Source organism: Nuphar pumila, chromosome 4 (assembly GCF_984573655.1).
Source record: "Nuphar pumila chromosome 4, dmNupPumi1.hap1.1, whole genome shotgun sequence".
NCBI lineage: Eukaryota > Viridiplantae > Streptophyta > Magnoliopsida > Nymphaeales > Nymphaeaceae > Nuphar > Nuphar pumila.
This window is the reverse complement of record NC_143252.1, coordinates 23598404-23670492: the sequence shown is the minus strand read 5'-3', so window position 1 is coordinate 23670492 and position 72089 is coordinate 23598404. Positions and strand designations below refer to the sequence as shown.

The window sequence follows — 72089 nt, the reverse complement described above, 5'->3', positions numbered from 1 at the left end:
TCTTAAAAAAGCAATCTCGAAGCCACAGAAGCAAAACCCCAGTGCACCGCCCTCCTCCATTGAGCAAGAAAAACAAAAGAATAGATGGACGGAGGGACATGAAGCATGGGTACCTTTTTTGCCATTTCAAACAGGGCAAGTGGACACAAGAAATACAGAGATTTGCTTGGCAGCACTCTCAAAAGAATATAACAGTACCGGACGTTTTTGCCCGTCTGATATCTCAAGGATGACAAAGCTAGTCATCGGTTGAAAGGGCATGGTCAACCGGTCAAAAGATACGAAGTTGGACAGGAAAAAGGGCATTTTGGTCAGACAAGCAGTAACTAAGAATGGGGATGTTTCCGCGGACGTTGTCTGACAGAAGGGTAGGGAGAGTGGGAAAGACTCAGATGAGAAAAAGAGGGAAAATTGGGAGAGAGGGTGGGAGAGGCCTTCCGATTGCCTCACCAATAATGACAATTTCAGGTGTAGCCTGTAAGGATGCCCAAACACGGAAAGAATGTGGATTCCTCAAATAGCGACAAAAATATCGCAAGATTTATTCAGATCTCGCAAAGCAAAAAAAAGCATTATTGTTTTTTCTGACTAGTCTATGTTCAGAAAAAAACAAGAAAACAGCCTATAATCAAAATTTTCAATTTTTTTTTTTGGACAAGCAGTTTATGCCGAATAAATTGCAGTATGTGATTCATCCCACCTTTGAGTGAAACAGAGACCAAAACCAATGAGAGAGAACTCGTTAGAAGTGTGGGTAGCTAGCTAGGATACGATATATCTAAGGTGGAGTAACATGCTGTTCCCGCACTTGGCCAGGCCAAATAAGCACGACATTTGGGAACGGATACATTCATTCCAGAAGGCTTGACAGAGATTTTTCTTTCCCCCATCCCTTTGTCAGTGGCCTTGCTCTCTTCACTTTAAACATGCCAATCACACTCAAACCTGAAGAGGAACGAACACACACCCCTCCTCCCTCTCTTCTCCCATCAAACCAGAGACGTCCTGTCCTTGCCCTGGTTTCACTAATTTAAAGGTAGCCCCCTCTGTTTTTAGAAATCAACAAGACTATTTTTTTTTTATATATATCCTAAAGACCAACAACCGAGCTCCGAGGTGAGCTGGCATCATATATCCAATGTCTGTTGGCTGGTTAAAAGGCGACGGCGTCCACATATCCCCGTCGATGTGGATTACCAAATGACCAATATTTGACCCACAAACAAGAGCGGACTTCCAAGCAAGGTCCCCATGTAGGGAGACCAGCCGGAGTGAGGTCGCCCACGCATCACAAGTAGGGTGTCAATGAGTCAACCCGTACCAAACCCTATGGTTTGTAAAATTTTGATACCATAACTAAGCCTGACCAAGTTTCGAATAAAATCCACAAATTTTCAATGTAAAAATAAAAAAAAGATAATATTTTACTAGGTATGGTCCTGGTTCATGTAATACTCAGAATCTGAGTATGGTCTCTCTTGTGGTAGGTCTGATTGAACCCAAATCCAAACACGGTACCAGCACCTTAAATCAAGTCTGGATCTGATTCTACCTAAGTCCGAACCAAACCCAACCCATTGACACCCCTAATCACAAGGGCTAAGCCCATTCGCAGGTACCCGGATTCATCAACTTTTAGATCTCTCTCTCTCTCTCAAAAAAAAAAAAAAGTGCTTCAAGTCAAACCCACCACGTTAGACCCTCAAATAGTCTTACAGAGAAGAAAGGCGAGAGGCATAAAAGAGAATAGCAGAATAGGCAAGGAGACTCGTATCAACCATGAGTGAAGGTAGAGAGTAACTAACGTGTGAGAGAAACTGAGAAAGGGAAAAGGCGAAGGTCGCCTCGGGAGGGAGGCAGCGAATGCGTCCTCTGTTCCATTGATGGGACATTACGAAAGAGAAACCAAGAATAATAGAGCGTAGCCAAAAGGATATGGCACGAGCCTAACAGCAGTAGTAACATTGTAGGGAGGAAAAAAGAGGGCAGAGAGAGTGTGTGAGACGTAGTTAGTGTCAGAAAAGCTACACACTTTTCTGCCATACATGCATATATCACAACAGTACACATGAACACAAATTTTAAACCAAAAAACAGAGAAGAAACCTAGGTCCGAATTAATCAACGAGTAACATTTTTTTTTTTATGTCTGGTATACCTTCAAAGTTCAAACGTCGATCCTTCTGTTTTGTTTGTTTGGGTATGGGGGTCTAGCTCCTGCTGAAACTAGATGATGGGAATTGAAAGTGCCGGTTGGTAGGGAGAGGGAAAGCAGATGCGGCAATAGGTTGTGGGGTTTGGGTTGAGAATCCTGATGATGCTGCAGCAGACGACGGGAAGAGTGGTGCCGGCACGGGAGATGTGGTGGCTGGCAAGCCCCATCCTGACATGGGCGATTGCTGTATACAGTTGTTCGCAGCAGACGTGGCTTCCTCGGTCATCGTCACCCTTTCCGCGCAAAGTCCACCAACCTGCAATACGTTTCACAAACGGAACAAGTTAAACTGTTTGTCCCTTCAGTCAAGGCAAAGGAAATTGACAAGGTTGTGAGCCATGGCAGGACAGAATGATGTCCCAAAGCCGAGTGTGCGCTTGGATGTACGACTTGTTCGAAAAGGTGGAATAAATTGGAGCATTGTGCTATATGCTCCAAAATGAAATGTTTGGGCTTCTCCGAAAATTTAGAATGCGAACATTACTACTGGTACTGTTTTGAGCATGGTTTATATTTTTTGCTTATTGTACTGAAGGATAGCTAATAAGATTCCACAAAAGTAATGAACATGTTCAATACCTGGTAGGTGGGGAAGTTGGGACGAAATCCAGTCCAGAGAGGCAAGGGTTGGTCTGATGGCAAACCAAAAGGATGATGAGCGGCCGATGCCGTATGAGAAGCCGTCTCCATCTGTGGAAGTGAAACGAACAGATCTCCTTTAACACAATCCCGCTAATTCAGTAAAGAGTATGGATCAATTTAAATAAAAACAAAAAGGAGAACCTGAACTAACAAAAAGTGATTACCCTTGGTTTCTTAAACTCAGGCGACTCGAAATTGCCACATTGCAAACGTAAGGCAGCAGAATTGCTGTCGACTTTAGAAGCATGAGAACAAACAGGCGGATAAATACCCAAATTGAGATCGAGATTGTGGGTAGTGCCTGCCCCAAAGTTTAAAAGACCATCACTAACTGAGACTTCATCCATGTATTAAGAACTAGCAGGGATAGAAAAAATCAATGGAATTACCACCACCATCGCCTTCAGCAAAAAGTTCTCCTTCGTAAGAGCTAGGTTCAAAATTTGTAACAGCATCCCTTCCATTGCATTTTATGGCAGCCTTATCATAAGCTCTGGTTTAAGCACAAATTAAACGTGATCCACATTTGGGAAACTCAGTATATTAAATATACAAAACAAGAATATGACTTACCTTGCAGCTTCTATTTCATTGTCAAAGAGACCAAGATAAATGTATCTGCAGGGAAACGATATGAAAAATGATTTACATAAATGGAAATAAAGAGCGAGGAGTCAGAGATTCAGGCTCAAACAGAAGATCAATGTTCCTTACTTCTTTCCAAGAAACTGCCCCATTCGAGCTTCCCATCGACCACATTTGTGCAGAGTTACTCCCCTGTATTTAGAACTCCCCCTTGAGAATCCTGTGCTCTGACGTCGGAGGATGTGAACAAATTCTTCCTTCGTAAGGTTCCTCATCTGCACCAGACCATGAATTGTATAAGCTCTGCCACTTATTAAAGAAATAAACGCAACAAATAACGAAATGAGTTCAAGAGTTTGAACCTGTTTCAGATCTTCATCGTAATCACTGAGGTTGAAGTTGATATCTGCATCCACTCCCCTGAATTTTATAGCAGCTCGATCATATGCTCTGATATCAGACACGATCCCAATTCAGCTCGGACAAAGAAAAAGAAGGCGAAATACAGATAAAAAAATTTAACACGAAGCAGCGGGAAATATGTGGAAAAGAGCATTTCATGGCATAAAACAAATAATACGACCACAGTGAAAAACAGAAAAGGAAAAGAGAAACGAAAGGTTTCCCGTGAAATTTACCTAGCAGCGGCATGAGCAGTATCAAACCCACCTAAAATAGACAAAGAAAGAACAAAATCAAAATCATCGAAACATAGATCAAAGGCTTCTCATCCTAATCAATCTTCAGGTTTCAAACCGAAAAAAGAAAACAAAAAAAGAAAAAGAAGGGAAAGTCGGGGACGACTATTGAAGAAATTCCTAACCGATATAGAAAAAGAGGGGAGAGAAAAAATTACCCAAATAGACTTGCTTGCCGCAATCCCTGTAAAGAATGAAAAAGAGAAAAGGACCAATAAAAACTCAAAGAGATTATATAGGGGGAAGCCTTCGATTTAACCCTCGGGCATTTCCATCGAAATTACATTACTGGTCAATGAAATAAAGACAAGAAACGACCAAGAAGAAGATGATGAAGAAGAAAAGAGAGGTGGCAAAGAGAACGAACCAGATGTGGGACTCCCATCGTCCAGTTCGCCTGTAAAAAGTGACTCCCCGATACTGCGAGCTTCTAGAGCGCGGGCCGCGCCTGCTCTTCTTCACTTGTTGCTGCAACACTTTCATCGCTGCTGGCTCAGTCTGCCCTGCCACCACTGCATCCGAGTGGTGGCGGAAGGCGACGTCCATCCAATTCCCTATCCCCGCCACCGGCACAGCTGATGGCAACGTCATCATTGTCATCGACGACACGGAACGCGCCACCGGAGATGCCACCTCTGGGAACAGCTGCCTAGTCACGACGCCCCCTGCCTCCAGAAACCCACGGCCTCCGGCACCACCACCCCCATTTCTTTTTTCCCCCTCATCCACTCCGTCTTCATCCTCTCCCACCTCCCGCACCCCTCCGTCGTTCTTCAGTATGCTGAAACTGAGTGCGAGCTTCTTCCCACCGGTTTGCGTCGAGGCCGACTCCTCCTCCGCGCCATATGCCGAACCTTCAGTGTTCACGACAGAGGAATTCGACGTGCTGGAGTCGTCCGCCTGGCCAGCAGCCTCCTGACCATCATCGTAGATCGAAGGGGACTCGTCACCGTTCCTGTCCTCGAGTTTCGCAGGCTGCGACTGCTGCTGTGGCTCATCGTTCAGATCCAGCATCTCGCTCACTCCCCTCTCTCCGCGTTCTTTACTCCCGCCCTACTCTCGCTGTCGGTCGTTCTTTCACTCACACTGGTTCCTTCCTCTAGAAGCTTCTTCTATCGGCGGAAAAAGAGCCAGAGGAGATACATGTAGCGGCAGGACAATCCGGAAGAGGCGAAGAACATTTACGGCTCGGTTTGTTATACACTGCGGGAATCGGAATATGTTTAACATCAATCCCAGAGATCTAGGGTTTGTTTGTCACTCCGCCAGACGGAAGACTCGTCATTCGCCGGAAATTTCTGAGGATCGGCGGGAACGGGTACTTCCATGACCAATCCTACTCTAACGCAGCGGAAAACCCAAACCGAAAGTGATACTCTGATCTAGAAGCAAAAGCAAGAACTATCGGATCGAAAATTTACCGGCGGAGCTCAACGCTCTCTCTGGCGTCCACACTCGAGGTCACCCGATCGCACGTAAAAGGAAGTCACATACAGCAACCGGAAATTGCAGGAAAATCGGCTCCTACTACCGCCGCAAAGGCATCGGAAAACCAGAGGGATCCCGGAATTCGGACCGTCAGCCGGCAGGGAAACAGCGTTTCATCCGGCGAGCGCATCCTTCCGGAAACAAAGAAACGCCGGAATCATTCAGCTCGGTGCCCTCACAACAGAGATTTCCTCCGATCACCGGATTCCGGCAGGACGAGCCGATCGGAATCAGAATCGAAGAAGAAGAAGAAAACGAGAAAGAAAATGCAAAACAAAAGGGGAAAGAAAACAAGAGGAAGAGAGGGAGAAATGGAGAGAATACGGTAAACCGGGAAAGGCCAAAGATGGGACGTATGATGGCAGAGAGCCGGAGAGCTTCAGATGCTCTCTCTCTCTCTCTCTCTCTGCCTTTCTCTCTCCCTCTGCCTCTCTTTTAACATTCTTGCCTCTTGCAGCCACCGGTTTTCCCGGTCACCCGGTGGACGGTACCCTCCCCCCCCCCCTTGCAGGCCATCTTGTCCGTTTTGACGGTACGAACCGACGGGGTGCGCCGGTTAGACGGTCACTACCCCCCCTGTCCGTTTTTAGGTTTTTACGTACTTTTGCCCCTTTTCTTGTTATCTTGATGAAACCAAGAGTTTTTTACATTTTGCCCTTTTCTGGATAGGGTGCGAAGAGTGTGTTTCCCCATTAGCCCTCGTTCTTTTCTCAGAATGACTCTTGCATCCCTTTTGACCTCAATGTTGGACCGCCCGGCGTTTGGATCCAGTCTTGACCAAAGCGGTCGGTGAGAATCAAATCGGAAGCTTATTCGTGGAACGGAATCTCCCTTTGTCGAGTCCGAATAGCCTATGAGTAACAGTGTCCAGAGTCGGACGAGCCCAATCCCCCTTTGCTCCGGTCCAGTATAGTGTAAAGCTTAGGAGTAAATTTTCTCACATGGAAGAAAAGCAGGCTCCGAGCGTCTGGGTTTGAAAGCAAGATCGAGGGCTATTTCGGTAAATTCGTTGTGAGCCCGCGTGGTTAACGTCGAGAAGGGAGAGGGGGCGAGAAAACTGCGGAATCTCCGAATATAAGGGTAAGTTGGTCACTTTGCATATGGATATCAGCAATTTTTATAAAAAAAAATAATGCCGCATTCTGGTTCCAACGTCATGACGATTTCGGCAAAATATATTATTTTGAAAAAGGAGTTAAAAAAAATTTAAGGAGACGCAAATATTGGTTTGGCCATTATACTTGGACGAAAATGATCCCTTTTTGGTTTCATTCCCTTCGAGGGAAAAGAAAAACTTTCCTTTCACATGTTTTTTATTTCGAAAACTACCTCCACAAATTACTCTTTCTGCACGTTAAATATCCTTTTTGGACAACCTTCTGCTGCCTAAAATACATGCAGTCTCTACAAAGAATTCATTACGGACACTGATTATATATATATATATATATATATATATAAAAGATGAAAGATTGAGGTCAATGTTAATTAAGTATTCAGGTAAAACGTGTGCACACGTCTTAGTTTTCCCTTCCACTCAGCCATCAATAGTGCTTTCCTTCCTGTATCGTTTGACTTTGTTATCGCGATAAGTTGTAGTCAAGAGGTGCTTTTTAGACATATCGGATGACAAGTTTACCACTTGTGCGAGGACAAAAAACTCCTTAAATCTTTTCAAAATTACCAAAAAGGGACATCTCTTCGGTCTGGTTGGGGGGTCGGAAGTGGGGCCCACTGGAAAGTGGGTTCGTCCGGTAATCATGAAGCAAAGGCAGCTGGGGAGACTGAGGAAAACCTCAGCCGTCGATTCCACGCATCGAAAAGGCAGATATGAGGTCACGCACTCACCGAAGCTTTCCTCTTACGGAAATCTCTTCCTCACGTCGCCTTTTCCAATTATGGCAGCCAACGCCAACGAAACGCGACGCACGTCGTCTTGCACCAGCCCACGTCTCCGCCGTCCGAACCAACCAATCGCAGCACTCCACGTTCGCACCATTGCCTTTTGGCCACTTTGTCTAACTAACCTCCCAAAGTTGTGGATACCGTCCGTCGTTGATGTATACAATTTACCTTTATACTCTTTCAATTTTCAGGAAAGTACCAACACTGTACCCGTCGTCGGCGATAAATCGTCGAGGAATCGCGGAAACTCTGCGATAAATCGGATTCCAAAAACCGAGAGATTCACCGAAAAAAAATCAGTTTTTTTTTTCTCTAAAACATTGTATGGGCGTGAAAACAGTCATTTCTTCTTCTCCTTTTTTCTGTTTTTTGGAAAATATCGTCTGGACAAAGAAATAATATTGATGTGTTTTTAGTTTTCCTAATTTATTTCTTTATGAATCCATTTTGGAAAGGATTCTTGATGTTTAAAAGTTGAAAAATCAGATGATTCTTTGATGTTCTATTTTCTGTCCAAGTCAATTGCAGAGCAAAGATAAAGTTTTTTGCTATTGTATATAATGTTGTGGCTTGCTCATCACTTCTTTACGTTTGCTGTTATATTTTTACAAGATTTAAAAAAAAAAAAATTCTGTAACCCCATTCCAAAGACTTCTCTGAGATATTTTATCCTATTTTTTTTTTGGACGGAAATTAGCTTAGGAAAACCGTATCATGGTCTTGGTCAAATATATATATATATATATATATATATATACATAGCTGATTTAGATGCTCATTTATCACCCATGTTTCAAGTAAGCCATACCTATATATAGCATGAGGGAAAAAGGACATCAAATTTTTTGTTGTCTAATTATTTTATTTTTGCTGATATTTTCTTGTGGTAAAAACTCAAATTTATTGTATCATGTGATTTTCCCTCAAAAAGAAGATCCCCAAACTAATATTTTTGACTATTATGTAAAAGACTTCGTGGAAATGGATCTCGTAATGCTGTTGATTTATTGTATAAGTAGCACTTCTTGAGCAACGGGTCTGGCAGGAGCAGCTTATGCACGTCACCTTATGTTGAGACATTTGCAAGTTTGAATCCTAATGGTAGGATTGTATAACTGGTAGGGGTCTGCCTAACCTTATTATCTAAAACTTGAGAAATGCTGCTGATTTCGTTCTACAGTTGCTTATTCTTCTTATAATATCCATGGATGTTTTCTCTGTCATATGCATTGTTTTGTAATTTTTTTGTTTGATCTTTGAATCATTTTTTTGCCTACATGTTTAACCACTGCGTAAAGATTGTTAGATTGTTGAGTCTTTGAGCTGGCTTGTCTTGTACTTTATTATTTATTATTTATTATTATAATCTGATGACAATTTTCTTGCCGTTCAACTATGATATTTTATTAAGAAAATTTTCAAATACTCCCAAAATGTTTGCGTCTAATTCATCCACACTCCAAATGTTTCAATCTTTGCAAATGCCCATCAAAATTTTTACTTGGGTTAATCATTTCACGGGCCTACTTCTTCACTAGGCCAGCGCAACAAGACGATCTTTTCCTACCGTTACAAGCCTTTCAGTCGCTCGCTTGCAACTATGAAAGCTTTGATAACTGAAAGTGCAAGAAAGCAAGAGAATAGAGAGGGAGAAAAATTGCAATCACTCATAAGCAATCACAACAAGGGTGAACAAAAGAAATCCCTTCACATTTACATTCATTCATATTTTTGCCCAAAGGTTTGTTACAGTTCAAATCTACGGACTGACCCTTCAAGGTATTTTTCAACCTAAACCAAAGTACATGGGTGGCTTGGAGAAAGTTGCAAGTGACTCGACATTTTACATCAAGACTTAACCAAGGCAAAACAGACTCTAGACAGAACTGTACAAAGTAAATCGTCGAGGAACACACTCCCTCATTTAAGTCATGTGCCACCCTCAACGCCATCTGCTTCGTGGTAGGCCCTAAATTCGGCTGGATAGTAGCTCTTCATCTTAAATGTTGGCTCCCACATCGGCTTCGTTGTCTCCTCCCACTACACCAGATACTTGTTTGCTTCGCTTAAGTAATTTTTCTTATGGCAAATGATCTTGTTGAGACGCTTCTCGTCCCATTGTGCTATTAGGGCCCTCTGTAGGATAGGAGCACATTATGGTCTTCCTTGTCCGCATAGAACGGTTTCAGGTTGCACACGTGAAACATCAGATTCACCTTTAAGTTTGGGGGCATGTCCAGCTTGTACATTAGGTTGCTCACTTTCTTGGTGATGGTGAATGGTCCATCGTACTTCTTGATTAGTCTGTGGTGCCATCCATGAAAGATGCTTGTGCGATCTGGGTAGAGTTTCATCAATACCTAGCCTCCAACACGGAACTTAGTAAGACGACGGTGCTTGTCTGCCCGCTTCCCCATCCTCTTGGCCACTTTATGCAAAAACGACTTCGTTAACTCGGTTTGCTCATGCCAATCTTGAAAAAACTAATAGGCAAATGATAGCCTTCCCTTCTCCTGCGCGGCTAGAGTGTGTGGAGTCAGTGACTGTTGTCCTGTGGTTATCTTGAACGAGTTGTGCCCTGAAGACTCGCTCTTCTGAAAATTATAGTAGAATTGGACCACGTCTATGAGATTTACCCAATCCTTTTGATTGGCGCTAACAAGTGCCTTCAATAGTTTGTTGATGTGCTCTGTCTGCCCATCGGCATGTGAGTGAAAACCTGTTGAAAATAACAGATCAAAGCTGAGTAGCTGAAACACTTTATGCCAAAATTTGTACGTGAAGCGAGCATCGCGATTGCTCACAATGCTTCTTGGTACACCACAGTGCTTCACCACATGCTTGATGAACAACTCCACCGTCTTCTTTGCAGGTCACTCTTTAGAAGCTGGGGTGAAGGTAACACATTTAAAAAAATGATCAACCACCACTAGGATAGAGCTGAAGTCATCTACCTTCGACAAACTAACAATGAAGTTCATGAAAATGCTTTTTTAAGGACTTTTTAAGATAGGTAGAGGCTTAAGGTGGTCGACAGTCTTCTGGTTGGTCCATTTGTCTTATTCATAAATCATGGCTTGTCGGCGCATTTCTCGACATTGACTCTTGAGTCTTTTTCCTAGCTTGAGAACGGGCTCTGGTACCACTTGTTATGGGCTTATTTCTTCAATAGGCTAGTGCAATGCGATGATCATTTTTTACCTTCGCAAGTATTTTGGTTGCTCGCTCGCAGCTACAGAAGCTTTGATAATTGAAAGTGCAAGAAAGTAAGAGAATAGAGAAAAATATAAATCACAATCACTCAGGAACAATCACAACAAGGGTGAATAAAAGAAAGCTCTTTGCATTTATATTCATTCATATTTTTACTTAAAAGCTCTACGGACTGACCCTTCAAGGTATTTTCAACCTGAACCAAATACATTGGTGGCCCAAAAAAAGCTGCAAGCAAACGATAAAAAATCTTGTGACGGTAAGAAACAACCATTGCATCACAGTGGCCTGTCGAAGAAATAGTCCTCTGACAAATCAAAGGACTCTAATAATAAATTAAGATTGTTCTTAAGTTAGATCGTGTGTAGGCTTGAATGTATTAGCAAAAAAATTTATTCCTTACAATGATAATTGACAGATCAATCATCGAAAAATCAAATGGACCCAATTGTGTCATAGCAGGTCGAGTAATTGTTGGGTTCATTGGCTTATCACAATCTAAATACTATATTTAAAATAATAATTAATAATAAGTTTTATATTCTAATGGTTAAAAGTATAGTTTTTGTTAGGGAGGATAACGGTTCAAAGTATCATTATCTAGTTTATAAAATATTTAAATAAATACATTGCAGTTGACCGTCCTACACGGTCAAACTTATTTTGCTCATCCGATAAAATTACTAATTTTATTTTTTAGTTATAAAAATAAAATGATAACCAAAGTAATAACTTTGGTAGCATTTGTAAAGTCCGAAAAGTTTGGTGCTTTTATTATGCCGATTAATGACTATGTGCCGATTTAGTCACATCCGGAGGAACTGCCGAGGAAGAATGTGTGACTACTATGAGTACGAACGTTCTTTTACGATACTTTTTGAACTGTCTAGAAAAATTGACTCTCATGCCCCTATTTATATGGTCAATGACTCATGTTTTCTTCAAGATGAAACCGTTGACTTTCTGGTAGGCATGTCATTGTGAGAAAGATGAGGTTAGCTTTTAAATAATCCGATAATGACAACCATGTCCTGACGTGTGGGACCTCTGTGTAATTTTGTATTTTCAGAAGAGGCCACGTTGAAACCCTGTGCAACCAAACAGTGTAATGAGCATTGGGGAGTACACCCAGTTTCGACCTCACCGCAAAGGATGACATCCGTGGTTTTCGAACTTGTGACATCCTATCAACCTGGTGACCTACCAGATGAGTGGAGCCCTTGTTGGCAACTCGTAACTTAGTTACCGTAGTAAAAAGCTGGTGAGAGAATTAGTGATATGTGACTAGGGTGTCAACAGGTCAAACCTGTTTCGAATCCACCTGACTTTGTGGTGCTGGTATCGGGTCTGGATCTGGGTCTGATTGGGCCATTACAAGAAAAATCATACCTGGGGTCCTACAAAGATTACATAAAAAAGACCACTTCATACTTGCTAAAATACTATTTTTTTTAATCTTTTTGACATTGAAAAATCATGAATCTTAATTAAAACTTGGTTTGAACACGGGTTAGGTATAAAATTTCACAAACCATATCCGGCTCCATATACTAATCAGACCTCCTTCTTTATCGCAACAAGCCCTGGCTGTATAGTGTTTGGTACAGGTTTGGTCCGGCCAAACCTGGCCCATTGCCACGTGTGGCAAGACGCAAGTGCTTAAAGAAAATGCCTTGTTATGTGGAGAATGAAGCTTTTAGGAAATGCAAAAAGAAACCACCAAAATTTTTCATCAAATGAGAAAAAATAGATAAAACCAGTGCTTTCCCTTAAATAGATCTTTAAGTTTTTTTTTACCAAAATTCACATTATATAAGAAAAAAAAATTCTATATCATGAAAATAACATTATTGTTACATACCAAAAATGTGGGTCTGCAGCAGTTTAGATCTTAACCTTACTCATGAGGATCTGTAGCCAGAGGAGCAGTAGCACAAACATTCCCACATCACACATGTCCAATCCCTTAATCCCTACTTTTTGAGCAAATCCTCTCGTAAATTATGCTTTCAAGCTGGTTAGCTACAACATATTGTAGCAGAGAGCAGCAGATCAAACACTTCAGTTGCTTCCATTAGTATCAGTAACATCAAAATTAGCAGAGTGCAAAGCTGTAAAAATAGAGCAGAAATACAAGAAATAGTCTTCATTCCAGTCCGACCAACTCCAAAAGCCTTCGTTACTCGCTCCCTACCATCACAATTGCTTCTGAAACTCCATCTTTGTGAACATAAGGATGAAAAATAATGCTCAATAAACTGTTATCCAGCAATCATGGTGATCTAAATAACCCACATTCCTCTCAAACATGTTATGCACTTCATTTACTTGCCCACATTTCATATACATCCCCATGACTACAGGGAACATCATGCTCATCTTGATTGAACATATCACAAACAACACAAAAATCACTAATATTTTCTGATTATAAGAAACCTAAATCCAAAAACATCGAATTCCCATCCCCCAAACATCTGAAAATTCAAATGTTACCAAATGAAACCATAACCTGAAAAAAAAAGGAAAATCAACACAATAGATCAATCAAATATAGACAATATTGTCATAATTCTTCAAATGAGGAAAATGATCATGAATCCATGAAGCTCACATGTTAAATAAAAAAACAAAAGGAACCAGGGGCATTCATATCATCAGGATGAAGGTTTCTAATCCTCCACCCTCCATTAATGAGAAGGGAGGCCCCTAGCCAAGCCCGGAGAGAGAGAGAGAGGCCTAACCTCTGGCTGGAAAAGGTTCCCTAAACTTTAATGTTTCCGATGTTGTGGTTGCCTCTAAAGAGTTTTTTGGCAGCCTCCAGCAAGTTGCTGTTGTGTTTGTCAGTAGTTTCATAAAGGTGATGGAGGAGTCCAATAAGCTTGTCCTACTTGATATGACCAGTAGTCTCTTAAAGGTGGTGGGTTAGTTGTGTAAGTTTTATGAAATAAATTTTTAAAATAATATTTTTAATAAAAATAGTGTGAAAGTCAGACACCAAATAATAAAAATTGGCTCGCACGAGTGGTGGAGTCCGAGTCGATTTCAGAGAACGAGAGAAACACTTTGTATTCCACAAAAAAACTAAGCTACTCTTTAATGCTTTGAAAAATAAAAAAATTAATTAACTAATTAACTGAGAGTACGACCCTATACAAAGGGCTTAAACAAATAAAAATAATTAAGTGACCTTATTACAAACCCAAAATAAATGAATGAATAAATCCTAAGTTAAAAAGAAAAGAAAAGGGTCTTCAATGCTTGAGCTTCTAGTCCCTTTGATGTCTTTGATTTATGTTATTTTTTGTCTATTTGAATTTTTGAAAGCCCTTGAGGAGCTGAAGGGCTTTTTGAGTAGACTTTTTAAGGACCTCAGAGGGTTCTTCAAGAGTACTTTTGAGGGCTTATTGCATGATCAACAACTTTTCTGCAAAACAAAAATCACAAAACAAGACAGAACAAAGGAAAACTAAACAAACAATTAATGTTACTTCAAAGAAAAATCACAAAAACAAGAATCTAACTACTAAGAACAAACTAACTATATGTAACAAATATGAACTAACATATAACAAACCAAAACACTAAATGACAAAATAGCAAAACTAACTAACTAACAAGAAAGTAATTTGTAACAAATTACTAAAAGACAAAACTTAAAAACAACTAAATGAATCTAATAAACTATATGATGTATGAATTCAACTTTTTTAACAAATCTGAAGCAAACTCATGAAGAATTAACTAAACTACCTAGAATAACTACTTAATTTAAGTAAATTAACTCTAAATGCAAGATCCAACTATTGTATTTTAAATTAACTAAACATGCAATAATAAAATTTAAGCTAACTAACATTCACTTAACATGAGGCAATGTAAACTAAATCTAACTAACCTCTAATCATATTGTATGGAATTCACAACTGGACTAATTTAAATAACAAACATAAAACAATAATAAAATAACTAACCTAACTATTTAATTTGATGAATTAAAAATCAAAAGCAAGAAATCAGCTAGGATGTATTTAACTAATTTGACTATGAAGGCTAAAAAAAAATATCAAGACTAAAGAAACACTGAGATCTAGATTGTCGTGAATTAAACTAATATCCTACAACAAACATGAATAAAAAAATCGCTAATATAAACTATGCTAACAAAATCGATAATTGAAATAAGAAGAGAATTGATTGAGTAGTTTTAATCTAAATTAATTATGCTAAACTAATTAATCTAATGGCATAAGACTAATTACTAGATTATTCTAATTGCTGTGAAACTAAAAGTTGACCTGAATTAAAACTGCAAAAAAAAAATTAATGCTTAATATCTAATTCGGCTAAGCTACTCTATTTAATTAAAAATGATAATTTAGCAATAAAAACAACTATTGTCTAATCTAATTAACAAAAATCAAAATGCTAAAATTGAATTAACACAAATCTAACTAATAACGAACATGAATTAAATCTAATTTATTTGGAATAAAAGAAATCTAATTATTCTATCTATTTTACTTTATCGATTTCTAATTAGTTACTAAATAATGATAATTACAATTAATTAAAACTAATTTGAATATGATGAAAACTATCAAGACATAATTCACACAATAAAAACTAACTTTTTAATAAATATAGTTGGAGATGTTAGATCTAAGAACCGAAAAATAAAAAAGAATTAAAATTAGTATCAAAACCCTAATAAGCTATTTCAGAAATATCACTAAATTTATTCTAATTAATATAAATTTTTTGATCTAAACTAATCTAACATGAGTGATTTGAAATCACTAAAATATCAGAAAACTCTATACTAAATCTTTCAATTTGAATAACATAATATTATTCTATGCACAAATTAAGAAAATCGGCTATACTAAACTATTTTATATTTTTTTCTTTTTATATTTTTAGATGATGAAAAATAAAACTAATCTAAACTAGACATGATGAATATGCCACGAATAAACGAAACTACATGCAATGATATGATGCATGCTATGCAGAAACTAAAACTATGAAGAAACAAGAGAGAAGAAACATACCTTCTAATCTGTTTTCGACGGAGGAGTTGAGAAGAAGTGGTCTTACCTTCGAGATGCACATATTTTTGACGATAGAAACAAGAAGAAGCTAGCGACAATAGAGATTAGAAGCAAGACAAAATAAGTGGGAAAGAAAGAATCGAGGGAGGAACCAACCAAGAGTGAAACAAGAGAAAAAGAGAAGAGGGGGAGAGAGACAGAGGCCTGCATTTTCTCTAAAGGCAAAAACGTGTTCTATGATTGAAAAATCTAATACTCTAACATTAGGTCAAAACGTGATTTTTCAAAAGAGTCCACCTCTAGAAAACATATTTTTCAAAAAGAAATACTTCTAAACACACTAAAATTAATTAATACACTCCTAATCTAGTTAGACTACACATTAAAAAATTTTAAACTAACTAAAACTCTGAAAAATGCAGAGAAAAGCTTAAAATATACATTTTTACCTATAATTTCAATTTCAAAGCAGTTTCTCAAAAACACTGATAAGAATGAGTTTTTAATGCAATTTTTCGCTAGATCATGCATAAAATTGTATGAATAAAATGCAAATTATATGCACAATCAGTTATAATTCTTTATATGTTACTTATATGCCCTACGTGAACATAGAGTTGGATAGATAAAACTTACCTGCTAACCTTGTCCTACTTGATATGACCAAGTATAATGTCATATTAGGTATAGATTGGTTGTATGAGCACTATGCTAGTATTTTTTGTTAGGAAGGAAAGATTGTGTTGTCTCAACCAAGTTGTTTGGAGATGGAGTTCGGAATTTTTAGACCCGTCCTGAAGAACAAAGATCATCAGGTTAAAAGCTCAGAAGCATCTGAAGAAGGGATGCACTGCCTTTCCGGTTAGTGTGACCCTGACAGAGCCTACTACCCAATCGAGGGAAGAGCTGAAGATAGTCCATGAGTTTTCGGATGTGTAGCCAATTTCTTTTTGAGAAAATCAGGCTTTCTTATGAAAAGACATGGATCTTGCATGTGTTTCGTATTATAAATTTGGCCTCTCTAATTACAACATACTAGGATGTATACATGAATGTATATGAAATATTCATAATGATTCAAAATCGTGAAATACATCTTTATGATATTTTCTTTATAAAAACAAGGATTTAATTATGTGTTAGTTGAAAATGCATTTTATCCTATTTATTTCTATTTTGACCAGTTTAAAAAAAAATCATGTTTCTTCAAAATGGTGATCCAAAAATTTCTGAAATTTTAGAAGCATGTTTTAGACATGTAGGAGAAATCTAAAAAATATTTGGGTTAATTTGATATCTGAATTTGAAGATACGACCTCTGCAAGTCAGAATAGAAGACAAAAATTCTATAAAGGCTGCACATTTTTGCTGATTTTATTTATCTTAAATTGTTTAATATTTATGTTAAATATTTTTATGTGTGTTAGTTTATATATTATAAAATACACAATAAAAATTTTATGCATAGATTTATTACGGTTTAAGAATTAAAATTTGACGAAAGTTTTGTTCCAGAACCTGATTTTTTTTAACACAGTCTATCCAAAAATAGAAATAGACTGTAGTGTGTGAATTTTAATTCTCATATAGGATGACGTTTAGACCTGATTTCTTTTAAAGATTGTGTCACACACACCCAACTAACTATAGTAAAATTTATAAAATTTATTTTATTTTATAAATTTGTTGGCTAATAGTTCTTCAGTTAAGCAGAATCCGAGAGGTCTGTTCAGTGAACATAAAATAAGTTTTGCTAAAAGATTTATTTCTCTATGAATTAGAATGAGATTTCACTTAGGTTTTGAGTTGTAGATAGATAATACATTTGTGCTCTTATTTTAAAATTTTCAAATTTAAATTCGTTATATTTTGTTAGTAATAGAATTTACACCGACTAATAAATTCTATCAATGCAGTTTTGAATTGGAACTCTTGTTTATATTTATGTCACCATAAGAAAATAGATCAATTAGACATGAATTGGTTGCAAAACTGAACCATATGGATACACTACTTGTTTGAGTAGTGCATGGCGTTTTTGCAATGATGATTTTAAAAAGATATTTTCAATAAATGTTTTGGAAAATTGGTAACGAAATATATAAAAACCGAACTTCCACAAACGTGGTGAGTACGGGTCGAATCCACAGAGAATAGGATAATATTCAATATCAAATCTAATTACTTTACTTTATTAATATTTCAAAATGTCTACAATGAAAAGTAAAAGTTAACTAGAAGATTAACTAAAAAAATATATAAAAATCTAAACTACATTGCTCAAGCATTCTTTCAAGTCTAAAAGGGTATTTTTGTCCTTTTACAAGTTATGACATTCATGCTTTTGGCATAAATATGCCTTTTGACCTGCAGTATGCTTGTCAACCAGATGATCTATGCTTGGTCCAAGACTCGAGGCCTCCCATGACTTCTTCTAAGCTTCTGAAAATGTCTGCAACTCCAGCAACTCAACGAAGGAACTGGTGGTCGGTGGTTCGAAGGACGGTAGGTGGGAAAGAAGGGCTAGCCTGAGAAACTCCTCGGCTCGCTTGAGAGCCCAGAAATCTCCTCGGTCGGATAACACCCAAAAAACTCATCGATGCGAAGATCAAGCTCCTTCAATGGCTGTCGTAGTGCTGCAAAAAAAATCAAAAAATTAGTAAAAGCTTGACACAAAAATATAAAACACATAAAAGACATAGAAAGAAAGAAGACGGAAGACGCCCGGAAAAATCTTCTGCAGTGCAACACCCGGAAAGCTCCACGGTGCGATGAAACGATAATGAAGGATGGACAATGGAGGTGGCTAATGTTGTGGAGAACTTCTCAAAATTCTGGAAAAAAAAATCAAAATGAGGGGCGTCCCCCTTATGTTTGTTTCTTTTTTTAAAAATTTCGAAAACACTCTTATGAAAAAGTATTTTCATAAACACTCAAAAACTCTCAGAATTTGTTGGGTGCCTCTTTTGGAAAAACATGAATGGATCTATGGATTGGGTCAATGTGATCCAATCTGTTCCAAGATCCAAAAATTTGTTATTCTTATATGGGTCTGGATCTGGATCTCGGTTGGATTCGCTCTATTACACAAAAAAGCTCATAACTTCGCCAAATTAACTTGAAATTGGACGAAATTTGAAATGTAGCTTCCTATGACTTGAACTTTAGGTCGATGACTCCCAAACCAGACGACTTTAGGGTATCAGGTGTAAAACATCCCTAAGACTTAATTACTCAAACCCGACAGGTCTCACTAACGATGTCTAAGCAAAGCGTTTGACCTCCCAGTTGCCTCTTTTCATAGAAACGAAACACGTCAACTAGTGTCTGTCTCCACTACTTAAGTGACAACTTAAAAGACTTAGAACAACTACATTTACTACTCATCATATATTTTTCACTACTTTTATTTGTATTATACTATGCATTGTCATACAAGTAATTCTATCAAGACTTCTGCAATCACATGTTCTCATTTGGTCAAAATTTATGCAACAATTATTCCTTTTAGATCAATTTTTTGAAAAAAAATTGAATATGAGATTTAAAATTCTAAGCATATGTCAAATCCTACAAAAGACATTCCATGAACAACTGGAAATTGATTATCTAACAAAAATTTTTAATAATCCCTCCCCCATGCTTAAATGGTGTTGTCCTCAGCAACACTCCCCCATGCTTAGATGAAACTATATGCATGAATGAATGTATTACAAAACAAATATAAATTGAGATAAAGATAGATACAACCTGGCTATGTGCTGAAGCTCATTTGAATACTCTATTACCACATCCATGCACCACCATCATGCACACACAGATGCACAATTTTCTGCAAACTTGACATGAAGTTGACATCTTAATTATGTCTCCATCCTCGTGTCCTGTAAAAATAATCACCATTCTTGCACAAGAGATTAGATCAAATGACTAATGAAATTAAAAAAAATAAAAAGCAAAGCGAACACTGAAAAATAAATGAAAAATCAAATTCTACTCCTACTATGTGTATATGGTACACGATTTCTGCTCAGATCCTATCCTATTTCTCTCTTGAGCATAATATGCTCAAGCACACTCCCCTCCTTTGACACAATAAAAGACATCTTAACAAAATAACTGTTTAGGCTATCTTCTACTATATAACATACATCGAGTGGATCTCTAAACAACAACAAATCTCAGTCTTCTTCCAGTAACTCCTGAACAATATCTATATGGAAACAAGACTCATCTCTGGCGGGTCTCATGATAGCATTAAAAATATCCAGTCTCACTTTCTTGTTGCCAAAGGATAAATCCATTGCCCTGGTACAATAGTTGATACATGCATTGGTCGTCGCCAAAAATGGTCAGCAAAGGATGATCAAAGTCTAACGATGGCTATCTACGCCCTCCATGTCCAAGATGATGAAGTCAACTGAGAAATAAAACTCATCGAACTTGACTAGCACGTCCTCTCGGATTCCTCTCAGAACCTTGATAAAATGATCTGCTAGTTGCAGGGTTATAGGTATCAGCTTAATTTCTCCTAACTCAAAAGAATCATAAAAATATGCAGGTAAGATATTCACACTGGCTCCTAAATCCAATAATGCTCTCTCGATTTTGATATTTTCAATAACACATGAGATGATCAGGGTGCCAGAGTCCTTGAGCTTAGGTGGAGTTTGATGCTAAAGCACCAAACTCACTTGCTCAGTTAGAAGCACCTTTCTCTTTGAATTTTCTCTTCTATGTACATAGTTCCTTCAAGAATTTGGCGTACGCCGACACTTGCTGAATGGCATCCAACAAGGGAAGGTTGATCCGCACTTGCTTGAATACTTCAAGCATGTCTTGCATCGTAACCCCTTGCTTGCTGATGCCAACGAGAGATTCTAATGTTTTAGGATAGGAGGGTTTAGGGACATACTTTGGGGGTTCCTCCTCTTGCTGAGGAGACTCACTTCTATCCTTTCTCTTATCTGGGGTGGACGATTGAGTAGAAGTGGATGGCATGGTGTCACCGGGATCATTGGTCATCTCTCTCAGGGCTACATGATACTTGTGTCCACTCCTAAGGGCCATCATTGCCTTAGCTTGTTGTTGGTGACTATTAGTCATGTGCAGGCCAAACATGGGTTCCTTGCCCTTGGGGTTTATGACAGGTTGGTTGGGTAAACTACCCTCAGTTCTCTGTGTTAAGGCCTCTGCTAATTGTCCTATTTGCTGCTCAAGCTTGGCTATTGATTGGGTATGAGAACTTTACACTTCTCGAAAGCAATTCAATTAAAAGTTGACACATCCTGAAGTGCTTGGAGAAGTTTCTCCTCAAAAGACGACTGCGGAGCGATCTCTTGAGGGTTGGAGATAGTTCAACCTCTGATAAGTATGAGTGAAAGCACTAGGCCTTATAATCTGTTGACTCAGAGGGACAAAAATTGATGATTGTGGATTTCTTCAGAAAAAATGAGAATGGTTTTGCCAACCTGAATTATATATAGAAGAATACGGGTCATTCATGGGTTTGGCGAACCCCTAAGCAGCCTGAACTTGTTCTTGGACAAATTCAGGATGCTGAGTTGCCAAAGGGCACTCAGTGACATGATGTGCAGGACTAGAACATAGAGTACACACCGTCTGTTGATAGGATGGTTTGACTAAAAGTTGGTCCAACTTATACACAAGCATCTCAACCTTACTCTGAATCACATCAGTAGGCCCTACTACTAGTAGCCCACCCTTCTTGGTACCACTCGGTGTATTCTTCTCAGAATGAAATGCTGAAGACGAAGTCGTGTGGTGCATGAAGTTCTTAGCTAATGTCTCAAATAACCCCTACACTTCATTTTTGCTCTTCAACATAAAAGTACCACCACAGGATGAATCTATCATTTGTTTGTTCCTCTCGGACAAACCATCATAAAAACTCTGCACTATCTGCCACTTGGGTACTTAATGATGTGGGCATTTCTTAAGCAGGTCCTTCATATGTTCTCATGTCTCATAAAATTTCTCACCATTCATCTCCAAAAAGTTGGTGATGGCTCACCTAAATTGGTTTGTGCGACTAATAGAAAAATACTTCCTAAGAAATTCCTGTTGTAATTTAATCCACGTCTCGATTTGGCCCGGGTTCAAGGTCTTGAACCAATGCTTTGCCTTGTCCTTTAGAGAGAACGAAAAGAGTGTCAACTTCATAGCATCGTCTCCGAAGTTATTGATTTAGACCGTTGAACAAATCTCGAGAAACTCATCGAGATGCCTATATGGGTCCTCATGAGCAAGACCATAAAATGAAGGTAACATTTGAATAATGTTGGCCTTGATCTCATATTGAGGCACTCCTATCTTAGGTCTCCAAATTACAAATGACTGGGTGTACTCCTTAGGGATAAAGAAATTCCTCAATGGACAGGTTTCTTTCTGTTGCTCCATCTGCTCCGCTATTCGATCCAGACTTCTAGATCTTCTCAAGATATGCTCTGGTTCTAGATCAAATGGGTGAAGAGGAACTCCAAAAGTTCTCTGCCTCTGCATACACCGAGTCAGCCCAGTGTATAGATTGACTAACTCTAATTATTCTATCCTATCTAATCTAAACTAACACGCAACAAAAATTTACAAAAATATAAAGTAAATGAAAATAAAATAATTTAAACAAAGTCAGAATAATTTAAACTACACTATGAAATTTAAATAACAAAGTCTATTCTAATTCACACAATTAGCACAAAATATGAAAATCACAAACTATGTTCTCTAAAACTCACTTGTCTATTCACTCCTTTAATCATGCAATTCAGTGAATCCTAGAAAAATAGTACGTGAATCCTATATGTACTAACTAAGTGAAAACCTATATTTACTTACTAATCCTACTAACTAAAAAAAATATTAAAATAAAATATTAAAAATGATGAATATCAATCACCGTTCCCCGACAACGGTGCTAAAAATTTGATTTGTTTTGTAATGATGATTTTAAAAAGATATTTTCAATAAATGTTTTGGAAAATCGACAACCAAATATATAAAAACTGAACTTCCATAGGCGTGGTGAGTACGTGTCGGATCCACATGGAGCAGGATAATATTCAATATCAAATCTAATTACTTCACTTTATTAATATTTCAAAATGTCTATAATGAAAAGTACAAGTTAACTAAAAGATTAACTAAAAAAAATATAAGAATCTAAACTACGTTGCTCAAGCAATCCAAGTTCAAAAGGGTATTTTTGTTCTTTTACAAGTTATGACATTCGTGCTCTTAGCGTAAATATGTCTTTTGACATGTAGTATGCTTGTCAACCGGACGATTCTCGCTTGATCCAAGACTTGAGTCCTCCCACGACTTCTTCTAAGCTTCTGAAAATGTCTACAACTCCAGCAACTCAACAAAGGAACTGGTGCTCGGTGGTTCGAAGGACGGTAGGTGGGAAAGAAGAGCTAGCCCGAAAAACTCCTCGGCTCGCTTGAGGGCCCAAAAATCTCTTCGGTCGGATAGCACCCGAAAAACTCCTCAGTGCGAAGATCAAGCTCCTTCAATGGCTGATGTAGTGCTGCAAACAAAAATCAAAAAATTAGTAGAAGCTTGACACAAAAAAATAAAACATATAAAAGACATGAAAAGAAAGATGATGAAAGACGCCCGAAAAACTCCTCGGCGGCGCAACACCCGAAAAGCTCCACGGTGCGACGAAATGACAATGAAGGATGGGAAATGGAGGTGGCTGGTGCTGTGAAGTACTTCTCAAAATTCTTGACAAAAAAAATCAAAAAGAGGGGCATCCCCCTTATGTTTGTTTCTTTTTCAAAAAATTTCGGAAACACTCTTATGAAAAAGTATTTTCATAAACACTCAAAAACTCTTAGAATTTGTTGGGTGCCTCTTTTGAAAAAACGTGAATGGGTCTATGGATTGGGTCAATGTGATCCAATCTAATCCAAGATCCAAAAATTTGTTATTCTTATATGGGTTTGGATTTGGATCCCGACTGGATTCACTCCATTACATAAAAAAGCTAATAACTTTGCCAATTTAAGTTGGAATTGAACGAAATTTAAAACGTAGCTTCTTATGACTTGAATCAACATAAACATGGGTTTTAACACTAAAAATATAGATAATGACATGCATATTAGTTACTAGGCTAAATGAATTGTATGATGTGTTTACATGCTTTTATGATGATATGATATGTAACATTATGATTTGACATGCAACATGAGGTTATTATACTTAATATGATATTATGATTTGCATTACGATGATAATGGTTGCTGCTAGGTGCTATGAGACATGAAATGTATGCTTGCACATGTAGATGCTCACGAATGAGCTTATGGTTTAAAGAATCAATTTAGTGCTATGAGATCATAAGTTTGTTATGTTGTATACTTATGTATGATGTGCTATAAGACATGAAGAGACATCCATAAACATGTTAATAAATTAAATTATGGTCAAAAAAACCAATAAGGTGTCATATATGCACACATGTATGTGAAGCCATGTGATATCATTGTGTTGTAAGGCATAGAAGACATGCATACATTACTCAAGTGTGAGTGAGGGGTTGTTGAGAACCCATAAGGTGTTTAAAGTGCACCAAAATTATGAATAAACTGTATTGACTATGACCTTAATAAAGATAATTTTTCTGGCAGATTTATATACACTTAGAGAGTGTATGTTACCGAATAAATTCATGAATTCTTGGTATACTTTCGAGGTGTATGTTATTGGATATCCTAAACTTGGGTACACCTTGAGGGTGTATGTTACCAATGATCCTTGGTCTACCTTGGAGAGGGTACTCAGAGTTAGGGGATTAGGCTTATCGTATGGCCTAGGTGATACGTCTCATTACTCTCTAGAGTTTGTAAGATCGATCATATTTGTTGTCACTGGGAAAACTTCTCTTAGTTACAGATCGCTTCTAGTGAGATTTGACCTAATTAGTCACTCGAGAAATCTAAAATACATAGTATAATAAACACCCGAGTGGTCTCGTTTGAGTTATAGTATACCCTTTGCGTACTCGATAGGGTTGTAAGCAAGATAAATAATAAATTAGTTGAGTAGGTTTACTTTTCAAAAATATACATTTATTATAGTTATCTATATGAATGATATTTGTTATATTGCTTTATATATGCTTTGAAAGACTGAATGTTTACATGTTTGCTTAATTTGTATATGCATACATGGTTATCGTGTTTCCTACTGAGACTCGTTGCAGTCTGACCCCTACTTTACCAATGTTCAGGTAACGAGTAGGATGTTGGAGCGATGCTGGTGGTGCCTATGACCATTTCTTAGTTCTGAGATATTTTTGGAGACAATTTATAAATTGTTAAGACTTATATTTATGTTTTTCAAACAATTTAATTCAATTAAGTCTATAAATATTATGGCTTAATTTTTATTCAAATATCAGATTCTTGAGTGGAATCGAATCTTGAGTTAGAGCTGAACCCAAATCCAATATGAAAATTGGATCCAAACCCATGTTGAATTACATATTTATAACCTGCCCAAAATTCTTAACAAAAAACAAATAAATTTTTTCGTTGTGTATTTACAAAAAAAAATCTTGTATTTTCAAGTTAAAATTTTAGGGCGTTACAACCTTTTCGCTATTTCATTCTGTTGAGGAGTCTCAAGAGTAGTAAAGTGATGCGTGATCCCTTCTTTTCTACAGAAGCTATTGAACTCATCAGAAGTAAACTCACCCCCATTATTCGTCTTCAGATACCTAATGTATTTCATAATATGCTTTTTTACCTCAACCTTTCATTCTTTAAACTTTACAAATACCTCTGATTTATGCTTTAGGAAGTACATCCAGACCTTACAAGAGTAGTCATCTAAGAATGACACAAAGTAATATGCACCATCTTTGAAATTTACTGGGGCTGGTTCCCATACATCTGAATGTATGTACTCAAGAGGATACTTGCTCTTACGCACACCTGTATGAAACCGGACCCAGCATTGCTTGTCAATAATACAATACTTGCAAAACTCTAACATAATTTTATGCTATGCAACAAAATTTTTTATGCAATTCAAGCATGTCTTTCTCAGTCATGTGGCTGAGTCTCATATGCCAAAGATTAGTATTGTCTTCCTCCATAGAAGATAACATAGCAACAACCCCAACTATGGTCTTGCCAATAAGTCGGTATAGGTGACCCAACTTTTCTACCTTCATTAATACAATGGCACCTCTTGTTACTTTCAAAATCCCATTGATTATACTAAATGTGTACCCTTTGGAATCCAATGCACTCAAAGATATGAAATTCTTTCGTAACTCTAACATATGCCTGATATCGAAAAGAATACAAATATCTCCATCAAATATCTTTATCTTTACACTATCAATTCCTACAGTCCTACATGCAGCATAATTTCTCATGAGAATTGTACCACCATTATATGAGATATAAGAATCAATTACACTTTTATTGGAGCACATATGAAAAGAACAACCAGAGTCTAAAATCCATGAATCAAGAAAAGAATCCATACCTAAAGAAACAAAGAGTTTGTTTTTTAAATCTTCGGCATTTGACACTACACTTAATAAAAAAAATTTGCCTTTACTTTCTTGGCATTCTCTTAGAGCTTATGACACTTTTTCATAATGCGTTCCAACTTCTTGCAATAATATTATTTCAATTTTAGTTTTTTCCCTCAATTTTGACTTGCTACGATATGATGATTGTGTACGCTTGTTAGGCCGACCCTTACTTTCATTCAGTGTCTTCGCAATCAAGCCTTAAGTTTTTTTATCATTCAAAGATGCCTTATCAAGCATCTTGTTCGAAAGCAATGCACGGTAACATGACCAAAATTGATACTTTGTTTTTCATACAAAAGTTTGGTCTTCATGCTCATATATTTAGAGGATAAAACTTAAAAAGAATTAGAGACATGTCATCTTCATCAAGCTTTACATCCATACTCATATAATAACTTACAATTCTATTAAAGACATTCAAGTGATCCAAAACACAAGTGCCTTCCTTCATCCGAAACTCATAAAGTTGTTGTTTCCAATACAACTTATTAGGTAAGGACTTTCATATACAAACTCTCAAATTTTTGTCATAACTCCTTAGTCGATTCAATTTTGAGCACATTATACATGATATCATAAAAAAACAGTCTGATTATGCTTGCAATACTAAAATTAAACCTTTTCCAATCTTTATCACTCATTGTATATGATAAAATAGTGGTTTGTTGCCCATCAGTTGTCACCACCAGTTTCATCACTATACCCGATAGGCCTTTGTATAAACCCTGTTGGATCAAAAGATCCTTCACCCTTCTTTGCCATCAAATTTCTTCACATCAAACTTGGTACTCAATATCTTTTAGGCCATATTGAATCTTCCTTAAAGAAAAAACTATGGCTCTGATAGCATTTTGTTGTGATTTTAGGGTCCAAACACAAAATTAGAAAGATGTTTGGATTCGATAGGGCCTCAAAGAGAGAACACAAATTACCTAAACATACAAGAAGATTTATGTGGTTCGACGATATGCTTACATCCACAAAGCGAGTTCGAGATGATCTTATTAATGAAAAAAAAATCACATTACAAGAAAAATATGCAAAAACATAAAAGAGAAACAAAAACATTTATCGATCGGTCTACCAAGTAAACATGTACGTGCAGCCAAACCTTCCTCTCTCTACCATCAAGATAGAACACTCAACAACATCTTGATAATCTTCAATAAAGGACAACTCTTACCAAAAACCCTTCTTTCTTCCCTCTCACAACTCTATTTTTTCTCAACACCAATACCACCTTCATAATACCACTAACGTATACCACATAAGAGAACCGTAATGTAATAGTAAAGTCAACAAAAAAGCAAAATACATTCTCATCAAAACTTTACACATGATATGGCACGTGGGTCCCATATAAACCTGAAGCCACAAAATGACATTTTTTTTCTTTTATTAATATAGGAGGGTGCCTTATCCCCCAACTCTTTCTTCTCGAAAAAAAGTTTATTATAAAATATAAGAATCATGGATGAAGTTTGTGGTTTCAAGCTTTACTTGATCGTAACTTCAGCCATAACTTGTTTTCAAGCATCATTCGACCGTTTAATCACGGTTTGGGCTTGTATTAACACAAATTAGTCAACCAAGCTACGACGGCCCAACACTCTTTTCCACATGAGTGTAGTTTGGCTCATGCCAAAGCTTGAACGGACAAACAATCACATGTTCCTAAGCTGATACCTAAACTCAAGCTCAACCTAGCCTTAGATCAAGTAAAGAATAGAAAAGGACCAGAGTAAAACGGTAAGAAGATGTTCACCATATGTCTTCCAAGAGCATGACCAATCATGAAACATTGACCAAGGCAATGGAGACCGGTTTCAAGGCTAGTTAGCCTTCTACAACCAATCGAGGGTATGCACCAACAACCTAGCCAAGGTTTATCTGTCGATGGGTCTTTTTTTTTTTTATTTAATAATGAAAACAAGATCACCTCGGTTATGATGTCTCAATTAGGGGCCAAGAGGTGCCATGTTGACAACAAATCGGTTCCACTTATCTTCATACCCTGTTTTGATATTTCATTGATGCAAGTTGTTTTGATCAGATCGGACTCTATAGATGTGATCTACATACATCATTCATAGTGAGTATTGACATTTAAATTGCCGAAATCCCACTTTTGTGCAAAAATTTTTGTTGACGATTCAAAAATCAATTGTTGACAAAACACAAAATTATGTGATTTAAAAATTCAATTTTTTATCAAAAAAATATGATCTAAGGGTCGATTCTTATTAAATAGACCATGCTGAATCCATCTATTACATCAAAACTACTTGCATAATAAGATTTAAGAGGGGTATAAGGATGGGAGATGTCATAGAGTTTGTTTCAATGTTGGCAATAAGATTTGAGAACTCGTTGACATCCATTAAATTGAATGCTTTAAAGTAACCCTTGTGTAAATTGATGTCTGTCTTTTAAAATCTTTCATGTAACTGGTAGGGGTCTGCCAAGGGATGGCACTGGACCTGGGCGGGGGACAAGGTCTCCATCCCCCACCCCGTCTCAAAATCCGTACCTTCATCCCTGCACGGGGATGGATTTTAACCTCCACCCCTGCCTCCATCCCGGTTTCAAGTGCAGCTCCATCCCCGGTACAAACGGGAGCGAGGCAGGGTGGGGTCTTGTTTTTCTTCGGTCTATAGTCATCCCTTGAAGGATTGAGGACGGAGCGGGGTGGGGGAAAGTGTAAGTCCATCCCCGCACGGGGATAGATTTTAACCTTCATCCCCGCCTCCATCCCCATTTCATGCCCTTCATCCCCAGTCCAAACAGGGCGAGGCGGGGCCCCATTGTTCCCCGGTCCACTGCCATCCCTAGGTCTGCCTAACCCCAGCTTGCCAATCTGAAAAAAAAACCTTGTGTGTCATTAAATGAGTCATAAACAACAGAAAACCAGTTTTTTTTTTTTTTTTGCTAAGAGTTGTGATGCATAGCAAAAGCATGATGTATTCAGGTTCATAATCCATTTCATTTTTTTGGATTTTTTAGATTTGGTTTTAATTAGAATTTGGATCCATTCAAGATCCAAATTAGACTATGGTTTTTGGCTTTTGCATATAAAAAATTCATTGGCCAGTTCACCTGAATCGTTAGCCAAACGATACAGGGCTGAAACATTGCTTTTGAGAGAAACTTTTAGAACAAGAAAACTTATATTTAAGTAAAATACTTTTCTAAAAAACTCAATTATGGATTCAATTGGATCAGATCTTGGGTTCAGATTATAATGATTCTTAAATCTGAATCTCATTGTTCCCATATCCTAACACCAACACATTGTTTGCCAATTTTTTTTTTTTTTTGCAACTCGTTCTTTTATACCATTTTTCTCAACCATCTTTTTGAATGTAAGACCTTTCAAATAACGTATTCAGTATTTAACGATTTTTGTCATTTCAAGTATTGCTAACTATGACATAGAGTTGTCCACAAGGGCTTAACTAATCTTGTAGGGGCTACTTGTGAATGTCACCAAGTTGACGGAACGTCACAAGTTCGAAACCCATAAGCAGCATCCCTTGTCGCAAGGCCTAAGCTTGGTGTACTCCATGATGGGCAGAGGGATCTCAAAGGTTTTTTATCAGATTTTTAGGAGGGGGATGGGGCTACTTGTGAATGTCACCAAGTTGACGGAACGTCACAAGTTCGAAACCCATAAGTAGCATCCCTTGTCGCAAGGCCTAAGCTTGGTGTACTCCATGATGGGCAGAGGGATCTCAAAGGTTTTTATCAGATTTTTAGGAGGGGGAGGGGGCTTCCTTGGATTATCAAAAAAAGAAAGAAAAAAAAAATACGATACATTAGCCCACCAGCTGTTGGCTCAACCACTGGACGTCACCCGTCTCTCGAACGGCACAAGTTGCTCATCGAACTTGCGGTGTTCGCACACCAACCCCATCGCTTTTATGGTTTTTCTAAAACGAACGTATGCGTGAGTTGCTACTTTATTACCCTCCACTACTTGCCTTTTTAGGAAGATGTAATAAATAAATTTATAAAGGTAACTTTATTTTTGAAAAATAAAACAATTTAAACAATTAAAAAAATCCCACCATTGCCACTAGTAAATGAATCTAACCAGCCAACCCAGAGGTTTGGCGAAGTGGGATGTGCCTAGACCGTTTGACGGGCAGTCTAAATTCAAATCCCATGAGCATCACCTCCCTGCATAAGCCAAAGCTTGACGACTCCTTGGGGTCGAGGGGTAAGCCCTCGGAGTTTTACGCCGACATGGACAGAGACCGTAAATACGGCAAAAAAAAATTGAATCTAACCAGCCAATTAATTTTCCACCTTTCTTAATTAATATTAAAAAATGGGCATCACTCCTATACCCTTTCCCAATCTCACAATTTATGTTTCTTAGCCTTCTTTTTCTTGATTTATATGCTTGTACTATTATTGTTCTTATCCTGTACATTGTATTAGTGCAAACAATTTGGTGAAATAGCAAGATTAATAATACACTTCCACGCCCAAAAAAGTACATAATACCCACAAATTAAAAACGGATATTTGTTACGAAGATGGGCTCAATAGTTATCTTGAATAGTCTGTTCCAATATTTTATGAAGTTCTTACAAAAAGCTATCAATCATCTCAGATATTTACAAAAAATGTTTAACTTTTAAATTATTACATTTAACCACCTACTTCATGTGAATGCATATCAAAAGCCACCAAAGGTTTAAAATGATCTTTTTATCCTTTTATGATAAACCAACTAGGGCTGCAAAATGGATCGGGTATGGTTGGGTATCCAATTCGAGTATGATGTTATTTTCAGATTCAGATCCTTTAAGTAAAATCCAAATGTATATTCAAATTGGATTTGAATATGTTCAATCGGATTATTTTTTTATTTGGACTATAATTAAAACACCATTTTAAGTTGGATCTAGAATTGATTTGAATCAAAATCCGAGCCAGTTGTATTTTTTGAATGTAAATAGCTTATTCTTTTTTTTTTCAGATCCAGTATATATTATCACTTGTATTTCGGATTTGGATTCAACCTTACTTCATCGATCTGATTAAGATTCGGATCAACTGTTTGCATTTTAGATTCAGATTCGAGTCTAGTAGGAAGCAACCGAATCCACCCCATTTACACCTCTAAAACCAACTCATCCTATGCCATCTTACACTCTTTTGTTGAAAGTCAACATTGAGGACATTTTAACCATTTTTTTTTTGCTTAGGACCAGGCGGGTCTTCGTGACATGGTTACAAAAGTAGGAAGTCAAAAGTAATTATGAAACATTAGATGGCTTTTGTAAATAATAGATACGTTAAGTGGCTTTCGTAAAATTTGCTCAATATTTATTTATGCATTTTACATTCATGTAAAGTCAATTTTGAATAATGTTAAATAGAGTCACAAACGTTGTCACAATTATTTGAGAATTGGAGAAAGCAAATAAACAAAGAACCCATGTGGGCTACAAGGACGGGATCAAATGTTTCATCTAGAAGGCTCAAATTCATTGTTTATTTAAATATTTTAATTTAGCATTTTTTTCTTGAAAAGTCAAGCTTGCTTCTTGTGTAAAATAAGGTTGAAGAAATAAATAAATGAAGGAAATTGTTTCTTTTTTTTTCATATATGGTCTTTCAATAGTTAAATCATACAAGTGGGTCACATGCCGGGGTATTTTTGTTTTTGTTTTTTTAATTTTGGTTGGCATAAAAAATTGCTTTCTTTTTCGTGCAATGTCGGTAGGGTACGAGGTATGCGTTTGGGTAGACGTGGCCAATTAATCTCCATAGATATGATTGGTCAAGTGGTGGTGCTTCTTTTACTCTTTCATCATGTTCTGCACTAATCCGTCCTTCCATTCTGATTAAAAAAAGCCATAAAAATTGCATGTTTTCACTATGGTTTGAGTGTCACTACGAGAATTCAATGTTGTCCGCATGGTTGCGAATTGACCTGAATCAGCTGATTTATATTGTATCGTCCCAAAATAAAAAAAGAAACAAGGCTGATTGGGCTTATTTTCTTTTTTTAAATTAAAATATTAAAAATAGTTAGCAACTCATAGAGGACGTCCTATGATAGGAGGAGTTCATTATGCTAGCCCAGTTCAACTAAGCTCATTGAGAGGATTGACTCACTACAAGAAAAGATCATATTTTCTGGAGTTACAATGCTTAGTGCCAGTGAAAATACAAGTTATGATGGTACAAAAAGTATTGCACCAATATAACTAATTATCCCTGGTGCACAAAAGAAATGCGCCGGAAACAAAAACTTTTATTGACACGAAAATATCTTGTGCCAAAAATAAAACTTTTTTTGGCACACTTAAATTCGCCCCAATAAAAAGAAGAGTTTGAAAAATAAAATAAAAGCGATTTTGGAACTTTCGGTTCAAAAAATCGCTCATGCTCTCTCTCTCTCTCTCACTTCATCGCTCTCGCTACTGCTCACTCCTAGCCGACAACCATCACCACCACCCTCTCTCTTTGTGATCTCTCTCCCTCTTCTTCTCTTCCTCGCTCCTTTCTCTGTGTTCACTAGCGATCACCGCCGCCGGTGTCTCTCTTCCTCACTCTGTGTTCATCGGCCGGCAACTCGCTCTCTCTCGCATATTGTGTTCATCGACTGATAACCCCTCTCTCTCGTCTTATCTCTCTCCTAGCCTCTATCTTCATCGGCCACCACCACCGCTATTGGTCCTCTCTCATACCACTTGCAAGAAAACTTTTTGCCTTTTTTTAAAATTTTTTTATCTTAGGGTTTATGTATTTTAATTGCTTATTTTATAATATATTTAGTGAATACATATTAAATTTATTTCTTCTCATATATGATTTAAATTTTAAGGGTTTTACATTTTACTTCCTAAGAATAAAATTTATTTACTAAATGAATGCTAAATTTGTTTTTTTCCTTATATATAATTTAGATTTTATGGGTTTTACATTTTAATTCTTAATCGTATAATTTATTTAGTGAATGCATGCTAAATTTATTTTTTTTTCTTATATATGAATTAGATTTTAGGGGTTTTTTATTTTAATTGATAATTTTATAATTTATTTAGTGAATGCATGCTAAATCCGTTTTTTTCTTATATATATATATGAGTTAGATTTTAGGGTTTTTTTATTTTAATTGATAAATTTATAATATATTTAGTGTATGCATGTTAAATTTTTTTTCTCATATATGATTTATATTTTAGGAGTTTTACATTTTAATTCATAATTATGTAATTTATTTAGTGAATGTATGCTAAATTTATTATTTTTTCTTATATATGATTTAGATTTTAGGTTTTTTTTTAATTGATAATTATATAATTTATTTAGTGAATGTATTCTAAATCTATTTTTTTATATAAGTTAAATTTTAAGGTTTTTTATTTTAATTGATAATTATATAATATATTTAGTAAATACATGCTAAATTTGATTTTTTTTTCTCATATATGATTTAGATTTTAGGAGTTTTACATTTTAATTTTAATTGTGTAATTTATTTAGTGAATGCATGCTAAATCTATTTTATTTATATAAGTTTTAGATTTTAGCTATCTTTCATTTGAATTGCTAATTTTTTATGTCATACTTTTAGTACTCAACACTAGGTAATGATATTATTATCATTTATTCATTTTGTAGAAAATAAAAAAAAGATATATTAGCCTTTCAGGTACTTACCGTGTGCCAATTTAGTGATTATTTATTGCCATCTCGAATAAAAAAGAAATAAGTACACCTCTGGAAATCGTGGACCTTATATTGAGAGTTTGTTACAAATGTTAAGCTTACTACTCTTTTCTGTATAATAGCATGTTTTTATAATAGCATCATAACACTATCATTTCGATTCAGTTTGCCATATCTATGAATTTCTTGTAGGTGACCTCGCCACCTACATTTGGCTTGTCATGATTCATGTGCTATAATGTATTTTCATAACCTGCATCATCACTGCTTGTCGAGTCACGATGACTGCCAGGTTGCTCAATGTCTCCATGATATTATTATAGCGGTTCACCCACACCATCTATTCAAATGGAATTCAAAGTAAGTTCTAGACTCAAGGTCAAGTCTTTTATGTGATACACCTAATAATTTTCTCTAGGTTCTCGATTTTTACACTAAGTTCTACAAATCACATTAACTAGAAACGACACTTATCATAAAAAATACTTTTGAACTCCAACTTAGGCTAGATATACTTACAGTGCGATATCGGATGTTGGACGGACCATGAACCAATAACTACTATCTTAAGCTCTGATACCAACACTGTAACGCCTCAAAAATTTTAACCTAAAAATTTGCACACATTTTTTTTTAAATATATTAAAAGCATTGCTTCTGTAATACTCCAAATCTGAGACCTGAAAATCCAAGATTTTATTTTCGTAAAAGCCCTTTTCTCTTGAACGCAACAAAAAGATTTTCATATTTAATTTGCGTTCCCAAAATTTATTCTAGTTATAATTAGATAAACACACTCACATAGGGCTTATTTGAACAAAGTAACATTCAAATATAATTTAATAGAATAACTTATTTAAAATGTCAGACCCACATATGTCCTTAACAAAATTCAATTAAAATAAATTTAAATAAACCAAACTTATTCTACTAAAGGCCCCAAACAAATCTAGAATTTGTAGCAGTCAAATTATGGTCCCACATGCAACATTATGTATCACTCTTAATAACTCATTAAAATTTTAAATTACAGAGGGTCAGACTACAACCAGTATGAGTAGGAAAACCATAGCAGTGCATCCATACACAATACTAAAACACAATAAGTCATACACCAATCCTCAATAATTCCATTGCAACATAGAAACAACTAATGTAGTCAAATAACATAATTTTTTAATATATACATTATAAAAGAAAACAAGAATGTATCATACATAAACATTAACATCAATCAATTCATGTTTTCAACATAACATAAATTCAACTCTTTGGAAATTACACTAATTTCACAATGAACTCCTTGAGTGTCATCTGTTATCATCGCAAAATTTTACTTTTGCAAGTCAAACTGACTTTTGAAAAAGATTTTGAAAATAACTCACCTCCGTTTTAAAATGCAGGATAATTCCGAAGAATGAGACTCGTCTGTCGGTACGAGGTTCAACCGTTCCTGGCGCCTTTACCAGGGGTAATCGAACCAAGGATCAAAAGTGTGCGTAGCTTTGCTCAACTTGTCTAAATCGTGTTCTATTTCCTAAATGCACAAAGAATCAGGCATGTGCTATGAATTTTCTGAAAATGCAAGTTTGAAAACATGATGTTTGCTTCTGAGATTTGAAGTACTTAGAAAATTCTTGGAAAAGATGTCACTTGGAAAATCGTGAATCATGGTGAAAGAATATTTCTGAAGAAAATGAAAATCGATTTATGAAGAATTCAAGTGTTTTAGGAAAATCTATTTCTAAGGAATTTCAAATAACTTTGGAAAAACTTGATTTTTTTGAATTCAAACTTTGAAATTGAATATATAACTTAGAAAATCATGATTTAAACTTGATAAATACTTGAAATAGCATTTGAAAGCTCAGAGTTTTGAGAAAAACAATTTCTAAGTAAGACTTGAAAATTTTAGAGAAAATTGATTTCTCTGAATTGGAATTAAAATTTGCAAATGAATGAAATAAATGAATATGGATTTGAAAGACTTGATTTTGAGGAATTGAGAAAATCCTTTTTTATTTTTGAGAAATGCAGTGCATTTTAAATTTAGCCTAAGATTGTAGGCTGAATGTGACTAATACGAAGATCACAAATCTGAGTCTCATTCGTATTCTGACTATGGACATAAATACGAATTCCACTGAGTTTGTCAACTCCATAAGAGCTTGTGCACGTGCCATTCATGTAGACCATTGTGAATTTGTAAAATGTGCATGAATGACAAGCATAACAGTTATATATCAAAGTTTAAACTATATGCAATGCAAATCCTAATCTAAGCAGAAATTGAAATTCTTATTCCAAATTTAATTACAATTTACATTACTAATTGAATTTAAATACATAAAAATTAAAAGAAAGTAAAGTCTTCAATATCCCTGCAAAACTAGAAAACTTGTTAGTGAAGATATGTTGGTTTTTCTAGATTTATCTAGTAATATCTAGAAATTACTGAATTTTGCTAGATATAAGACTTTTTCCATGATTTCCTAAGATAAATATAATGAAATAAGAAATAAAATAAAATAAATATGAAAATAGGATTTAAAAATTCGAAATTGTGGTCAAAATGACCAAAAACACCTGATAGCAAGACTATGGCCTTGAAACCAGGGTTTTCAGAAAGATATTTTATAAAATGCTAGTTTTGAAATTCAAATAAGGATAAATTGAACCAAACATGATATGATATGATTAAAAATGAGAAAATTAGAGTTTATAATTTCGAAATTGAGGTCAAATGACCAAATTGCCCCCGATAGCAAGACTATGGCCTTGAAATCAGGGCTTTTTGAAATAAATTTTGGTAAAAACTTTAGATTTTGGATTGAAATAAACATAAATTCAACCATGGAGCATCTTAATATGATTCTAAACATGAAAAAACCCTAAAAACATGAATTCATACACGAAAATCAAGAAATATCATGAAAATCATGATTTTAGCAGTGTTTTGGGATCCTACGGGCACCCTGTTTTGCAATTTGATCCATTCAAGCATCAAATGGATTCCAAAATTGATAAAAATCAGAACCTGCACTTGTTATCACTCTAAAATCAGATTGGAATCATAAAAATATATTTTCGACATTATTCCAATTCGAAAATTGCATTAAAACCCTAAAATAAGCTATTTTTATCCATGGTCACATACTAGTTTCAGTGTCAGACCCGAATCAGGGGTCAATCCACCATGAAAATTTTTGAAATTTTATAAAAGTAAACTAGACAGAAAAACAAAGAATCTCTCTTTTACAGATCAGAAAAATCAACTTTGATGAGGTAGATACTTTTCCGACAATCTGGACTTAAATATAACGAATCTAAAATTGGTTAAAACAGGTACTTCTGGTTGAAAATACAGAAACAAAAAGCAGACTTCATCAAAAAGTTCTAAACTTTCAACAGTGAATAGTAGACAAAAATATAATAAACTTCCCTTTTTACAGATCATGAATCAAATCTACGGTTTGAGATCTATGATCAATATAAGTTGGATTAGGGTTTTAATGAATCATAACGAGTTTTAAAAGATGGATCCGACTTTCTGACAGAGGAAAAATACCAAACAGAGGCAAAAAATTATGAAAATTTTACAGTAAATAGCCTACATTAACATGAAGCCACTACATTTTACAGATCTCAAATCAAATATAGAATGAAAGAAATAACACATCTGCAAGTTATGTTTGAATTTAAATAACGATTTTAATCAACAGAAATTCCGATTTGACTTTGTATTTTATTAACAAGGTTTTTGAATCCCAAAACGTCTTATTTTTTTATAGTAGTTTACTAACATATCCGTGAACAACATATAAAAAAATAAAAAAATTTCAATCAGTATTTCAATACGAACTAACATTCTTTCTACTGATCTAAAATTAAAATCTACAAAAATCTAAGAAACACTAAAAAAAAATATAATTTAACCATGAAAAACCATAAAAATTATCTAAACAGCAAAACAAAATTGGTTTTGATGATGAAACACATATAATAAACATTAATATGCTAAAAAATAAATAAAACACAGGGAATCCATGGTTGAAATTTCTTTTACCCTTGAAACCATGGATTTAATCAATTTAATCAGATAAATCTCATATTTTCTTGGTTAAGAATATAAAAAACAATGCAATAAACAATTCTAATGGATTAGAATCATGGAAAAAAAGCATGGAATAGGGTTAGATCATCTTCTTAAATTGAACTTGAGGTTCTTGAGGTTGAATCTATGGTTAAATCCATGAACACAAGGGGTTCCATGGTGAAATCTAATATAAACTAATAAAAAAATAATAATAAAAAAAAAAACTTACCTTGGGGTTACAGCTTCAATGAAGGAATAAAAGGTGCTGGAGAGAGGAGGGAGACCACGAAAATTTTAAGAGAAAACCACCTTCTTTGACCCCTCTAAAGACCCCTTTTTATAGTTTTTCAAAACCCATGTAATTAGGACTAATTAATACCTAACTTTGACTTTTTCAAATTCTATCTAAAACCACCAAGGGAGGATGATTTTTTGTGGTTTAATAACCCTAAATGAACTCTAACTAAACCCTAATTAACACCTAATTAAACTCTAGAAAGTCCAAATGTGACACCACCTAGTATGGACCCATATTTGGTTTTTAAAACTTGAATTTAAAACCTTAAAAAACCAATGGTTTAAAACTTAAATAAAATGGATTTTTAAAATTGCTTTTGACTCCTCTAAACCCTTAACCTAACTAGGACAATGACTAACCCTAGTCTAACCTTGACTTCTTCAAATGTGGTGCCACCCCAAGTGGGCCCCACTTGAATTTTCAAAAACGATTTTAAAACTTGAAAATGAGAGGTTTTTCAAAAGAGATTCAAAAGTAGACTTTGAGATTGAAATGGTACAGAGTCTTGACTGAGTCAGAACTCCTCTGGATATGGTGCCAACTGAGTGGTCCCTACATCGAAGTTTTGAAAATTTGAAATAAATACTGAAAATGACTTTGAAAAGGGGTTAAAATGAATAGTTTAAATTCAAAGTTTTGAAAATAGAGTTCTAATCGAACTGGGACTCCGGGCTAGAGTCCTGAATCTTTAAGACTCGAAGATTTTGGATTTTAAAAGCCAAATGAAAGAGTTTTTGAAAGATTTTATCAAAAAAATGGTAAAATAAGGCAGAAAATACAGTCAGGGTTAGAGTCCTAACTCAACCAAAACTCTGAAATAGAGTTCTGAATCAACTAAGACTCTATAAAATAACCTAATTTTTGAAAAACAAATGGAAAAGAGTAAAAATGGAAGCAAAAGCAGACTCTAGAACAGACTTCTGAATGGATTAGGACTCTGGGACGGAGTCCTGATCGGACTGAAACTCTAGATTTTTTTTGGTATTTTCTGAAAAATAGATGAAAGAACTTGTGAAAACAATAACAAATATTGAAATAAAATAGAGTTCTGATTCAACTGAGACTCTGAGGACAGAGTCCTAATTGAACTAGGACTCTCAGATTTTTGGATTTTCTGAGAAAACAAATGAGAGAATTTTGAAAAATAGTTAAAAACAGGATAAAATTGAAGTTTTGGTTCAGAGTCCTGATCTGATTAGGACTCTGAGAAAGAGACTTGATTCGATCAGAACTCTAAGAATTTTTTGTTTTCTGATAAGCAAATGATGAATTTTAGATAGAAATTTTGAAAATCAATGAAAATTGAGTGAGAAAACAAACTTTGGATAGAGTCCTGATTTGATCAGGACTTTGGGGCAGAATCCTGATTTTATCAGGACTCTAGGATAAAATCCAAGAATTTTGAAATTCTTTGATAAAAGTGTAATAGTTTTGATAGATGGAAAGATTTTTGAAAGATTCTCTCAAAATTGAAATCAGGATTAGAATTCTGATCCAACTAGGACTCTCTGAACAGAGTCCTGTTTTGACTGAAACTCTGAGTTTTTGACTCATTTTGAAACTTTTGGTTGAAAACAGGTAAAAATAGTGACAAAAGATAGAGTCCTAATCCGACTGAAACTCTAAAAAAGAGTCCTAATCTGACTGAGATTCTTGAAGAAGAGTCCTAATCCAACTAGGACTCTGGGATTTTGGCCAAAACAGAAGATTTTGAAAGGTTTTCTCCAAAACAGGTAAAAAAAGTAGTAAAAAGTAGAGTCTTGATCCAACTAGGACTCTAAGATTTTGGCCAAAATGGAGGAAATGGACAAGGGATATGACCATAACTAGTTTAAAATCAAAATAGAGTTTTAAAAATGTTTTAAAAAGATAAAAAGATAGAGTCCTGATCCAACTAGTACTCTGAAATTTTTGAGAAATTTGATAAATGAAGGAATCCAGAAGCGACACCACCTAAATGAGTCTCATCTCATAATTAAAATCAGTTAAAAAATGAGTTTAAAATGAATCCAGATTGTTTTCTGAGAAAAACACTTCAAAATATAAGGTCCTAGGGGTTGGCAAATGACAGAATATTGATTAAAAACTCAAGTTTTAAAATTGATTTTGAAAGAAAAGTTTTAAAACTCGAATCTGGATTAAATATTTTGAAAATAGGAGTGCTGGATTTCGAAAATGATATATAATGACATGCAATGCTATGCAATGCAATGAAATGGTATGTTGAATGCATGCAATGATATGCAATGACACATGAAATATATAAACACTGGATGAGGGTGAAAATTTGGGGTGTTTACACCATCCAACTCGAGGAACACTTCCTCTCATGTGTTATCTGAATCATATCTCGTTCAGATATACATGACAACTCATCCTATTTGAGCTACCATCCCATTCAGATCCATAGTGTACACCATGTATACCAACATGTGCCAAGCATTACAACACTATATACATGCACCTGTATTCATTTATGACCATGCATCAATGTGAAGAGTTATATCATGCATGTCTAACTTTCATTCAGTATATCAAAAAATGTTTCTAAGTTTCTAATGCAATGTTTTGCTTTTTACTCAACCTATGGGTACCATTGCAGGAAGCCACTCAGAAACAACCAACCCACAAGAGTGTTTATTATTCTATGTATTTTAATTGCCCATGATTCCAACTGAATTTGTCATACACTGAGACGAGTCTACCATGACCACACCAGTCAAACTCAAGAGAAAACCCCCAGTGTTAAACAAAATGATCACCCCTTACTCTATAGAGTTAACTGGACTCACCTAAGCAGTATGTCTAGGATCTCTTATAACCGAGGGTGGGAAACCCAGGAGACACCTCTAAAAATTCTACTCCCCTTGGAGGTATACCCCTCTACCCTCTCTATGGTAGAGAATGCAACATGTAGGTTAATCAATTATTAATATTTATTTTTTTCTTTCTTTAGATTAATGCATTTTTTAATTGTCGAAGCTAAGATATTAATGCCACCATCAATCTTACATAGCATGTTGATTTGGTGCTAGTGTCATACTCATGGTCTTACTCTACACTCTGCATGTCAATGCTTACCCAGACTCACATGACGAATGAAACCCTATGCTAATGCTTCTATGGTCTTACATAGCCCATCAATCCAGTAGCTCATGCCTCACATCTCGACCCTCATCGCTAGTTTGATGTCTCATGTCACACTGACCCGAATTCACATGCTAACTGACCCACAATTCATGATAATAAATTATCAAATTCCACATTGTCATTTGCTTGCACACAAGCGTATCATGCACATAAACACTTCATGCCATGCTATAGTTTCTCATTTTTTTCTTTATATGACATGCACCACATGAATTCATTATTAGATGACAATACACATTGTAATATCATGCTTGAACATAAGCATATCATGCATCACATACAAATACATATAACATGCCTTACACCAAAACATATCATGTGTTATGCTTTGCATTAGTGTGTCAGATACATATCTTTCATAAGCATCATACCATTAAGCTAATTTACATAAATTTTTTTCAACTTTTTCAATAATACATTCAACCAAATGACATTTGAACATGTACATAAACATCGCATGATATCACAGGTACACTTAGGCTATTAGACATCAAGTCATACACATTCGCAAGTTAGTTCCCGAAACTTGTTGTTCATAGAAAATCAACAAAAAATAACAATTAGATGACAAAAAATAAAATTTTTGCAGAGGCATCCCACATATGTCCCAAAAATCCTAGATTCAAGCTCATTTAAGTCATGGTTGCACAGTCAATTGCACACAACTATATCATTTTCAAAATAAAAAATTTGGTAGATTTCTGTCTTGTAAAGATAGAGTTGCTGAGAATAATTTTCAAAAAATTGCACATTGAATTTTTTTTTATAGATTGCCCAGCATCACAGGAGAAACTTCATAGAAGAACTCATTTTTAGATTCGTTCCCCAGAATTCCCTAAAAATCCCAAAATAGAAGCTATTTTTGCAAAGCTACAGAGCGCTTCCCGCAAAATTTTTAGAATTTATTTTGACTTCTCAATTTTTTTGAGATAAATTTAGAGAGAATTTTTCTGCAAGGTTGTAGACAGGACATAATTCCAGCAACAACTTGCAAACACCATATCTTATGAAATACGAACCTGATTCATCTCAACTTTGGGCTAAATTCTTCATTAGGATGTCTAAAATTAGCATACCAAAATTGAGAATTTTTTTGATCCATAATCTGGATGAACCATGTGTTTAATTCAAGTTGGTCGGATAAAACGAAACTCCCAAATCAGCATAGGTTTCATTTCTCATTTTTTTTAAACCACAACCAAACTATGAAAATGAACTGATTCAAAAGCATATAAATATTATCTAAATGAGTATGTCATGCTATCAAAACACATACAACCTTTAGAATCATGACCATGCTTCTATAATCCAATGGTTTACATGAAGCATATCTAATAATAGATTTGCTTCTAAATTTTAATCAATCATACATGAAAAATTATATGTAATCTATTTTTTATAGACACTAAACATACCCTATTACATTAGATCTAACACATAAATGCATGTATAATATAAAACCACTTTTAGATCCAAGATCAGAAAACACATTTTTCCCAAAACAAATAAAAAAATGTGTTAGTCTCTCTTTTTTTTAGCAAACCAAAAACTTAAGCATTCATTCAGATCTAATCTACAATACAATTAATATGAAAAAATCATTCATATGAACCCTTCCTGAGCCATACAAAATCCGATCTACATGTAGAACCCCTATTTCCCAAAACTGTTTTTAAAGAAAAACCCCAACTATTAGAAAACATTTCTCTTTTTTTTTTGTTATATACATATGTATATCAATCTTAGGTAAAACCTAATTTGATATATCTGCTGGTCTAGATCTGTGGATCAACCAAGTGTATGCTTTAAGTATTTCCATATCATGTTTAAACACATAGATAAGGAAATCCTACCTCTTTTAAATCTCTTTTCCAAACAAGCTACCCTCTTTCAAGCCTCTTTTAATGGACGTTTTACTCCATAAATAGTGTAGAAGAAGAAGATGAGAGAGAATGCCAAAATCATGTGTCTCTCTTCTTCTTTCTTTCTTTCTTTCTTTCTCTCATAAAGAGGTTGGGTTTCATTAGCAAGCCCAACCCAATTTGACTTTTAGTTATTAGCAATGCCCTTAACCCATTTAGGAACTTTTTAGAAAAATGTCTCCCCCTTTATGATGAGTTTTGCTAACTTCTAAAATCTTTAACCAACCCTTATTTGTTTCCTTTTTCCTTATTTTTTTCAATTGATATCTTTCAAACTTAATTTCTTTTTGGAATCCATATGGGATTCTTTGACCTTTGATTTTATCCACATGGGATGGCCCCCATCTCAAGGGAGTTTCCTTAACCAAATTCACCCCCTAGTGGATTTAATTTTAAATTAAATCTTTTTAACACTTTCCTAATTATCTAATCCTAAGATACCTATGTAATTTAAACTATATAACTAATGCTACTTAAATAAAAACCCTAAGCTAATTAAGCCATGTGGGTCGTCCCACTAGGTTGGACCCCATCCTTGATGAGTGACAAGTGACACCCATCTCCTTGGGTCGTTTCCTCCTGTGAGTCTCACATGCCACCTCATGGTTCTTGGTGTAATACTTATCATACTGTGTGAGTTTGGTCCTTTATATAGCATGATTATGTGATTGTTTCACAAATGGATGCGTTATGCCATGTTATGTTATGAATGGTTGTGTTTGTCCATGTATGTATTTGTTCTATAGTTTATACCTACCAGACTGTGTGAGTCTGACCCGTTATATATTGACATTTTTAGGTGATAAGTAGTTGTATAAAGGTGATGGCGAGATGAGATGATGGCACCAAAACCACACCTCTATTCATTTCAAGTTTTCTAGGATTAGTTTAAGAAAGCAGTTGATACTTTTAATCTATTAAGAGTTTGTGATGACATTGGTATAGTCAGTTTTGTCTAAACTGCTATATTTGATCTTATGAATGGTTTTAGTATGATTATGAATGTATTTACTTGTTGAGGGTTTGGAATCGAATTTATAGTTAAGATTTCTCATATGTACGGATTTGGACCCAAGTCCAAGATAGGATTAGGATATAGTCCTTAGTATTAGTGTACGATTGTCTGTGACCAACTCAAAGTTTTATAACTCAAAACAAAAGAAAGTTTTTTATGTTTATTAAAGAGTTTATTTTATGTAATGTATAGTATCATTACTTATTGAAAGTTGTAACAACATTTTATAAAAAAGCTTAATAAAATAGGAAATTGTTCAATTATGCTATATATAAAACGTGAGCTTTAAAGAATTTATAAAGAAACTGATTTACAAAATGTTTTAAGAATGTATTTTATTGTTGTTTATATGTTTATCGCAATTAAAAGTAGGTTTTGTGATTCAAACCAAGTTTTTCAAAAGTGAATTAAGATTTATTAGAATTGACTTTAAGGTGTCTTTTCAATCATCCTTCTTTTGTCTTTTGGAAACCTTAGAAAACTAATTTTTAAAATTGTAACTAGTTACAAAATGTGATAGCTCATTAGTGGGTTGTTATTGTTTTTAGAGTGACAACTTTGGTAAAGGTAACAAAGATTTTGAAAGGCACTCATAGGGTACTACAATGAGCACATCAACAAGGAAGTAAAGCATTTAAGCATTGATGGAGTTGTAAGTTGAACTTTTAGATAACATGATAAATCGTCTCATAGTGGAAAATAGGGAGAGAGAGAGAGAGAGAGAGAGAGAGAGAGAGAGAGAGAGAGAGAGAGAGAGAGAGAGAGAGTTTAATAGAATAGAAATGGGGGCATGAATGGGGTCTTTTATAGGCTCCATGGGATTTTCAAGTCCCATTTGGTAGGTCTTCTAAGCCTCTAGATATATTCTTAATTGGCTTACCAAAGTCCAAGCCAACTAGGTTTCTAATCTTATTTAATTTTTTGTTTTTAATTAATGTCATTAAGGTAAGATAGGTGGGGATGTCCCAACCCCTTGGAATTATGTCCACAAGTGGAGTGCATTCCATATGGACTCTCCACCATCTAGGAAGGCCCACCTAAGGGGCGCCCCACCTTAGAGTCCAACTTACTAAAAGAAGATCTTAGTTCTTCTAATAAATTGACCTTATTTTTAATTTAGGAAACTTTTTTTAATTATTTTTTACTTAATCAAAGTAGAATTCTAGGTAATTAAGAGATTGGAAAGTAGGGTTTTTTTTTTCTTATAACCAAACCTAAATTCATATTTAATTAAATCCAAATTAAATTAAATTAAATTTTAAATTCAAATTCACATTAAATTAAATCCAAATTAAGTTCACTTGAGATTTAAATTCACTTCAGGTTCAAATTCAAATTATATTTACATTTAATTCTAATTCAAATAAAATGTAAACTAAAATTAAACCCATAATTGAAACATAAACTTCATCTTTATTAATTTAATAATTATTAAAACATTCATGAGTGTTACAATTAGGGTCAATTTTGAAAAGAAAACCGGGTTATAGAGATCATTTGGGTCTCACTGAATAAAGTCAAGCCAGTTTTGAAAAGGGAATTGGGCTGCTGAGAACATTTTGGTCCCGCTGAACAAGGACAAACCAAGTTTTAAAATATAATGATCTTTTTTAGGCTACAGATGAGAGAGATGATTATTGCCTTTGTCGCAAAACAAGTTTTCAGCCATGGTAGTCAGAGTTTTCTAAAGCTTGTGTTTCAAAAAGAGATTACAAGATCCGATTAAGCATCCACATTTTGGATAAACTCATGAAAATCTCTATAGACAAAATATTAACCCTCAGACCATGATTGGAACTGGGTGCTTGATGGACTAACAAAGGAATCATGCATTATGACATAAAAAGAATAATGCCCCTTACTTTACATTTTTTTTTGAAAAAGTTGCTATGCAAAAAATTCTGTCCTCTCTCAGGTTTTGGGACCAGACAAATATAGACATGTATTAGAAAATAAATCATAAGATAAAGTGAAAAAACCTGTAAAGGGGTCAAATCAAATGAAGCATGGGCGTCAATTTCTCTTGTTTGAGCACACACACATGAGAGACCGCTCCCAATCCAAGCTGCTGATCCTGAAACAACCTCCGCTGCAACAATTGAAGAAGAACTATCAAATTTGATAATTCAAATTTTCATCAAGTGAAGTTAATAATTTTCAAGAGTCAGAAAACAAAGCTATCCTGAGGTGTCACAAGAGAAGAGAAAAAATGAGGGAAAAGAAGAAGCGAAAAAACCCTTGGGAGTTAAAACAAAATGAGGGAAAGGCATTTTTTCTTGCACTTTTTTAGCGCCAAAAAAACTGTTTTTCTATAGCTATTTTAGTGCCAATAAAAATTCATTGACATCAATGCCAATACTTTTATTGGCATTAGGCAGAATTTTACTTAGCACCAGTAAAGGTCTGATTTATTGCAGTGCCATCAGCATCATGTTCGGCCTATCATTGCCTACTCCTCTATCCTCTTATATGTGCACATGCCTCATGTAATTGTTTTAAACTCAGTTAATTCCTTATCTTTGTTTCTTCCCAAACCCTTTTCCCTTGTTTTAAATATTTTAGGTGCAGTCCAAAACCTGTAGATGTGTTCATTATTCATTAAAAACCATGATTTGAATTGGATTGATTTCACAAGAAACCTAGATTTTTATTTTATCAAGTTTTAACTGCAATACAAATAAATAATTTTTGATTGCTGTAAAAAAACATGAAACTAAACATAAAAGTGCCTAATTAATCTGTTCGGCTTTAATAGGAACCAACTGACTGAAGCAGATACATAGGGCGGCTTTTAGCTGGAATGAGTATATTGTTTTTCTAAAAATAATAAAAAACAGTGACAAGGTGACAACTACTCCATATTACGAAAAGGGGAAGGGTTAGTTTCATCCCACTCCATGCTTTCACATACCCTATGGATGATAGGAGCGACATGCAACGCAAGATGTGAGACGGTTGCCTCCCAAACACAACAACCATGCTAACATTAGCCATACTAAAGCATCCGCCACACCTATAAAGCTGCGGGTCACTTTTATGGCCTTGCAATCTCAAAAATGATGGAAGGAATTACGGTATCCCTCCTGTCGCTGCTTATTCTCTGCTCCTTTCTCTTCATTTGTGGGCATGCTGCACAGACAACACAATCCTTCAAGCTCCCAGGCTATTCTGGGGACCTCTCTGCAAAAGTGATCCATTGGAATTCAGAGCTGCTAGCAACACAGTCTCCTGCCCAAGTGGTCTTCCATGGTGGATCCAAAGAGAAGGACCGGATTGCTACACTTCCGGGTCAACCCAGAAATGTGAGTTTTGCACAGTATTCCGGATATGTCACCGTTGATCCGGCAGGTGTACGATCGCTGTTTTACTATTTTGTTGAAGCAGTGAATAATTCCAGTTCTAAGCCGCTTGTCCTGTGGCTCAATGGAGGTATGTATGCAAAGAAGATTAGCAGCGTATTCTATCTGGTATATATAGTGACCAACGTTTTGAAGCGCAACTTGTGGGCCCCAAAATATTATGGTATTTTAAGAAATCTTTGTTTTTATCGCATTTTGATAAGGAAAAATCTCTCCAATCAGTTTATATGGAAAAAAGAGCAAAAATATCAAAGTGTAAGTTGGAAAAGTAAAATAGCCAACATTTTACCTACCTTATGCTGATATAAATTTAAATGTTCTAAAAAAAAATATGATTGTTTTTGTCCAAAACAGTAACATTGGGATAATAATACAATATTATTGACCTTTTTAAACGGCGAGTAAAAGTTCAAACTTTTTTTTTTTTTTTTCACAAAATTATTGCAAAAGATCTGTCACACTGGCTGGCTACCACTAGACAGTAAACACTTTCACATTTATTGTCATGGAAATTGCCATATATCAATCTTGCACGTTAAGTGCTGAATAAATATTTATATAAATAATGTGAAATGGCTCTAGCAACAAATTACTAAATTTAAGTGAGAGTTTCGTGTTTTCTTTACTTGATGGGTGGCATGCATGGTGTTTAGATTTAAGAAAAGAAAACCTAAGAGATCACTCTAAAATTTTGGTTTTCAACAACTCAGGCCCTGGATGCTCCTCTTTGGGTGCGGGGGCAATGCAAGAGCATGGACCATTTCGTGTGGATGCAAGCGGAAAAGCTCTTAAAAGTAACCCATACTCTTGGAACAATGGTGAGTTTCATGTCATTCCTTTATTTCATAATGTATGTTAATTTATCAGCCAATAAATGTTTTACAGTTTGAGTTTCCTTAAGGAGACGAACTGGTAGAAATCGAATTGAATCATGCGTAATCAAATTCAGATTAGGATTCAGATACGGATAGAATATGTCTTCAATTAGCTGGTTGAATATGTTTTATATGTAATTGGGTTAGATTTGCCATCGAAATCGTAATCAGATTTGAATGCGAAGCTGCATACTAAATCTGATCCTTTTTATTAATCAGGTGGTACTTTGTTTACCAAATGAGACTAGCTAATCAAATCCGGTTGGATATAAAACCCAAAGCAGATCACTGGACATCACTAACTTTCAAGCCCTCTCTTTCTTTCTTGGTAATGTTTTGATGACAATAGAAATACACGACTTGTTGGATTTTAAATATCCTGGTGCTACAAGTTGTCGTAAGAAACTCAAGAAAATTAAGGTCCATTTCAAATTATAATTTTAACATGTTAATTACTAAGAGGAGGTCCGTTTCTTCTATGCTGACCACATTATTTGCTGAAGTCTCTACTAGTTTAATGTCTGCTGCAACCCCTTGCACTCTTCTGTTGTTGTTATTGTTTTGTTTCTTTTTTCGATGAATGAATGATGATTCACTTTATCTCATAAACAAGCACCGAAACATGTCTATTAACGTCCTAAAACATTTGCAGCGGCGAACATTCTCTACGTGGAATCACCAGTGGGGGTTGGATTCTCATATTCGACAAATGAAAGTGACTATGACTCACATGGGGACACCAAGACTGCACTTGACAATTATCAATTTCTAGTGAATTGGTTTGAACGATTCCCAGAATATAAGTTGCGTGAATTCTATGTCAGCGGTGAGAGCTATGCAGGAAACTACGTGCCCCAACTTGCTTCACTAATCCTAGAAAACAATAAGAAATCAAGTTATGTCATCAATCTCAAAGGAATTATTGTAAGTACATTCACGTCCTTGATAGAGATCATTATCAGATGGACTATTAAAAGTTGGCGTAGTTTCTTTTGTTACACTACCATATCCTAGATCATCTCATATTCATGTTTTCGTTTCATATTGTTCACAATTACCTTGCACATTTTCCAATTGTACGTTCTCTTATTCTCATGCAATGCATGGAAAACTGAAAGCTAAGGTTCCACTAGAATGCAACCAATAACTTGATGCCTTTGGTGTGATAATTTCGACAGCTTGGGAATCCAGTTGTTGATGAGTTGGAAGATATGAGAGGGAGGTTTGAGTACCATGCATCTCATGCAGTTATATCAGATGAAGCAGCCAGAGAGGTGAGACAAGCTTGCAATTGCCCCCAGTGCGAGAGGTCTGACACATGCTACGATAAGCTATTTGACTCCATTCCTATGGGCGTCACGTACAACATCTACGACATCTACCAACACCCCTGCCGTGACCCTCGTAGCCCAGATAACCCTTGGTTGAAGGACGATGTAAGTTACTTGATTCACACAAATTTTGGAAGAAAAGTTATTATATATCTTTGTTTCTTTTTTCAAAATGACTTTGATACCACAACAATCTTTGGAGTTTGGTTCCAACTTACTATTATGGTAAAAAAATGTTACTCACACATATCCAATAGGTGTCCATGCACTTATGGGGGCATTTGTTTCGGGGACTGGCCTGGAAAGGGCACCCTGTTCTGTTCTGTCCTATCCTATCCTGTCTACCGATAGCCCTGGAAAATTATGGTAATTTTTCTTTTTCAAAAGTGTCTGTTCTGTCCTTTCCTCCCCTGTTCCATGCATGGGGGAGGTCCGAAGAAACCTGCAAGTGACCAAGAATATGAAGATGGGTCCAACAACAATGTACTTTTACAATCATGAGCTCTAAATCTTGATCTGGTACAGCAGATCTTGGTTTAGGTCTGGTTTCCAAATTTATCAAACAATGAATCACTTTCATAGCTGATCTGAAATGGGCTTCAGACATAATCAGGATCCAATTAGAAACATGTTACATTGGGCCTGATAGCCTATCAAACCCATTTAGGCCTGTCTTGGTCTGGGTCCCATTTGGTGCATGGACAACTCAGATCTGACCCATATATAGCAGGTAAAATCATTTTGCGCCCGCGCGTTAGAATAAAAGAACATGATTGTAATTCTCGATCGACCCGATGAGTAGTAAGTAAATTAACGTTTGTCATATTTTGCAACATTGATTAGCCTCATGAACTATACGACTGTATGGATACGCCGACCACCAATTATCTTAACCTTCCTCAAGTCCAAAGAGCTCTACATGTCAATTCTGCTGCCTTCGTCAAGCCTTGGCAAAAGTGTAGCGTGTAAGTGATCAACTCTCTTGTCATCATCTTCTTCTTTTTCTGCTACAACCTCTGCTTCTATTTCTACTAACATCTACCGTTGATGTTCTTGAATCTACAGCATTGTTGCTCGCACGTACTCAGAGAGAGTTTCCAGCAGCATACCAATCTTAAAGAAGATCATGGAAAGTGGGATTCCTATGTGGTACTACAGGCAAGTGTACACATAAACATGCAATCCAAACCCTTCTAACAAAGTTCGGCCTTGGTTGCAATATCCGTATTCACTAATATCTCCTCCCATCTTGAATTGCAGTGGTGATTTTGATTCCAGAGTTCCGGTAACAGCCACGATGTACTCACTGAGACTGCTTAACTTGACCGTGGAGAACGATTGGCGCAGTTGGTACAGGAACCCCATTACGGTACCATAGCTAGAATGTAGAAAATCTTTCATTTCTGAAGATAGTAAAAAAGGAAATGCAGAAAATCGAGCTCAGTTCTGGTCCAGAGCCAATCCAGCGGGGCAATAGAATTAGGCATTGGCTTCAAAGCAGCTTCAGCCATTCTGGGTCTGTGCTGCTCTCTAGCAGCTGCTTCTGCAGATGACCCCTCACTTAAACTAATTGAACTTCAACACCTGTTTTACTCTAGTAATAGTAGTAGGATTGTTGGATTTCACCAAACGCGTCAGACCGACATAGATGTATGTATGCATTTTTGCATATATTGGCATAATCTTCTCTTAAAGAAAGCCACAGAACAATTTATCTTTCGTATTCAACACCATCGATTTATTAAGAACATTTCATGGGGTATAATTTTGTTATAAAAGACACGATTTTTTTTCAATTGACAAAATTTAGTGGATTGGTACTTTTGATTTTTAAAACTCTTAAAAACCATCTTAGGCAAAAGAAACAGACGATCCAAAACATGTCCTTTAACAAATAAATTATGATTCGTATCTATAGAAGTTCACCCACAAAAATTTGTCAAAGTATTAAAAAGTTCGTTTTTTACTAGAGTACCATACTATGGGGAGTAGCTTAGACACACACATACACATGCACAAAATGCTCTTTGGATTGTTTAAAAAGGCATACTTGAAAAATGAATCTCTATATAATCGTGCCACGTATGAAGTACATATTACGTGATAGAAGTGGCTAGATGACTGGAAGTCAAGTTACAGTTTCTACATTTTTTCAGTAATTCTCCCGAAGGATATATATATATATCTATGCTTTGAACTTTCAAGAAGTAATCAACATTGTTGAAAATAAACAAAGAGACTGTCAGTGGTTCCAAACCAATGCAAGGTATTAGGAGAAATCAAAGCAAAAATAATTACAAATTATAGAAAAATTTACAATCTCGCCTGACTTTTGACCAATTTAGGAACACGCGGCTAACTTTTGAGATTTTATAGGTACCCGCTTTGGTTAGCAACTCAAGTGGGTTTACCCTAGTCAAACCATGGTTTTATCATATTAAAATTATGTAATACCCTATTCTTTCCCTTCATAGTTTGTACCAGTACTTCACCAGAACCCCCATTTTAAAAACACAAGGTTTCTTCAACCGACTTGAAAACACCGGAGCTTGTCTTCCTGTCCAGTTGCGGTTGTCAGAGTGTTTGCACCCCCACTGGTTTTGGGCTGCTAGAATTCCCCCAACTTGGTGCATTTGACTCTCTGTTTCAAGGTAAAAGAAATGAAAGTAAATAAAGTCTTTTTACATGGTTGGAACATAATAAACCCATTTGAGTCAAGAGAGGTGGGTGCTTGTAAATTAATTTACTAATCGATGGGTGTATTTGTAAATTCTCAAAAACTAGGCCTGTCTTTGTAGATAGGACAAAATTCATGCAGGTATTTGTAAATTTTTGAAACTTATATTGTAAAAGGTTCCTTGATTCATAAAACATGAAGATATGGTACAACATGGAGAACGATAATCCACTTTAGGCAAATACTATGAAGCCTACTTTGAGAAGATTTGCCATACATTTTCATCCTAAGAATTGGAACATGAATGTCCACTTGGAGCAACCAAGATCAGTCTAAGGACTCTTGAGATGAATTTTCTACTGAAAAATAACAAGCTTTGATATATAGTCTATGGGCAAGCCTACTATATATTGGTAGCAAGTTCTAGATCCAAGAACACCTTAATTTTTTATTTTCTTTGTTTTTCTTGTTTTTTACATTTTCTTTGTTTTTCACTTTGTGAAGCTTGATCTAAATCTTAGTTGATTCTTCAATTTTTTTTTCTTCTTCCTGCCTGCTGCAGCTTGCTGGATATACTATTCAATACAAAGGAAACTTGACACTTACTACTGTGAGAGCAGCCGGTCATTTGGTTCCAATCAGACAACCAGCTAGTAGCTTGGTCATGTTTAGCAGCTTCATCCAAGGGCACCAACCCCCCCGATCCACAATCTTTCCATACTAGTGATTTTAAAAGAGAAATGTGAAGCAACATGTACTTAGAACTTGTTTGTTTGTTTAAGTATTAAATCATTGATTATCTCTTTGTTTTTAAAGAAATGCAAATATTATATATTCATCATTCACCGTTCGTCTTACAATGTTGTCATGACACAAAGAGCTACGACTCCACTGTTGCCAAGAATGCTTCCTCAAGCTCCCTTAGAATCGTTTTTTTGATTACTAGCAAATTTGGGACAACTCTCTCAAAGGTGACTTCATTCAGGTGCATCCAAATCTACCTCCTGTTATCAGAATCCAGCGCCTCCATCTAAGGTCTTACACGGTTTTCGAAAGATGTTCTAAGGTTGGTGAGACTTTTGGTCTGTTTGAGAAAAGTCCAGGAGTGCATTCATCGAGTCTAACACGAGATTGATATTGTCCACTAAGTAGAAGTGGTTCTACTTAGTGCCTAGGCAATTCTAGACCTCAAAAAGGTTGATACCACCTTACACTAACTGGATGAACCCTAAGACTGCGAAAACAAGTCAAAGGGATAAGGATGAAGGAGGAAAGATGTAACACCCCGATCTGGGACCTCAGGAGTCCGAGTTCGGTTGGTATTACTTTCCAAAGAGAAGAGTGCAAAGCTTACACAGAGAAAACGTGGCTGAAAAAACTTTTCATTTCATTCTCATAAATCAACATTTTCCTTACAATTGTTCATCATTCATAATAAAATAAAGCAAATACATCTTATTCAATGACAAGGAAAGTAAAAGATACCAATGCTCTGCTGAAGAGGAAGAAATTGCTCACAATTGAATGATCTAATGCCTGAAACCTACAATTGTAATTAAACAAAAATGAGAGTGAGTCTACAACCCAGTAAGAAATAATCATAAGTAAATAAACAACAATTTACAACTGTAGTGGGTTCTAAGTCCCTAGTCTTATTTTAATTCTCGATACACCACACATGTTTGTATATTTTAATTTCCCTCATTATCATTCTCAAATACTCTCTTTCACACAACTATTTCTAGGCTGACTATACCGGTAATAGTCATCTATGGGCGTAGCAACCCTGTAGAACACCACAATTCTACATGTTGGACAAACAATGAACCATACACTCCCAGTGGTCCCCGACCCACTAGGCACTGCAGTGTACCACCACGGGGACCCCACCGGTAGCTAGCCGGGAGGTCAAGATCGTAATCTCGGCATGGTTCATGCTACATCCTAACCATGATGGTTATCAACCATCCATGATCCTCTAGAGTCCCAAACCAGTGTGAGTGAAATCTTAAGTCATAACTAAGTTCACACATTGAACAATATTCTCAAATTCAAAGTTCACTCGTTCTCTCACGAGTGGTGTCATGACTAATCACAACAATCTCATTCTTAATCTCATGATGACATTAGGACTCACACCGCTCTTCACTTAGCACGCAATGATATAGTGTCTCTACATCATTAAATCACCGGCGGCCCACTCTCCATGGTGGCTGCACTCTGGCCGCGAACCAGGTAGCCCTTGCCACAGGTCGCCACTTCCGGGATTTAAGGGGGACTGCATGCTGAACTCTAAATATCCATTCATACTACATGAATGAACTAAATGAGACTCAAAACCAAACTCAAATCTCATTACAATGCATGATAGTAATGATCAAATAAACATCATTTACAATTGCTTTCTATCATGCAGAACATATTACAACTAACATGTATTTCACAATAAATATGTATTTAAATGAACTCATAATGTCAAACATGAAACTTATTCATGTCATGGTCTCACTAAAAGCTATCATGCTAATCACATAACTTCTATAGCACTACGATGACAAACAACGTGAAACCAGTTTATTCACCTCTAAAATTACTTATAATATCCCTTACCTCAAGTGCTGACTCTGTGCTCTCTCCGAAATCGAGCCTCACGAAGCTCTAACACTAGGATCTGGTCATTAAGGTAATATACTTTAATCAGTTCACAAACTTCTTACTAAAATTACCAAAATACCCCTACTGAATCTTATTAAAGAAACCATGGTTTCTGTACTACTAGTTTGACTGGAGTTCATAGACCAATGGATTCCTCTTTTTAATACGAATTCAACGCACTAAACCTCACTCGATTCCGAGTTCGGAATGCGAAGATATGTCCATTTTACTGAAATGGATCTCACGGATCCAAATCGATCTCTTGGTACATTTCGGATTTCGGGTCATCCGAGACTATCTTATGATCCAACTCTTATCTGGATCCAAACCCTATCTGTTTGTATTCAGATCCATTTCATAACTGGATCCAAAAGTGCTTGACTGGATCCAGAAAGTCTCACCGGGTCTGAACTGGATCCGTTCTTTTCTGACTGGATCCAGAATAGCCTGACTGGATCCAGGATAGATAGGTTGGATCTGGGCCTGTTGGACTGGATCCTGGACAGTCTGATTGGATCCAGACCTGCCTGACTGGGTCTAGACCTGCCTAACTGGGTCTAGATCCGAGACTGATCCAGTCAGATCTGGACCTGGTTAATCTGGATCTGACACAGGTCCAGATTGAATTGGATCTGAACTAAAAAACCAGATCCAGACCCGAATGGTTCAGTTTGGACCTTGTTTCAACCGGGTCGGTTCAGACCCGATTCGGTCTGAACCGGTTCGACCCGAACCAGCATAACCAACCCAGTTGACTTGAACCGGTTCGACCTCAACCGGTTCGGCTTGAACCTGGTTCGGCCTGAACCGGTTCGACCTGAACCGGTTCGGCTTGAACCGGTTCGGCTTGAACCGGTTCACCCAACTCTCACGACCCGGTTCGGTCTGGGTGCGACCCGAACCGACCCGGTTCGGTCTAGGTCGCACCCAGGCCGAACCAGATTTTTTTTTTTTTAAACACTCGGTCTGGGCGCGACCCAGTCAAACTCGAGAGAAAACCCCCAGTGTTAAACAAAATGATCACCCCTTACTCTATAGAGTTAACTGGACTCACCTAAGCAGTATGTCTAGGATCTCTTATAACCGAGGGCGGGAAACCCAGGAGACACCTCTAAAAATTCTACTCCCCTTGGAGGTATACCCCTCTACCCTCTCTATGGTAGAGAATGCAACATGTAGGTTAATCAGTTATTACTATTTATTTTTTTCTTTCTTTAGATTAATGCATTTTTTAATTGTCGAGGATAAGATATTAATGCCACCATCAATCTTACATAGCATGTTGATTTGGTGCTAGTGCCATACTCATGGTCTTACTCTACACTCTGCATGTCAATGTTGACCCAGACTCACATGACAAATGGAACCCTATGCTAATGCTTCCATGGTCTTACATAGCCCATCAATCCAGTAGCTCATGCCTCACATCTCGACCTTCATCGCTGGTTTGATGTCTCATGTCACACCGACCCGAATTCACATGCTAACTGACCCACAATTCATGATAATAAATTATCAACTTGCACATTGTCATTCGCTTACACACAAGCGTATCATGCACATAAACACTTCATGCCATGCTATAGTTTCTCATTTTTTTCTTTATATGACATGCACCACATGAATTCATTATTAGATGACAATACACATCGTAATATCATGCTTGAACATAAGCATATCATGCATCACATACAAATACATATAACATGCCTTACACCAAAACATATCATGTGTTATGCTTTGCATTAGTGTGTCAGATACATATCTTTCATAAGCATCATACCATTAAGCTAATTTACATAATTTTTTTTCAACTTTTTCAATAATACATTCAACCCAATGACATTTGAACATGTACATAAACATCGCATGATATCACAGGTACACTTAGGCTATTAGACATCAAGTCATACACATTCGCAAGTTAGTTCCCTGAACTTGCTGAAAATTGCTATTCAGAGAAAATCAACAAAAAATAACAATTAGATGACAAAAAATAAAATTTTTGCAGAGACATCCCACATATGTCCCAAAAATCCTAAATTCATGCTCATTTAAGTCAAGGTTGCACAGTCAATTGCACACAACTATATCATTTTCAAAATAAACAATTTGGCATATTTCAATAACGAGCAGAGCAGAAGAGTACTTTCAGAGTGCTGCACGAATAATTACTATCGGTTAGTATGTTAGAATGGGGTCATCCTGGGCAGACAACAAGCATTAGCCAGAAACAAAAGGAAGGCTGATCACGAAACCTAAGAAACCATGTTACCCAACGACTCTGTCAGCACTGCAAAAGAAAGCTAACAAAGACGAACATATTCTAGTTGCAGGAAAAGGGTGGCATCTCTCTGGAGCCTTCCCCCAGATAAGGGAGACGAAAGTAACCCATTAACTTGAATTACTCGCTTTGCGTTTATCCCCGAAAAAACAACAGAGCGAGATCACTTCACAGTTAAATTGAATCCTCTTCCTCTTTCAAATTATCAGTAACTAACAAGGGATCTTTCAGGCTTCGTCAAGAGGGAAGCAAGTGTCTTCACCGCCAGTGTTCCACAAGAAATGAGCGTAATTCCCCGCATAGAAAGTGTTACCAGGATCGGCAGCAATGGCTTCCAAGAAAGTCTCTTCGGCCGCGGTGATATCCTTGCGAGCCAACCACAAGAAGTTCGTGTATCGACTGAGAGCTTCTGCATCAGCAGGCTCTGCTCGTGCAGCACTCTGAAAGTACTCTTCTGCTCTGCTCGTTATTGAAATATGCCAAATTGTTTATTTTGAAAATGATATAGTTGTGTGCAATTGACAGTGCAACCTTGACTTAAATGAGCTTGAATTTAGGATTTTTGGGACATATGTGGGATGTCTCTGCAAAAATTTTATTTTTTGTCATCTAATTGTTATTTTTTGTTGATTTTCTCTGAATAGCAATTTTCAGCAAGTTCAGGGAACTAACTTGCGAATGTGTATGACTTGATGTCTAATAGCCTAAGTGTACCTGTGATATCATGCGATGTTTATGTACATGTTCAAATGTCATTGGGTTGAATGTATTATTGAAAAAGTTGAAAAAAAATTATGTAAATTAGCTTAATGGTATGATGCTTATGAAAGATATGTATCTGAAACACTAATGCAAAGCATAACACATGATATGTTTTGGTGTAAGGCATGTTATATGTATTTGTATGTGATGCATGATATGCTTATGTTCAAGCATGATATTACGATGTGTATTGTCATCTAATAATGAATTCATGTGGTGCATGTCATATAAAGAAAAAAATGAGAAACTATAGCATGGCATGAAGTGTTTATGTGCATGATACGCTTGTGTGTAAGCGAATGACAATGTGCAAGTTGATAATTTATTATCATGAATTGTGGGTCAGTTAGCATGTGAATTCGGGTCGGTGTGACATGAGACATCAAACTAGCGATGAGGGTCGAGATGTGAGGCATGAGCTACTGGATTGATGGGCTATGTAAGACCATGTAAGCATTAGCATAGGGTTTCATTCGTCATGTGAGTCTGGGTAAGCATTGACATGCAGAGTGTAGAGTAAGACCATGAGTATGACACTAGCACCAAATCAACATGCTATGTAAGATTGATGGTGGCATTAATATCTTAGCTTCGACAATTAAAAAATGCATTAATCTAAAGAAAGAAAAAAATAAATATTAATAATTGATTAACCTACATGTTGCATTCTCTACCATAGAGAGGGTAGAGGGGTATACCTCCAAGGGGAGTAGAATTTTTAGAGGTGTCTTCTGGGTTTCTCACCCTCGATTATAAGAGATCCTAGACATACTGCTTAGGTGAGTCCAGTTAACTCTATAGAGTAAGGGGTGATCATTTTGTTTAACACTGGGGTTTTTTCTTGAGTTTGACTGGTGTGGTCATGGTAGACTCGTCTCAGTGTATGACAAATTCAGTTGGAATCATGGGCAATTAAAATACATAGAATAATAAACACTCTTGTGGGTTGGTTGTTTCTGAGTGGCTTCCTGCAATGGTACCCATAGGTTGAGTAAAAAGCAAAACATTGCATTAGAAACTTAGAAACATTTTTTGATATACTGAATGAAAGTTAGACATGCATGATATAACTCTTCACATTGATGCATGGTCATAAATGAATACAGGTGCATGTATATAGTGTTGTAATGCTTGGCACATGTTGGTATACATGGTGTACACTATGGATCTGAATGGGATGGTAGCTCAAATAGGATGAGTTGTCATGTATATCTGAACGAGATATGATTCAGATAACACATGAGAGGAAGTGTTCCTCGAGTTGGATGGAACTCAAGGAGTTCATTGTGAAATTAGTGTAATTTTCAAAGAGTTGAATTTTTGTTATGTTGAAAACATGAATTGATTGATGTTAATGTTTATGTATGATACATTCTTGTTTTCTTTTATAATGCATATATTGAAAAATTATGTTATTTGACTACATTAGTTGTTTCTATGTTGCAATGGAATTATTGAGGATTGGTGTATGGCTTATTGTGTTTTAGTATTGTGCATGGATGCACTGCTATGGTTTTCCTACTCATACTGGTTGTAGTCTGACCCTCTGTAATTTAAAATTTTAATGAGCTATTAAAAGTGATACAGAATATTGCATATGGGAGCATAATCTGACTGCTGCAAATTCTAGATTTGTTTGGGGCCTTTAGTAGAATAAGTTTGGTTTATTTAAATTTATTTTAATTGAATTTTGTTAAGGACATATGTGGATCTCACATTTTAAATAAGTTATTCTATTGAATTATATTTGAATGTTACTTTGTTCAAATAAGCCCTATGTGAGTGTGTTTATCTAATTATAACTAGACTGAATTTTGGGAACACAAATTAAATATGAAAATCTTTTTGTTGCGTTCAAGAGAAAAGGGCTTTTACAAAAAAAAAAATCTTGGATTTTCAGGTCTCGGATTTGGAGTGTTACAGAAGCAATGCTTTTAATATATTTAAAAAAAAAAATGGGTGCAATTATCATTTAATTACTGAAATGGTTAATTATGCTTTAACAAGGTAATTATTCACCAAATTACTTATTTCAATAAAAAATTTAATAATTTGATTTAATTGCTAATTAATCAAATTTCTTAATTTATTTGTTAATTGTACCAAAGTTAAACTAAGAACATAGTAATTTAATATAAATCAATAGTAATTTAATATAAATCAATCACACAATAGGAAAATAAAAAAATTTGTATTGATTACCAAAATCCTTATTTAAATTCTTGAAATTTTGTGGGTCTTGCAAAGTTGGCTTTCACTATCTCAAGAAATCATCCTCCCTTTGGAGGTAGACTTTCTTTCTCTCTCTCCCTCTCTCCTACCCCCTAGGCCTTCTTTTGTAAAACCCCCTCCGGCAGAGTCGCCGGAGAAGATAAGCACTAAATTTAAAAAAATAAAATAAAATTTTATGGAAACTGCGGTTTTCCCAAAGGGGAAACCGCGTAACGGGAGGGGGAAGGATAAGCCTCACCCCCAAGATCCGCGGGGGTGAGGGTTATCCTCACCCTGCGTGAGGGTTATAAAAACCCTCACGCAGCCTCCCTCCATCGCACCAAACGAGCGGCAGAGGGAGAGAGGCAAAGAGTGAAGGGGGAGCGAGAGAGAGAAAGACTTACCTGACGGCGACGGCGACGACGACAGCGAGGTAAGCTCCACCCTCCTCATCTTCTTCTTCGTTCTTCTTTTCCGTCGAAGCAAAGGGGGCCGACAACCATTATTGCCAGCGAGCTGCAAAAAAAAAAAATCTGAGAGAGAAAGAGAGGAGGAGGGGGGTGGCCGATGTCGGTGGCCGACCCCTCCTGTCGGAGTTATAGACAGAGAAGGGTCGGCTCCGGTGGTCGGCCCCTCTCTGTAAGCTGGGGGGACGGAAAGGGGGCGATGCCCTTTTTCCGCCCCCTGTGAGGGTTTTATCGGGGAAGACTGGCTCGGTCCGGGGTGACCGGACCGAACCAGGTCGGTCTGGGTGCGACCCAGACCGAGCCCTCCGGTCTGGGACGCGCCCAGACCGAGTGTTTAAAAAAAAAAAAATCTGGTTCGGCCTGGGTGCGACCTAGACCGAACCGGGTCGGTTCGGGTCGCACCCAGACCGAACCGGGTCGTGAGAGTTGGGTGAACCGGTTCAAGCCGAACCGGTTCAAGCCGAACCGGTTCAGGTCGAACCGGTTCAGGCCGAATCGGTTCAAGCTGAACCGGTTCAGGCCGAACCAGGTTCAAGCCGAACCGGTTGAGGTCGAACCGGTTCAAGTCAACTGGGTTGGTTATGCTGGTTCGGGTCGAACCGGTTCAGACCGAATCGGGTCTGAACCGACCCGGTTGAAACAAGGTCCAAACTGAACCATTCGGGTCTGGATCTGGTTTTTTAGTTCAGATCCAATTCAATCTGGACCTGTGTCAGATCCAGATTAACCAGGTCCAGATCTGACTGGATCAGTCTCGGATCTAGACCCAGTTAGGCAGGTCTAGACCCAGTCAGGCAGGTCTGGATCCAATCAGACTGTCCAGGATCCAGTCCAACAGGCCCAGATCCAACCTATCTATCCTGGATCCAGTCAGGCTATTCTGGATCCAGTCAGAAAAGAACGGATCCAGTTCAAACCCGGTGAGACTTTCTGGATCCAGTCAAGCACTTTTGGATCCAGTTATGAAATGGATCTGAATACAAACAGATAGGGTTTGGATCCAGATAAGAGTTGGATCATAAGATAGTCTCGGATGACCCGAAATCCGAAATGTACCAAGAGATCGATTTGGATCCGTGAGATCCATTTCAGTAAAATGGACATATCTTCGCATTCCGAACTCGGAATCGAGTGAGGTTTAGTGCGTTGAATTCGTATTAAAAAGAGGAATCCATTGGTCTATGAACTCCAGTCAAACTAGTAGTACAGAAACCATGGTTTCTTTAATAAGATTCAGTAGGGGTATTTTGGTAATTTTAGTAAGAAGTTTGTGAACTGATTAAAGTATATTACCTTAATGACCAGATCCTAGTGTTAGAGCTTCGTGAGGCTCGATTTTGGAGAGAGCACAGAGTCAGCACTTGAGGTAAGGGATATTATAAGTAATTTTAGAGGTGAATAAACTGGTTTCACGTTGTTTGTCATCGTAGTGCTATAGAAGTTATGTGATTAGCATGATAGCTTTTAGTGAGACCATGACATGAATAAGTTTCATGTTTGACATTATGAGTTCATTTAAATACATATTTATTGTGAAATACATGTTAGTTGTAATATGTCCTGCATGATAGAAAGCAATTGTAAATGATGTTTATTTGATCATTACTGTCATGCATTGTAATGAGATTTGAGTTTGGTTTTGAGTCTCATTTAGTTCATTCATGTAGTATGAATGGATATTTAGAGTTCAGCATGCAGTCCCCCTTAAATCCCGGAAGTGGCGACCTGTGGCAAGGGCTACCTGGTTCGCGGCCAGAGTGCAGCCACCATGGAGAGTGGGCCGCCGGTGATTTAATGATGTAGAGACACTATATCATTGCGTGCTAAGTGAAGAGCGGTGTGAGTCCTAATGTCATCATGAGATTAAGAATGAGATTGTTGTGATTAGTCATGACACCACTCGTGAGAGAACGAGTGAACTTTGAATTTGAGAATATTGTTCAATGTGTGAACTTAGTTATGACTTAAGATTTCACTCACACTGGTTTGGGACTCTAGAGGATCATGGATGGTTGATAACCATCATGGTTAGGATGTAGCATGAACCATGCCGAGATTACGATCTTGACCTCCCGGCTAGCTACCGGTGGGGTCCCCGTGGTGGTACACTGCAGTGCCTAGTGGGTCGGGGACCACTGGGAGTGTATGGTTCATTGTTTGTCCAACATGTAGAATTGTGGTGTTCTACAGGGTTGCTACGCCCATAGATGACTATTACCGGTATAGTCAGCCTAGAAATAGTTGTGTGAAAGAGAGTATTTGAGAATGATAATGAGGGAAATTAAAATATACAAACATGTGTGGTGTATCGAGAATTAAAATAAGACTAGGGACTTAGAACCCACTACAGTTGTAAATTGTTGTTTATTTACTTATGATTATTTCTTACTGGGTTGTAGACTCACTCTCATTTTTGTTTAATTACAATTGTAGGTTTCAGGCATTAGATCATTCAATTGTGAGCAATTTCTTCCTCTTCAGCAGAGCATTGGTATCTTTTACTTTCCTTGTCATTGAATAAGATGTATTTGCTTTATTTTATTATGAATGATGAACAATTGTAAGGAAAATGTTGATTTATGAGAATGAAATGAAAAGTTTTTTCAGCCACGTTTTCTCTGTGTAAGCTTTGCACTCTTCTCTTTGGAAAGTAATACCAACCGAACTCGGACTCCTGAGGTCCCAGATCGGGGTGTTACATCTTTCCTCCTTCATCCTTATCCCTTTGACTTGTTTTCGCAGTCTTAGGGTTCATCCAGTTAGTGTAAGGTGGTATCAACCTTTTTGAGGTCTAGAATTGCCTAGGCACTAAGTAGAACCACTTCTACTTAGTGGACAATATCAATCTCGTGTTAGACTCGATGAATGCACTCCTGGACTTTTCTCAAACAGACCAAAAGTCTCACCAACCTTAGAACATCTTTCGAAAACCGTGTAAGACCTTAGATGGAGGCGCTGGATTCTGATAACAGGAGGTAGATTTGGATGCACCTGAATGAAGTCACCTTTGAGAGAGTTGTCCCAAATTTGCTAGTAATCAAAAAAACGATTCTAAGGGAGCTTGAGGAAGCATTCTTGGCAACAGTGGAGTCGTAGCTCTTTGTGTCATGACAACATTGTAAGACGAACGGTGAATGATGAATATATAATATTTGCATTTCTTTAAAAACAAAGAGATAATCAATGATTTAATACTTAAACAAACAAACAAGTTCTAAGTACATGTTGCTTCACATTTCTCTTTTAAAATCACTAGTATGGAAAGATTGTGGATCGGGGGGGTTGGTGCCCTTGGATGAAGCTGCTAAACATGACCAAGCTACTAGCTGGTTGTCTGATTGGAACCAAATGACCGGCTGCTCTCACAGTAGTAAGTGTCAAGTTTCCTTTGTATTGAATAGTATATCCAGCAAGCTGCAGCGGGCAGGAAGAAGAAAAAAAAATTGAAGAATCAACTAAGATTTAGATCAAGCTTCACAAAGTGAAAAACAAAGAAAATGTAAAAAACAAGAAAAACAAAGAAAATAAAAAATTAAGGTGTTCTTGGATCTAGAACTTGCTACCAATATATAGTAGGCTTGCCCATAGACTATATATCAAAGCTTGTTATTTTTCAGTAGAAAATTCATCTCAAGAGTCCTTAGACTGATCTTGGTTGCTCCAAGTGGACATTCATGTTCCAATTCTTAGGTTGAAAATGTATGGCAAATCTTCTCAAAGTAGGCTTCATAGTATTTGCCTAAAGTGGATTATCGTTCTCCATGTTGTACCATATCTTCATGTTTTATGAATCAAGAAACCTTTTACAATATAAGTTTCAAAAATTTACAAATACCTGCATGAATTTTGTCCTATCTACAAAGACAGGCCTAGTTTTTGAGAATTTACAAATACACCCATCGATTAGTAAATTATTTTACAAGCACCCACCTCTCTTGACTCAAATGGGTTTATTATGTTCCAACCATGTAAAAAGACTTTATTTACTTTCATTTCTTTTACCTTGAAACAGAGAGTCAAATGCACCAAGTTGGGGGAATTCTAGCAGCCCAAAACCAGTGGGGGTGCAAACACTCTGACAACCGCAACTGGACAGGAAGACAAGCTCCGGTGTTTTCAAGTCGGTTGAAGAAACCTTGTGTTTTTAAATTGGGGGTTCTGGTGAAGTACTGGTACAAACTATGAAGGGAAAGAATAGGGTATTACATAATTTTAATATGATAAAACCATGGTTTGACTAGGGTAAACCCACTTGAGTTGCTAACCAAAGCGGGTACCTATAAAATCTCAAAAGTTAGCCGCGTGTTCCTAAATTGGTCAAAAGTCAGGCGAGATTGTAAATTTTTCTATAATTTGTAATTATTTTTGCTTTGATTTCTCCTAATACCTTGCATTGGTTTGGAACCACTGACAGTCTCTTTGTTTATTTTCAACAATGTTGATTACTTCTTGAAAGTTCAAAGCATAGATATATATATATATCCTTCGGGAGAATTACTGAAAAAATGTAGAAACTGTAACTTGACTTCCAGTCATCTAGCCACTTCTATCACGTAATATGTACTTCATACGTGGCACGATTATATAGAGATTCATTTTTCAAGTATGCCTTTTTAAACAATCCAAAGAGCATTTTGTGCATGTGTATGTGTGTGTCTAAGCTACTCCCCATAGTATGGTACTCTAGTAAAAAACGAACTTTTTAATACTTTGACAAATTTTTGTGGGTGAACTTCTATAGATACGAATCATAATTTATTTGTTAAAGGACATGTTTTGGATCGTCTGTTTCTTTTGCCTAAGATGGTTTTTAAGAGTTTTAAAAATCAAAAGTACCAATCCACTAAATTTTGTCAATTGAAAAAAAATCGTGTCTTTTATAACAAAATTATACCCCATGAAATGTTCTTAATAAATCGATGGTGTTGAATACGAAAGATAAATTGTTCTGTGGCTTTCTTTAAGAGAAGATTATGCCAATATATGCAAAAATGCATACATACATCTATGTCGGTCTGACGCGTTTGGTGAAATCCAACAATCCTACTACTATTACTAGAGTAAAACAGGTGTTGAAGTTCAATTAGTTTAAGTGAGGGGTCATCTGCAGAAGCAGCTGCTAGAGAGCAGCACAGACCCAGAATGGCTGAAGCTGCTTTGAAGCCAATGCCTAATTCTATTGCCCCGCTGGATTGGCTCTGGACCAGAACTGAGCTCGATTTTCTGCATTTCCTTTTTTACTATCTTCAGAAATGAAAGATTTTCTACATTCTAGCTATGGTACCGTAATGGGGTTCCTGTACCAACTGCGCCAATCGTTCTCCACGGTCAAGTTAAGCAGTCTCAGTGAGTACATCGTGGCTGTTACCGGAACTCTGGAATCAAAATCACCACTGCAATTCAAGATGGGAGGAGATATTAGTGAATACGGATATTGCAACCAAGGCCGAACTTTGTTAGAAGGGTTTGGATTGCATGTTTATGTGTACACTTGCCTGTAGTACCACATAGGAATCCCACTTTCCATGATCTTCTTTAAGATTGGTATGCTGCTGGAAACTCTCTCTGAGTACGTGCGAGCAACAATGCTGTAGATTCAAGAACATCAACGGTAGATGTTAGTAGAAATAGAAGCAGAGGTTGTAGCAGAAAAAGAAGAAGATGATGACAAGAGAGTTGATCACTTACACGCTACACTTTTGCCAAGGCTTGACGAAGGCAGCAGAATTGACATGTAGAGCTCTTTGGACTTGAGGAAGGTTAAGATAATTGGTGGTCGGCGTATCCATACAGTCGTATAGTTCATGAGGCTAATCAATGTTGCAAAATATGACAAACGTTAATTTACTTACTACTCATCGGGTCGATCGAGAATTACAATCATGTTCTTTTATTCTAACGCGCGGGCGCAAAATGATTTTACCTGCTATATATGGGTCAGATCTGAGTTGTCCATGCACCAAATGGGACCCAGACCAAGACAGGCCTAAATGGGTTTGATAGGCTATCAGGCCCAATGTAACATGTTTCTAATTGGATCCTGATTATGTCTGAAGCCCATTTCAGATCAGCTATGAAAGTGATTCATTGTTTGATAAATTTGGAAACCAGACCTAAACCAAGATCTGCTGTACCAGATCAAGATTTAGAGCTCATGATTGTAAAAGTACATTGTTGTTGGACCCATCTTCATATTCTTGGTCACTTGCAGGTTTCTTCGGACCTCCCCCATGCATGGAACAGGGGAGGAAAGGACAGAACAGACACTTTTGAAAAAGAAAAATTACCATAATTTTCCAGGGCTATCGGTAGACAGGATAGGATAGGACAGAACAGAACAGGGTGCCCTTTCCAGGCCAGTCCCCGAAACAAATGCCCCCATAAGTGCATGGACACCTATTGGATATGTGTGAGTAACATTTTTTTACCATAATAGTAAGTTGGAACCAAACTCCAAAGATTGTTGTGGTATCAAAGTCATTTTGAAAAAAGAAACAAAGATATATAATAACTTTTCTTCCAAAATTTGTGTGAATCAAGTAACTTACATCGTCCTTCAACCAAGGGTTATCTGGGCTACGAGGGTCACGGCAGGGGTGTTGGTAGATGTCGTAGATGTTGTACGTGACGCCCATAGGAATGGAGTCAAATAGCTTATCGTAGCATGTGTCAGACCTCTCGCACTGGGGGCAATTGCAAGCTTGTCTCACCTCTCTGGCTGCTTCATCTGATATAACTGCATGAGATGCATGGTACTCAAACCTCCCTCTCATATCTTCCAACTCATCAACAACTGGATTCCCAAGCTGTCGAAATTATCACACCAAAGGCATCAAGTTATTGGTTGCATTCTAGTGGAACCTTAGCTTTCAGTTTTCCATGCATTGCATGAGAATAAGAGAACGTACAATTGGAAAATGTGCAAGGTAATTGTGAACAATATGAAACGAAAACATGAATATGAGATGATCTAGGATATGGTAGTGTAACAAAAGAAACTACGCCAACTTTTAATAGTCCATCTGATAATGATCTCTATCAAGGACGTGAATGTACTTACAATAATTCCTTTGAGATTGATGACATAACTTGATTTCTTATTGTTTTCTAGGATTAGTGAAGCAAGTTGGGGCACGTAGTTTCCTGCATAGCTCTCACCGCTGACATAGAATTCACGCAACTTATATTCTGGGAATCGTTCAAACCAATTCACTAGAAATTGATAATTGTCAAGTGCAGTCTTGGTGTCCCCATGTGAGTCATAGTCACTTTCATTTGTCGAATATGAGAATCCAACCCCCACTGGTGATTCCACGTAGAGAATGTTCGCCGCTGCAAATGTTTTAGGACGTTAATAGACATGTTTCGGTGCTTGTTTATGAGATAAAGTGAATCATCATTCATTCATCGAAAAAAGAAACAAAACAATAACAACAACAGAAGAGTGCAAGGGGTTGCAGCAGACATTAAACTAGTAGAGACTTCAGCAAATAATGTGGTCAGCATAGAAGAAACGGACCTCCTCTTAGTAATTAACATGTTAAAATTATAATTTGAAATGGACCTTAATTTTCTTGAGTTTCTTACGACAACTTGTAGCACCAGGATATTTAAAATCCAACAAGTCGTGTATTTCTATTGTCATCAAAACATTACCAAGAAAGAAAGAGAGGGCTTGAAAGTTAGTGATGTCCAGTGATCTGCTTTGGGTTTTATATCCAACCGGATTTGATTAGCTAGTCTCATTTGGTAAACAAAGTACCACCTGATTAATAAAAAGGATCAGATTTAGTATGCAGCTTCGCATTCAAATCTGATTACGATTTCGATGGCAAATCTAACCCAATTACATATAAAACATATTCAACCAGCTAATTGAAGACATATTCTATCCGTATCTGAATCCTAATCTGAATTTGATTACGCATGATTCAATTCGATTTCTACCAGTTCGTCTCCTTAAGGAAACTCAAACTGTAAAACATTTATTGGCTGATAAATTAACATACATTATGAAATAAAGGAATGACATGAAACTCACCATTGTTCCAAGAGTATGGGTTACTTTTAAGAGCTTTTCCGCTTGCATCCACACGAAATGGTCCATGCTCTTGCATTGCCCCCGCACCCAAAGAGGAGCATCCAGGGCCTGAGTTGTTGAAAACCAAAATTTTAGAGTGATCTCTTAGGTTTTCTTTTCTTAAATCTAAACACCATGCATGCCACCCATCAAGTAAAGAAAACACGAAACTCTCACTTAAATTTAGTAATTTGTTGCTAGAGCCATTTCACATTATTTATATAAATATTTATTCAGCACTTAACGTGCAAGATTGATATATGGCAATTTCCATGACAATAAATGTGAAAGTGTTTACTGTCTAGTGGTAGCCAGCCAGTGTGACAGATCTTTTGCAATAATTTTGTGAAAAAAAAAAAAAAAAGTTTGAACTTTTACTCGCCGTTTAAAAAGGTCAATAATATTGTATTATTATCCCAATGTTACTGTTTTGGACAAAAACAATCATATTTTTTTTTAGAACATTTAAATTTATATCAGCATAAGGTAGGTAAAATGTTGGCTATTTTACTTTTCCAACTTACACTTTGATATTTTTGCTCTTTTTTCCATATAAACTGATTGGAGAGATTTTTCCTTATCAAAATGCGATAAAAACAAAGATTTCTTAAAATACCATAATATTTTGGGGCCCACAAGTTGCGCTTCAAAACGTTGGTCACTATATATACCAGATAGAATACGCTGCTAATCTTCTTTGCATACATACCTCCATTGAGCCACAGGACAAGCGGCTTAGAACTGGAATTATTCACTGCTTCAACAAAATAGTAAAACAGCGATCGTACACCTGCCGGATCAACGGTGACATATCCGGAATACTGTGCAAAACTCACATTTCTGGGTTGACCCGGAAGTGTAGCAATCCGGTCCTTCTCTTTGGATCCACCATGGAAGACCACTTGGGCAGGAGACTGTGTTGCTAGCAGCTCTGAATTCCAATGGATCACTTTTGCAGAGAGGTCCCCAGAATAGCCTGGGAGCTTGAAGGATTGTGTTGTCTGTGCAGCATGCCCACAAATGAAGAGAAAGGAGCAGAGAATAAGCAGCGACAGGAGGGATACCGTAATTCCTTCCATCATTTTTGAGATTGCAAGGCCATAAAAGTGACCCGCAGCTTTATAGGTGTGGCGGATGCTTTAGTATGGCTAATGTTAGCATGGTTGTTGTGTTTGGGAGGCAACCGTCTCACATCTTGCGTTGCATGTCGCTCCTATCATCCATAGGGTATGTGAAAGCATGGAGTGGGATGAAACTAACCCTTCCCCTTTTCGTAATATGGAGTAGTTGTCACCTTGTCACTGTTTTTTATTATTTTTAGAAAAACAATATACTCATTCCAGCTAAAAGCCGCCCTATGTATCTGCTTCAGTCAGTTGGTTCCTATTAAAGCCGAACAGATTAATTAGGCACTTTTATGTTTAGTTTCATGTTTTTTTACAGCAATCAAAAATTATTTATTTGTATTGCAGTTAAAACTTGATAAAATAAAAATCTAGGTTTCTTGTGAAATCAATCCAATTCAAATCATGGTTTTTAATGAATAATGAACACATCTACAGGTTTTGGACTGCACCTAAAATATTTAAAACAAGGGAAAAGGGTTTGGGAAGAAACAAAGATAAGGAATTAACTGAGTTTAAAACAATTACATGAGGCATGTGCACATATAAGAGGATAGAGGAGTAGGCAATGATAGGCCGAACATGATGCTGATGGCACTGCAATAAATCAGACCTTTACTGGTGCTAAGTAAAATTCTGCCTAATGCCAATAAAAGTATTGGCATTGATGTCAATGAATTTTTATTGGCACTAAAATAGCTATAGAAAAACAGTTTTTTTGGCGCTAAAAAAGTGCAAGAAAAAATGCCTTTCCCTCATTTTGTTTTAACTCCCAAGGGTTTTTTCGCTTCTTCTTTTCCCTCATTTTTTCTCTTCTCTTGTGACACCTCAGGATAGCTTTGTTTTCTGACTCTTGAAAATTATTAACTTCACTTGATGAAAATTTGAATTATCAAATTTGATAGTTCTTCTTCAATTGTTGCAGCGGAGGTTGTTTCAGGATCAGCAGCTTGGATTGGGAGCGGTCTCTCATGTGTGTGTGCTCAAACAAGAGAAATTGACGCCCATGCTTCATTTGATTTGACCCCTTTACAGGTTTTTTCACTTTATCTTATGATTTATTTTCTAATACATGTCTATATTTGTCTGGTCCCAAAACCTGAGAGAGGACAGAATTTTTTGCATAGCAACTTTTTCAAAAAAAAATGTAAAGTAAGGGGCATTATTCTTTTTATGTCATAATGCATGATTCCTTTGTTAGTCCATCAAGCACCCAGTTCCAATCATGGTCTGAGGGTTAATATTTTGTCTATAGAGATTTTCATGAGTTTATCCAAAATGTGGATGCTTAATCGGATCTTGTAATCTCTTTTTGAAACACAAGCTTTAGAAAACTCTGACTACCATGGCTGAAAACTTGTTTTGCGACAAAGGCAATAATCATCTCTCTCATCTGTAGCCTAAAAAAGATCATTATATTTTAAAACTTGGTTTGTCCTTGTTCAGCGGGACCAAAATGTTCTCAGCAGCCCAATTCCCTTTTCAAAACTGGCTTGACTTTATTCAGTGAGACCCAAATGATCTCTATAACCCGGTTTTCTTTTCAAAATTGACCCTAATTGTAACACTCATGAATGTTTTAATAATTATTAAATTAATAAAGATGAAGTTTATGTTTCAATTATGGGTTTAATTTTAGTTTACATTTTATTTGAATTAGAATTAAATGTAAATATAATTTGAATTTGAACCTGAAGTGAATTTAAATCTCAAGT

The 72089-nt window shown here is 36.5% G+C and overlaps 3 protein-coding genes and 1 non-coding gene across 5 annotated transcripts; 2 read left to right on the top strand and 2 right to left on the bottom strand.

Moving 5' to 3' along the window:
• Positions 1-2012: 2012 nt before the first annotated feature.
• On the bottom strand, positions 2013-6063 carry LOC149839655 (APETALA2-like protein 3). Of its 2 annotated transcripts, XM_090002718.1 has the most exons (11): positions 5562-6062; positions 4508-5343; positions 4299-4324; positions 4081-4111; positions 3805-3892; positions 3572-3717; positions 3431-3475; positions 3247-3350; positions 3022-3158; positions 2795-2905; positions 2013-2471 (listed from the first exon to the last, which is right to left on the bottom strand). In XM_090002718.1, exons 2-11 carry the CDS (start codon positions 5152-5154, stop codon positions 2211-2213), a joined length of 1596 nt encoding a protein of 531 aa, XP_089858844.1. In that variant the 5' UTR covers positions 5155-5343; positions 5562-6062; the 3' UTR covers positions 2013-2210. The 2 variants fall into 2 exon arrangements, with proteins under 2 accessions (XP_089858844.1, XP_089858845.1); XM_090002719.1 differs by having other exon boundaries at positions 4508-6063.
• Positions 6064-21735: 15672 nt separating this feature from the next.
• On the top strand, positions 21736-21841 carry LOC149839654 (small nucleolar RNA R71). The gene has a single exon (XR_016431710.1). It is a non-coding gene; the product is annotated as a small nucleolar RNA R71 (small nucleolar RNA).
• A 25767-nt stretch (positions 21842-47608) lies between these two features.
• Positions 47609-51492, top strand: LOC149839653 (serine carboxypeptidase II-3-like). The gene is made up of 7 exons (XM_090004908.1): positions 47609-47978; positions 48619-48726; positions 49436-49707; positions 49962-50219; positions 50958-51079; positions 51180-51272; positions 51375-51492. The coding sequence occupies exons 1-7, from the start codon at positions 47609-47611 to the stop codon at positions 51490-51492; spliced, it is 1341 nt and encodes a 446-aa protein (XP_089861034.1).
• Positions 51493-51511: 19 nt separating this feature from the next.
• LOC149839652 (serine carboxypeptidase-like 26) lies at positions 51512-70329 on the bottom strand. Its single transcript, XM_090004907.1, has 10 exons — positions 69960-70329; positions 69212-69319; positions 68231-68502; positions 67719-67976; positions 66859-66980; positions 66666-66758; positions 66455-66563; positions 61108-61172; positions 58044-58189; positions 51512-51657 (listed from the first exon to the last, which is right to left on the bottom strand). Exons 1-10 carry the CDS (start codon positions 70327-70329, stop codon positions 51512-51514), a joined length of 1689 nt encoding a protein of 562 aa, XP_089861033.1.
• Positions 70330-72089: the final 1760 nt, after the last annotated feature.

What these genes read in the sequence shown, in the direction of transcription:
- LOC149839652 (XM_090004907.1), bottom strand. Translation starts at nt 70,329, where the DNA reads ATGGAAGGAATTACGGTATCCCTCCTGTCGCTGCTTATTCTCTGCTCC. An exon ending in CCCATACTCTTGGAACAATG is followed by an intron (nt 68,503 to 69,211) that starts GTGAGTTTCATG and finishes AAACATTTGCAG; the next exon opens with CGGCGAACATTCTCTACGTG. An exon ending in AGCCATTGCTGCCGATCCTG is followed by an intron (nt 51,658 to 58,043) that starts GTAACACTTTCT and finishes GGTCATCTGCAG; the next exon opens with AAGCAGCTGCTAGAGAGCAG.
- LOC149839655 (XM_090002719.1), bottom strand. Translation starts at nt 5,154, where the DNA reads ATGCTGGATCTGAACGATGAGCCACAGCAGCAGTCGCAGCCTGCGAAA. An exon ending in AATGAAATAGAAGCTGCAAG is followed by an intron (nt 3,351 to 3,430) that starts GTAAGTCATATT and finishes TGCTTAAACCAG; the next exon opens with AGCTTATGATAAGGCTGCCA. An exon ending in CCAACTTCCCCACCTACCAG is followed by an intron (nt 2,472 to 2,794) that starts GTATTGAACATG and finishes AACGTATTGCAG; the next exon opens with GTTGGTGGACTTTGCGCGGA.
- LOC149839653 (XM_090004908.1), top strand. Translation starts at nt 47,609, where the DNA reads ATGGAAGGAATTACGGTATCCCTCCTGTCGCTGCTTATTCTCTGCTCC. An exon ending in CCCATACTCTTGGAACAATG is followed by an intron (nt 48,727 to 49,435) that starts GTGAGTTTCATG and finishes AAACATTTGCAG; the next exon opens with CGGCGAACATTCTCTACGTG. An exon ending in CCTTGGCAAAAGTGTAGCGT is followed by an intron (nt 51,080 to 51,179) that starts GTAAGTGATCAA and finishes TTGAATCTACAG; the next exon opens with CATTGTTGCTCGCACGTACT.